This window comes from Fringilla coelebs (assembly GCF_963513975.1).
Source record: "Fringilla coelebs genome assembly, chromosome: 5".
Lineage (NCBI taxonomy): Eukaryota > Metazoa > Chordata > Aves > Passeriformes > Fringillidae > Fringilla > Fringilla coelebs.
The window spans coordinates 21,755,026-21,826,284 of record NC_140033.1 but is presented as its reverse complement, the minus strand read 5'-3'; the positions used below and the strand labels follow the sequence as shown (position 1 = coordinate 21,826,284).

General features: G+C 39.7%; 1 protein-coding gene across 2 annotated transcripts; it reads right to left on the bottom strand.

Annotated features, from left to right (window-relative positions):
* Positions 1-14,519: 14,519 nt before the first annotated feature.
* On the bottom strand, positions 14,520-62,443 carry WASL (WASP like actin nucleation promoting factor). 2 transcript variants are annotated; one of them, XM_084206944.1, is made up of 12 exons: positions 62,053-62,443; positions 38,054-38,188; positions 36,685-36,771; positions 36,071-36,167; positions 31,102-31,125; positions 27,246-27,414; positions 24,034-24,076; positions 23,494-23,647; positions 22,682-22,699; positions 19,892-20,412; positions 18,697-18,805; positions 14,520-17,287 (listed from the first exon to the last, which is right to left on the bottom strand). In XM_084206944.1, exons 1-12 carry the CDS (start codon positions 62,164-62,166, stop codon positions 17,226-17,228), a joined length of 1,533 nt encoding a protein of 510 aa, XP_084063070.1. In that variant the 5' UTR covers positions 62,167-62,443; the 3' UTR covers positions 14,520-17,225. The 2 variants fall into 2 exon arrangements, with proteins under 2 accessions (XP_084063070.1, XP_084063071.1); XM_084206945.1 differs by lacking the exon at positions 22,682-22,699.
* Between the last annotated feature and the right edge of the window lie 8,816 nt (positions 62,444-71,259).

The window sequence follows — 71,259 nt, the reverse complement described above, 5'->3', positions numbered from 1 at the left end:
TGACCCACCTTGCTGGAGCTTGGATGAGCAGAGGGGATTCTTGCCCTGCAGAGGTCATTCCTTCCCACCAAACAGGGCCGGTGCCATGGGGGCTCCTGCCAGGTGGATCCACATCCATTTCTGGAGGCCAAGTCTGTGCTGCACACACGTGGGGATCCAGAAGAGCAGTGTGGGACAGTCCCTGCCTGGTGTGGTGGCAGGATGGGTGTCCTGAGAGGCTGTGAGGCAGGGCGGTGGGAAGCTGCAGCCAAGGTCTCTCCCTTCAAGGCAGCACAACACAGTTCTGGCTCTTGCAGAGCCCAGCAGAGGCTGTCAGGATTGCAGACACTTCCATGCCACCACTCATACATCCTTCTTGGAGGTCCATCAGTTCAGGGGAGGTGATGATTAAGGCAGAGCAGCTCCACACCCGAATTAGAGAGGGCTTGTCTGCAGGCTGTTTAGAGAGTGACACAAATGACCACCATGGGCTAGCCATGAAGGGGGCACTTGCAATGCCTGGATGTAAGGGGAGAGGTAACTCCAAACTCCATTTTCACAGGTGCAGGCCCAAGTGAAACAGCATCTGGAAGGGTGTGTACAATTTCAGTAACTAACAGCCAGGAAAAATTGTTTTGAATTGGAAGCGAGACAGAAAATGGCTGGGATAATTGGGGAACTGAAGAGGCTGTCCTGTGAGAGAGATGAGAACAGGTGGTGGGATCAATCTAGCCAAACAAAGGCTCAAAGGGATTTCAGCTCATGTCTATAAATACTGCAGCGTGGAAAGAGCTGTGGGACATAGTTAGCAGTAGAAAAAAAACCACCAGAAACTGTGCATGACTGCATTTGGGTCAGAAATTAGAAGACATATCCAACCTCTTGGAACAAGAAGGTGCTTGGAACAGCCTTCCCATTAAAAAAGAATGGGCAAATTCCTACTGTTAAAATAATGCAAGAATCTTATGAAAACAGTAGTATGGTTTGGTGTTTTCAGAAGGAGAAGCCTGAAACTGGTAACACAGAAGCTCTGCCATTATTAAATTAATGCTCTTAGATGTGATAACTCCACAGGATCTGCAACCTGGAATACTACTGAAAGTTGTAAAAATCTCCTACAATTTGCAGTGAGATGCTCTATTTTAAAATCCATGCAAGGAAGATGTTACTTTAGACAAAGACTATCACATAGAAACCAAAGTCTTCTGCTAGATTTTGGCTTAATACCATCCACACTTGATGCCAGCAGGAAACTAATAATTTACTAGAGGGAGTAGAATTTTGTTCACATATTGACAAGCCCAGCACTGTGTGTACACTCTTTAGTTATGACAGGTCCATTTGTCCAATGCTGCACTTATGACAGAATTAGTTTTTTGATTAATTCCTCAAAGGTTACAAAAGATGTTTACTTTGTTTTGCCAGTTCAATTACTGGATTTTGAATTTTAATTTCTTAAATAGGATAGTGATAATTGTGCCATGCACATAAGGAGAAATACTGCATTCAGGAAAAAAAAGCCTTGCTTAGAAAAATAATTGCATGCCTTTATCACTGCTCTTTAGAATCACTTGGTGATTTGTGGTGGCCCCTTTTATATAAGTAGCATGAGATGTTTTTCTTTTCACTCATGTGAAATATCTGTCCACTCACAGTGTTTCAAGTTAGGCACTAAATGAATTTTCTGTTTGGGACTGTGATTTTTGCAGTATTTTAGTAATTTTATTTTATCTGATAGTTCTCTTGCTCTGGGAAGTACAGAGGACTCACATTTAAAAGCTGTTACTCAGAAAACACCGTTATCAAGGGAAAACATCTCAGTGTGCTACCTCTTGGTGGGACTTGATCTTCCCAGTCCTCAGCCTCACCCTGAGTTGCCAAGGCCTGGAGCCAGAAGGGAGGAGGACAGGGGACAGGGGGTGCTGTCACAGCTTGGGTGTGCAGAGGGAAGGTGTCAGTCTGGGCAGAGCAGTGGGGGACTGGCGAGGATGGGGAGCTCCCAGCACGGGCTGAGCACTTGCCCCAGCTCCACGCTGCTCCTGCCTCGCCAGGGCCGTCCTGCAAGGGCAGCGTGGGCTGAGTTCTGCTGGGGGTGGCAACCTTGTGCTGAAGCTGGAAGGCAAAGGAGACAGCACAACATTTGAGGGCTTTCTTTCTGTGTAGAGAGTGGAAAAATGGGGCAGCTGTCATTGACAGGCTGCAGGGTAGCTGGGACACCATCAGATCCAGCTGTAACTGCTCTGTGTCAAAAGGATGGATCAGTCTGAAAGAAAAATGGAGATATGAAAAAATTCTGTCATTGTGGAAAGCAAGGAAACAGTCTATCTGCCAAATGTATTTATTTCTATCTGTAACCTTTGACTACTTTCACCTTCAAATGAATATGAATTTTATAAAGCCTTTTTAATGGCAAAAAAAGAGAGTTATTTTCTATAACACAGGGAAAGATGTTTTTCTTTTATTAAAATACAGTCACAGTAAAAATTCTTATTGAGTGTATGGTAAAAGCCCAGACATGTTTCTCAAGGCCAAGAGTGAGGGTTATGTCCTGGGCTGTTTGTGTACTCTGGGGTATATTTTTTAATTTGTTATGCCTCTGCTTTGCCTTGGACACATCAGTACTGATCCATCTCACAGTACTGCAAGGTTATGTTCACATAGACTGAAGTGTGCTCCAAGATCCTCAGGCATCAAGTACTGTAGGATTCACTACACTATGTTTATTTTATTTTAATTTTTGCTAAGAGGAACACTTTAACTGGTGGAATATAAGTGAATATTTCTATATGGTGTATTTCTAAATGGTGAGAGGAGCACAGCCTGTGATCCAATGCAGGAAATTTTGTAAATGCAGATGAGGCAAGCCATGAGGACAGGACTCTCCCAGCTGACCTGGCTGTGAAAGAATGCCTGTGAAAAGGAAGGCAAGCCACTTCTGCCATTTCCTCACTTAAGAAACAAGCATCTAAGGAACTGATAGTCAGAAATGCTTATGCACTCTAGGGAGGATAAATTTGGGATGATTCCCAGGAGTGGCCTAGAAGACATTTCACCAGACTAACCAAGTATAGCCTCCACGTATGAAGGCTATTTTTCTTGGTGTATGCATAGCTGTATTTTTTAATTATGACACTCATCAATGTTCTTGAGGGCTGCCAATGAGCTGCAGTTAAAGCAGTGAATTTTGCAGGCACCTGAAGGAAGTGTTTATGTGTACACAGTGTGGGGTCACCCCTGTTGCTTGGTCTCAGCTTACTGCTCTCTAAATCTGCGACCCATGCATGTGTTGCTGTGTTTCACAAACAAGTTGGAAGGCAACAGTGCTCGGGTTTCATGTGCTCTTAATCACTTCTGCCAAATTCCAGCCCTTTGTTTTCCTCTTCACCAAGCGTGCCCGGGCTGTGGCAGGTCAGTCTCAGCTGTGGAGGGTGGGTAGGTACAAGCAAACTCTGCCCAACTTGTGAGCGGTGAGACAGGAACCAGCACCAGGTTTGTGACTGCACAGGCAGACAAATACTCCAGGGCAAATACTCCTGCCTTTCATCCCAGTTTAGCATGGGTTTGGGTGTGTTACAAGCCCTTGTTAGAAGATTTATGTCATCCCATGCCAGGATTATCTTCTGTCTAGCCATTCATGAGCTAAACTTTTCAGTCTCTGCTCTAGTTTAAAGTGAAGATCAGTTTGAGATCCAATCACTGCAAGCATCCCAGTAGTTGGATTTTAGGTGCAACACCAGCTGGTCCAGCTCCAGGATAATTTTGCAGCTCTGGATGTACACTGGAGGAAAAAAAAAATCAACCAACAAAAAGGAAGACTGGTCTAGTTTGCTTCCCTAGACCTCTCACCACAGTTTCAGAGCTGTGTTGCTGGTGCAAAGGAGATGCTGGGAACCTCTAGCTAGGAACAGAGGGAGGACAGTATTGGGCAGCATGGATTTAGCTTGGATTTCATTTTTCTGGATCAGTACCCTGAGCTCAGTGATCCAGAGCCACAGATGTTGATAGTTGATAGGCCAGCACAGCTGAGCAGCCTGGATAACCCCACCATGCCACTGGCTCCCACTCTGGAATTCCCACTGCAAAGAATCCCACAGGTCACATGGAGAACTGAGCTCACAGCTGGGTGTCAGACAATCCTGAGCCCTAATCCTGCTCTGACAGGGAGCCTGGTACAGGACTTGGTGTTACCTCAAGGGCACTGAGCACGTTTTGTCAGCTTCCTGTCTGTAGAGCATAAAAACTCCTCCAGACTGGCCTTTGCTCCAAGAAAACATCAAATATAAATAAACTGGCTCTTAAAAATACATAGTAGGTGGGCCTCAAAGTCTCCCTAAACAATGTCCATTGGGAAGTCTTATTCAGTTCTTTGTCATCTTCTTAGGTGAAAAGTAAGGTCATTGATATCAACCACGCTGGACATGGAGGACCATCCACACTGGATAGCTTTTATTTGACTGCCTCAGAGTGGCACTGAATGGACTTATCTGTGAGTGACTGAACAGCCTGTTAATACTACAGCTTGCTGTGTCTCGTTCTACTGCCTTATTAAATGCAGGCTGAGCAGACCTGTTCCATGCAGGGGGCACTGGGTCCTCAGACAGCTGCCCTCAGCTCCCTGCCCTGTCAGCCAGCCATGATCCCACTGCAGACTCATCCTGAGGCAGTCACACTGATCCTGAAGCAGTCACACTGATCCTGAAGCACTCAAACTCATCCTGAGGCAGCCACAGTGATCCTGAGGCACTCATACTGATCCTGAGACAGTCACACTGATCCTGAGGCAGTCAGCTTTCCCCCCTGCAGTGCATTTCTCCCCAGCTTTATTCCTCACCAGAGGAGATGTGGTGCTGTGTGGTCCTTATCCCATTTGGGGCTCTGCATTACCCAAGACTGCTCTCCCATCACCTGCTCTGCCTGTGGATTGTCTGATACTGTCTCATCACTGTACTGACATTAGCAGTGTCACCTGGGATGAAGTGGCAGTGGGGTGATAGATGCAGAGGTTCCTTCATTAGAGATGGGTCAATTCATCACTTCCATTGTGGAATTTCTGGGTCTCCAGTGCTGCTGCTGGGGTGAGACTCACATGCCTGAGATGGCTCAAAGCAAAGACCTGAATTTCACTGCCATATTTCAATGAATGTTTAAACATCTGTTTCCCAAATCAGCTTCTTTCCAAGATGATAAATATTTAACCCCTCCTCCAAATGGAGCAGGCTCTCAAAAGATTTTCAGTTTGACTATAGCTTTGTTTATAGGATATTTTCTTCTTTGAAATTCAAGGTTAATGCATCTCTTGGGCAGACTCAGGGTGTCTCATTTGATTTTAAATTAAGAAGCCTGTAGAGAGTTCATTACTTCTGGGTGGGGCAAATGGTAAAACTGCTCAGTTCTTCCAAAAACCATGATGTGGAGAACTGCAGGGCCGTTCATTCCTCTTGCTGGGTCTGGGGGAGCTGCAATGATCTGTGAAAAGAAGGTTCAAATGTGTTCACCTTGCTCCAGTGTTTGTCAGCAGAAGATGCAGCCTGCTGTCCTGAGGTCATGGGAGGTTTCCAGGGCCCTTCCTGGCATTTAAAAGCAGGCAGTGGGCTGGAGTAGTTATTTCTGACACAGAATACCATACTTCAAAGCAGAACATCTGGTTTAGTTGAAACCAGCTGGGGATGACCTGAAGGCAAATCAGGAGTTGCATAATTACACTTACCTTCTAAGTGAAATTAGGGATTTAGTCTGGAAATGCTGTTGAAGTTCTCACTCTGCTCTGATCTCCTGCCTCTTACACCAGTTGTACTATAATCCTTCAAAATGCAAACACTGAGCTAAGCAGTGCTGGCAGAATTTCCTTCACAGTATCTGTACAGCTGTTTTTGAGTGGGGCCCACACTGTGCTGCAGAGGGGAAGGCTGCATTCAAATATGAGGAAGAAAAGATGCTCCACCCCAGCACAGTAAGGACATCTACCTTGAAGCGAGTCCAGATAAGGCCATCAAGTTGATTGGAGGGATGGAGCACCTTTTCTGTGTGAAAAGGCCAAGAGAAAGGGGATTGTACAGCCTGGAAAAAAGGTGGCTTGGGATGACCTAACTGCAGCCTTCCAGTACCTGAAGGGAGCCTACAAGAAGGTTGGAGGGGACTTTTGTAGATCAGGTAGTGACAGAACAAGAGGAATGGCTTCAAACTGAAAGACAGCAGATTTAGATTAGATATTAGGAACAGATTCTTTACTGTGAGGGTGGTGAAACACTGAACAGGTTGTTCAGAGAATTTGTGGATGCCCCATCCCTGGAAATCTTTAAGGCCAGATTGGATGGAGCTCTGAGAAACCTGGTCCAGTGCAAGGTGTCCCTGTCCATGCCAGGGGGCTGGAACTAAATCATCTTTAAGGTCCCTTCCAGTTGAGGCTCTGTGACTCCATGGTTTTATTTGCCTTTTCCCCACGTGGTGTGTGAAGGATCACCTTGCTATGGGGCAGAGGTGAGCACCATCCTGCCAGTGATCTGACTTCTCGCTTGAAGAACTTTCTCACCAGCTTGGCCTCCATGCTGCACCAAAACCAGCTTGACTATGGCCAGTTTTTCTCTTTTATTTCTATATCTCTTGCCATTCCTCCAATAAACACTTTCAAAATATGGAGGAATATGCTCCATCCCTTCCATTTTCTTCTGCTGACCCTTCCCTTCATTGCAGTGTTTTGCATAGAAGAGGCTTGATTTTTTCCACGTTTGCTTTGGGTCTGTTTAGTAACTCTCGGACAAAAAATCAGTGTGATTCAAATATTATCAGCTTGGGCTCAGGGGCTCTCATCAGTGTCAATCCTTTCCTCACATGTCTCTCTGCTGAAGGCCACATTTTTATGTCAAAAGACACCCTGCGAATTTTTTTACCCTCTTTAATCCTCACCTGGCATTGCTCAGGTAATGGGATATGAAAGCACCTGAGGTAAGGAAAAGCCAAACCTAACCCATGAAGACAGTCTGAATCAAAGCTTCATCAAGCTGCTTTTCCTTCCCACTGGCTCTGAACCAAAACAAAGAATAAGGTATCTTTTCATTTTATGTCTCACTAGTGATGAAGAATATTCTCTCCTAGTAGATATCACACAATCCCTCGACTGACATCCCTCACTGTGTTTCAGGTAAAGGCTCATATCCTTTTGGTTATGATATCAAGCCCCTCGAGATCTGAGCCCCCCAAAATTTGAACCAAATTGAATTTTTTTTTTGTGGTTAATCAGTAGCTAGAGCTGGACAGTTATGATTAAGCAGTTGCATTGTGAACATTGTGTGCTTGACCAATCAATCTTTCAAGGGAAAGGGAAGACAGTCCCAAGCTGAAAGGGCTGTTTGGACAAGAGCCACCAGGAGTGAAGTCAGCAGAACTGAGCAGTAACTGGGGGAAAGGTAATTCCAGCAGTGGGAGATCCTGACCACCAGCCCATTGACCACCTACTCAAAATGAACCTAACTCAAATGGAGGGAAGAACTGTGCATGCAGACTAACTAGCATGGGAATGAGAGATAAAACTTGGCAATAGGAGTTTCAGTACTAATTAATGAAAAAGTTATGTAATCTGTAACCAATGAATGCTGATGCCTTTGTTAAAATGTATAAATAGCACTATGTTTTGATGATTGAAGAGCCAGCCTCTTGTGAGTTATGTCCCAGCTCCCTACTTTACACAAACTAGAATAAAAAATAGAAATCACACCTCATCTTGGTGTGAATTGGTGCTGTGCACCCAATAACAAGCCTGTGTTTGGGACAACAGCTGGAAATGTGATAAACATAAGTGAGAGACTTCCTTGGTATATAAAGATAAAACTGAAACTTGCACTGTGAATCTACATAAATGTTCTTCAGCATTAATTTCTTAAAAGCAAAAAATTCACAAAACATTTTTATTATAGATTTGCTTCTGTTCTGTATTCTAAAAATCTCTTTTACAGATTTTATTGGAAAGCAGTTACATAATCACCTGCACCATATATAAAATACGTAATTGTACCTTGGAGGACAAAATAGGCTTGTTCTGGTAATAAAAATTGTCTATCAGTAGAATTTTATAAATACGGTGCAGCACGCAGAATCGGTCTTTTTTTAAAAAGCTTTCTCCAGTACCACAGCGCTATGTTGTTTATATAGCTCCAGTCTCTGGTCAGCCTAACAATGACCCTGTTACTAATGCCAAATGCTTTGCCAGTTTGCAAGAACCACCAAAACTGTAGCAGGAACTTGTGGAACTCTTGATATAACCTTGTACACACTGATATCCTTCTGTGCAATGGGGCACTGCTTCAGACAGCCGAGCAAACCCCTTCTGAACCCTCTAACTCCAGTCTTTGTTTCGCCCTGCGCATTCTGCCATACCCTCACGAGCCACAGCAGAGAGAAGAGGGCTTTGTACACACTGCAGATTGCTTCAGATGCTCCCATCTGCAGTGTAAGTTTGTGTCTTGTGTATCAGCTACGTGCTTCTCTGAGCTAGCGTGCACTTCAGAGCAGAAACAGCGATGAAATGCAGAGACAACCTCATGGCACAAGTCCCCAGCAGGTAGCTGTGGCACAGAAGAGCTGCTCAGTGGCCATTATGTAAACTAATCCTACAGAGACTCTCTCCCTGCAGACTAATAATTCTATTCCTGTGTTTGAAGTACCACACCAATTAAACACGTACTCTTCTCTGGGACTGAGACTGTTGCTAGGGCAGTACAACTGTACCTCTGCACCTGCTGCTGCAGAGCTCCCATCCTGGCTGTTTCCAGGACATGCCAACAGCATGCACATGCATGCACAGGACAACCAATATTTAAACTAAGTGAAAAATTTGGTGTAAGTACGTCCATGAGCTTCTGCTCAGCAAGACCTTATGAAATTGTGTAGGGCAGAAACATTTTGCCAGTTTCACTCAAGTTAGCAAGACAAAGGACAAAGGTTTTGTTCACTTTTTCCTTCTTTAATGCAACAATATAGATGCTGCTAAATAAGCACCCATCCTCATAGGAATAAAACAGGAGGTCAGATTTTAAGATCTGTGCTTGCCCTTGTGTTTCTTAGAAGCCTTCTCTGTCTCCATGTTGACAGTGCAGCTGTTAACTGAAAATTATGCAGAAAGAATAATAAAATCTTAGCTAGAATCTAAAAGCATACGGCAAGTCCAAAAGTTTTTTAAGCAAGCATGGATCATGTTCAGATGCAATAGCTGACACATTTTTACCTTATGGCTGTAGTAGTTATCAAGTGCAAATTGTAAAAAAAAAAAAAAAATTAATAGAGGAAAGTAAATCAATCTGACTTCAGCCATATCCTGTCACGATTTCTCCTAATGTTCCATGATGATCCAAGAGGCTGGGGAATATAGTGTGACCACCATCCAGCAGCAAAAATATTATCACACACTTCAAAGCTACTGGCTGCCTTTCCTCTAACAAAGTCAGAGCTCTAATGTGCACCCTGATGAAAACAGGATGGCCCCTTTCAAACTGAGATGACAGGGACAGACGAGGCAGTAAGATGAAACCAGCAGAAGCCAGCACACGCAGAGCTGCAGTAAATCTAAGCCATAAACAGAATGCCTCCTGCACTTCCAATCCTCCAAGGGCCCTGTGCTTTCTGAAAGCACGGCAGCAGCACTGCTGCACCTCTGACCTTGCAGACCTATGGGCAGGCAGAGAAGCAACGGTTCTGGTGATTTTAAAATGACTCACACCCATGAAACTCGCTTTTCACACGTTTGGAGGGATTGTGTGGCTGTCGGCGGGCAGGTGGGGAGGCAGCCTGGTGCAGCCCAGGCACAGCCATCCGATAGGGCTGCGCACACACTGCTGCAGCACTCCCTGTTCGGGATCAGTTAAGCTTCTGACACTGTCACTCACAGTGGAGTGCTCCTGATGGGAGCTGTGCTGCAAACCTGGCTTGTAAACCAGGGGATTAGCAACTAGGCTGTAGGTCCCAAACCTCATGTCTTTCACATAGTGTATTAAAACATTTTTAATTTATTAAAACTAAATCCATGGGGAACTGCATGCTGTGGCTGGGTTTCCAAAATATTAAATCAAAAACCAGTTTGATGCAACACTAGAGCATGACCAAATATTGGCACACACAAGTAATCAAACTGCTCAGATTAACTGCTCTAGACATGATTCATGTTGTTTTGGTTTTCATTTTGAGAGCTTAAAAATGGCTACTGATTCTGAAAACTAGACCTTGTAGAAATGAAGAAGTCTTACCTAATGTTCTTGTTCTGAGAACTGAGATAACTAAATTTGAACAAGGAAAACCGCATTTAAAAATATTTTAAGTGTCACATGTCTGGACTGCGGTACATGTCTGGACTGGATGTATTTATATGCATTATGCTATTAGCACCATTAGACAAATGAGCAACTGAGGCACAGGGCAAAACAGATTTTGTTTCAGTTAAAACACCTGCATCTAAGTGCCTGAAGTGCAAGATGGCACCTGGTCAGTGTCTACACGCTGGTTACAGGGGGTAGAGATGAGCAAGGCTCAGAAGAGTGACTGAGTTGGACAAATGCAGGATTCCACTTAGCTCCCTGATTGCTCAGTTACACATCACATATCTCTGAGAGAGCACAGCTACCCCTCCTGAAGGCTGGGCCGTGGGCCTGGTGTATGGGACACAACCCCCACGCTGTTCTACTTTCTGTACACACTGCTGACAGACCTGTGCAGACAATCTGCCCTGATGGCCTGGAGACTCTTTGAAGTCACCTTCAAAAGAGCACCAACAGAGAGCCTGCTTGAGGTTAGACAAGATGCTTCTGTCACACACAGCAGCAGTTTCATTCAGGGCTCTGCCCTCCTGCTAACAATCTAAATATGTTTTATGGCAAAGAATGGACAAGACAGCAAATGTACACATAGCTTGACTTTTCTCTGTCTTTCACTAGGCACTAGTTCTGTCTAGGCAGAAGAGTATTTGAAGAATGGGCCAAGGGCTAAGAGGCTTAGCGCTGAAAATGGCTTGGGGAAGGACAGAGGGAAGCATATAACCTAGTTTTGGTGGAAAGTCAGGAACTACAAAAATCTGTAATAATTTCATACTGTAATGATTTCATATTGCATCACTCTTCTGGAGGATTTCAGGACCAAGAGAAAGGCTGTAGTGACTGAACACACAAGGGATGGAACTAACAACTTGATCTGCCACAGCATTTGATTTCAGTCTGGAGGTTGAAATTACAGCCTTTCAGAAAACAAAGATACCTTGTGTCTACAAGTAACACTGTGACAATTCACTTCTGCCTGGCAAAATGCACAGGGCTCACCAAACCCTCCCCACTGCAGGGTAGCTGAAGGTACCTCAGATAAAACCTGTCATCCAAGGCACAAAGTACAAGGAATCTGCTCTGAACTCACTGCCAATCCAGGTATCATCTCTAGACTGCACAGGCAGCTTGACTGAGGATCCTATATACATAAAATGTCAGAATGATGATGATCAGCCTGTGTGGTTGGCTGCCCAAGGTGTGCATGGTTTCCTGAGGTTCATAGCCAGCAGACTGAACACAAACAATGAACCAGGCAACGTGCCCACTACCAAAGAAAGACTGCAGTATTTTTTTGTTTTCTATGTCAGCAGTGATCTATGTTGGGTTGATTCCTGGAAGAATGCTTCTTGAATTACATCTATCCTTTAATCAGCCACCCACCTCTCCCGGTGCTCTTGAAAGCAACCAGCACGATGTTTTCCCAACTGGTCATTTAGGATCTCTGTTGTTCACTTTGATACATGAGTAAGACATTATTTTCCCAAAGAGAAATCCACATCAGGACAACTTCTGTTTCCTTGAAATGTGCTGAACAACAGCTGTGTGCTGTAAGCTGCTGAAGGTGTTTGTGCTAACTGTATTTCTACCAGGAGGTTTAGGGGCATTGCTAGTGAAGACAGGAACGGTCAAGTAGTAAGGGCTGAGATGTGGTAACATCTGAATTATCCAGGACATTAGTGCAGTATGAGTCAGAAGAATATCCCAGGTCCTGGAAGGCAAGCATAGAAGATAATACAGTACAAACAAGATCCTTTAACATGACAAAATTATTTCATACTGTTTTTCTTCTAACAGCTGCAGGCCTGAGCACTGTGAACACAACTGAGAGCAGAGAGGTTTGCTCTCCAAAAACTCCTCCACTTCTTACCTGACACAGCAGGTGTGTTTCACTAACATATTCTCCAGGATTAAATACTAGTAGCTACTACAGGTGAAAAAGACTACCACTAACTAGCAGATTTCTGCTTTAACTGTGGGCCTTTCTCATTCATACACAGGAGATGAACCATAAAAACCACGTTTTATGTTAATTGGGTGTAGTCTGCTTTTTCCATTTCATTTTGAATTTAAGAATAAAGATAGATTCTTTGCTGACAGCTGGAGAGCTGTAATTCTGAGTGACTATATTCTGAGGATTACTTCTTCTCTTGATTATTAAATAAGCACTGCTTTGGTCCAAAGAACTTCTACTCTGTAGTATTAGCCAGAAAAGAAAGAGAACAGAAAATGTGCAAGCTTCTCAACAGTTTGTCAGTCCATGCTCCTCGAATCCCAAGCATCTGGGAATGACCCATCTACCAACAAAGTGCTCCAAATCCAGCTCAGATGCTCCAGCAGTTCCTTGGTTTCTGGCATCAACATCCAGAAAAGCCAATTCCCAATTCTCTGTTCCTGCCAATGTCATTTAAACAAATACTTTGTGTCTGATATATGATACAAACATTATCCTATTTCTTAAGCTTTAAACATCAGATTTCATAGTGTTCCCAAAGTGGTACATACAAAAATATAGTAGCTGGTAATGGCTGTTTTTCAAGCAAAACTTGCACTCCCTCATCTAGTCCTTAAGTAATAAATTTAGAATTCATACTGCACAAGTAACCAAACTTAAGATGATTAAGCTTCAGGGAGGAAAAAGCACACACATGAAGTAATGGCTCAAGAATTTCACTCCAGAGAAACTCCAAAAACCCTTTAGAGCACAAGGAAAAAGGCTTTAAAGTATATTTGTTGATAATAATAGATAAAAAAAACAAAAACAAAACAAAACAACCCCACAATAAATATAACATATAAAACTTCCTAATTTCAGACACTGTTTATAAATGGGAAAGTCTTGCAGGTATTAAAAGTATGTTAGAGAAAAATTTGAGTAACTGATAAATTACTAGTCTAATTTCTTTCAGCAGGTTATACCTGCAAATACTGTAAAATTCAGCATAAAATAAAATTTGTAAGGAAAACATCCCACTAATTATATTTGGGCAATGATTCTATTCCTCAACATGTATCTGAATTGTTTCCAAACCTGTGATTTCAAACAACCAATGTTTTATTTTTTTTTCAAGCACGATATAACAGACAAGCCACAGCAATTTGGAAATTAAAAAAAAACAAACAAACCAAAAAGACTCCTTCACAACGGGATAAACATCCTCAAACTTTCAAAGACTGTCTCAGACTTGTCAGGCTAGAATCACTGACAAGGTAGTTAAAACAAAGTATTAAACCTCCCCAGCTCACGTTCTAGTTCTTACTACCCCGGCCTTTCCATCTTCTCACTCACAAGAGAATTCCAGGCAGGAAAAAAATACATAGCAACAGGAGTCCTTACTGCAGTGCTAGAGGATAACACTGGTCCTTCCCTAAACCATTTTCACTTTTCTAAAAATAAAGCTGCTTATCACTGTACTTAAGCTTCAGGAACTTTAATTAGACCAAGAATTCCTCTAATGATTAGATAAAGGCTGTTGCAGTGGACTGCTAACAGTCTTAAAAGCAATAGGATCTTTACTCCCTTTTCCTCCTTACAAGAATCTTACTTGGAAAGTAACCACTATGAAATTAAAAAAAAAGCCTCCTTTCAAAAGCATATTTTAACCTTCTGCTTATGAAGTGGAAAAGAAATTATTATATACCCCAGCTCATCCCACAATGAACAATTCCAACTTTGCCCTGCACTTAATGCCAAGAAATCAGATATGCACTAAACCCCAAAAAGTGTACACCAGGTAACAGTTTGACATGCTGGACTCTTCAGATGCTTTAGAAGAGAGAAGCAAAATTTGAAGTATCCTGAACTCAAACTCCGTAACGTGCAGGACAAAAATTTACACCTGCATAATTCAGGTTAAGTTAGAGCATCCACTGACAAGAGTTAATTATTTAGAACTTCTTCTAGAATGTTTATTAATGATCCCATGTTTGTTTGACCTTGAAATGTTGCTGGTTTATTGCACTTGCCTGCAGCAGTAACTGTTTCCAAGGAGGCTGCTCAGCAGCAGTGAGATCTGCCAGGAGGACAGGGTGTCACATTCTTACTCATTGTGTTTACTCAACAGCACAATCCAACTTTCCAGAGACATGAAAATACTGCGATTTGACAGTGGCTATTTACTGCTTTGTGAACTTGGCCAGATGGCCAAAGTCACTTTTAAGTGTGCAATCAATCTACAGATCTATTTTAAAACCTGTGCCGCAATCAGCACTTAAAAACCACACAGTTTTACACTAGTTGGGTCAAATTAATTTTATTATGCTTCATGATGAATTGCCACCAGTGCAACATCCTATTCACTGTACATTTCAAAAATTCACATACTAAAAATTTCAGTTTGATAAATGGAAAACTGAATGATTGAGAAGTTTTTACGAATTTCATACGTACAAGTGGCTAGCTGATATTGTCTATGCACATAGAGTGTTGAGATACAAAAGCCTCATGCTAGTTTGTTAATTGCTAAGGCTATCTGGACAGTCAATTAACCAGAATATATAAGAGGCCTTCATTACAATGTTTAGCAACAATGCACCAGTATCATGAAATGCTGTTTTCTGCTGGGAGCAAAAGTGGCAGAGTGCTGAAGCATGCAGCCGTGACTAACTTAACTGCCATTGCAGTCTGTAGCCTGAAATTTATCATGAACAAACACTACTTGAAAGTAAATATTAACCTGGACACCACAGGTGTGTGTGTACCTTTTATATGAAGAAATAGAAAACCCAAAAACTTTCTTTGGCCAGTATCTACAAATCAAAGTTTTATTCAATAATGCAACTTCAGAGCTCCCAAAATCCAGAACAGAGATTTGATTAATGAACTGTGATGCTTAATTATTAACTATATTACAGAAATTCCAATCCTGGGAACATAACAGCTAAACATATCTAGTAAGTAGCATGTTAGGAACACCTCTAGGCCTCATCTGCTTAATTTTAAAATGCCCTATATGTAATAAAAATAAGAGTGCAGTGCCAGAAGTTATATGAAAGCCATACAAATATTTTCCTTATACACAAGTTGCTAACTCCACTGCCATTAGCTACACCAGGCTGCACTTGCACTTGATCCAAAGCTCAAGCCATTACAGCAGCAAAGCTAGCAGGAAGTGTTTCCAGCAGCAGAGGCCAATGAGAAAGTTACTGCAAGAAAGTGAGACCACTTGGCAATTTTTTTTCTCAATTTATGTGCTTGAATTACCTTTGGAAGGAAGTTAGCATCCTCTGAATAATTTAACTACAACCTTACCTCTCCCACTACTTTTCAGCAACTTTCTTTTCTCCTCCTACGACTAAATTAATTTGCTAAAGACTAGGTTATAACTGGGTTAGAAATCCAAGCCGTATCATGCAGGTCCAGCCTGTCAAGATCAGGTCAACACTGGGTTTCAGTCAATACTTTTCTGATAACTTAAATTTCGTTTGATACCCTGACTACAGTCAAAGACCCAGGACACTATGCATTAACTACACTCCAAATGTAACTGACTTTAATGAACATTCTGTGTCCGATAATGTGGTTTTTAAAAAGATTTTCTACCTGAAAATTACAGTAAGTACAGTAATTAATGCTGCAGATATTAAATACCCACTTAGCATAGATTAGTATTCCATAATAGGCAGATGTGCCAATGTTTACTGCACTACAAAGTACAATGTATATAAATGTGCAAGCTGTGAAATGAAAATCCCATTTTCTGTCCACTTATTCAAATACTATTCTTGTGAATCAGGTTCTTGATCTTCATCACAACCCTTGGTCTTAAAGCCAACATATGAAGACAAAATACTGCCATAAAGTTCAGTACTTTACACTCCACAGTGTATAATTCTGAGTTAATGAGACTTTCCAACCTACAGGATGTAGGATTGGTGTTTCAGCATCTGCTGTGTACCATAAAGCCAAGACTGCAAAGTAATACCACTTGTGTTTATTAGTACACCCATGTCCTACAAATTTTAAAAAGTAATTAAATGCTATTGAAGCAAGCCTTAAATGCAGCCCTTCAGCCTAAAAACCACAAAAAATTGATTTTAAAAATAGATCAAACTGTAGCGATTGCCAGCCTCCAGTACAGCCCCCAGTAATTTAGACATCTTCATTCTGAAAGTAAGTGCAGGGAAGAAAAAAAACCAAACCAACCAACCAACAAAACCCAACCCCCCCAAAAATCCCCCCTCCCTAAAACCCCAAACCAAAACAAACCAACCAAAAGTTGAACTTGTTTGCATCAAAGTTGCCTTTACCACTATGACAATACAGAGCCACCCTGTTTAACTTCAGATAGGGGTCCCCATTGAAGAATTTAATTACTACTGCTGTTCAATAGCAGTCAGTCCTATAGTTAGGGCAAGGTAATTTTCACAACTAGCTGTGCATTTCTGCAGTGCTTTTGTGTTACATAAAGCATACTGCTAAGATTTGACCTGCAATGTTTTGATGTATTTGAAACCATGCAATAGTATAAACCAGCCTCAACATTCATATAGCATTTCATTGGAAATCAAGGGGCTAAATAAACTAAGAGCTGCATCACTTAAAGAACATAGTGCTATACTAGGCTTTAATAAGAAAATTTAGATACAGAAAAAGTAGGGTATGAAAATAGTGTTTTCCTTCTTGCATTATAACTAAATTACATTAAGGTTTTTGTCAGTCTCACATATTACATTTAAACTCCCTTATTGATGGAATGGAAAGTATTCACATGTACATTATCATCCAGGTGTAAACTTGCACACATTAACAGGGAGTAGCTTTGTAGAGGATTATGACAAACCTTTACAGATTAAATGAGGTATTGCACAGATTAATAAAAAAGCAAAAGGCAACAAAAATATACAGCAAATTGGTAGAACATTTACATGATAATTTTACAGAATCCATAGACAGAAAGCAGTGTTTAGTATATCATTCACCTTAAAAAATATATATATAATAATATATGATCAATCATCCCATTCGTCATCATCCTCAAAGTCTTCTTCATCGTCTTCATCCTCATCTTCATCTGTAATATAGGAAAAGCAAGTCACTTGCATGCACAGAATTAACATGATAAAAGGATTACTGATTTCTATCACAATTTTCTAAAAAAAGAACAATCAGTTCAAGGTCGTCATGACAATACATTTAGTAATACTCTATTTTAAGACTGCTAGACATGACATCCAGTTCAGATCGTTACTAGCCGGAAGTTAAATCTAATTTTTTTCTTTATTCACTCTTTTCATCACAAAGGAAAAATGTTTTTTTCCTAGAGAAAAAGAATTAGAAGTTCTTGTTTAACAGTTACTATTTACGACTGTTTTTTAAAGAATGTGCAAGTTGCCAGCTTGTTCCAGACTGGGTGTTAAACTTTGGGGACAGAATAATTTCTGGAATGTAAGAACTGCTTCCCCAGGTTTGTTACATAATGGAATTTGTTTACTTTACAAGCAGGTAAAAAACCAGCCCTCCAAAAAAGGTCTGGTGAGCTAAAGACCATTGTGGATACTGGAATATTCAAAGCCGTGTAACGAACATCAACTTCAAAGTCAACGCTTGTTGACTTTATTCAGCCTTCCCCTTTTTTTATATGCATCTTTTAAAAATGTACCCTGATAAAATTAAACCACTTATTTGTTAGACAAGAGCATTTCCTTCCCATAGGAAAAAAATATAAGGGAGCATTTAGCTCCCTTCAGGTATTTAATTTACGTTAAGTACCAAAACTGGCAATTACCACATAGGGCGGCAGCATATCAACAAACCATACTGCACTTGGTCAGATGCTTTGTAGACTGCATATCCAGCTCTGATATCAAGGCAAGCTCCATAAATGTATCAAAGTCTAAGCAGAACAGATGTACCCAAACAGCTGCGTGGCAGCTACTGAACTACATTTATTATAAGCTGGTATTTGAGAAATGCAAATCCTCTTGCAGCCCTTATTTTTCCCAGCACCTAAGCATGGGAAGTTGATTCAGTCCTGGCAGAAGCCTGGTCAAGTAACACTGCTCCTTATCCAGGAGGTGGCAGCCAAAGCCCACCAGAACTGACAGCACAGGAGCTGAATAATGGCAAGAGATTTAGCATCATCAAACAGAAAGCATTAAAAACTTTCTTCCAAAATATTTTGACCACTTATTTCATCAGACAGCTAGCAAACAGAAACAAGTCAGTTGCAACAACAAGGATCTTCTTCTAATGATATTAACCTTGCTTAGTAACTCAGTTGAGGATTGCTGTGAGTTGCTAAACCCCAGTAATTCAAAGCAACATGAAGGAACCATTCAGAGCCCATCACCAGGGCACTGCCAAGAGCAGTCTGCCCTGCACTATTTGCTGGAATCCATGCTTTTCTCCAGCAGTATTTTGCAATACATAGAAGTGTTATGTACTGACACTGTGAGGTCAGAAAAATTCAATCAGACACACCTGAAGAATGAATGGCTTTGCTCCTTTTCTGCATAACTTCCATTAATGCACCCACAATCCCTGAGGTGGGTGCAGGTGTAGGTGGTGCACTTTCCTGACCATCAGATACCTTGGAAAAAGGGTTACAACAGAAAGATGCAATTAGCAAAACAGAATCTCTGTATTTTGAGACAAACTTCCTGGTACTATTACAGAGTTTATTCTCCACCAGAAGAAAGTGTGGAACAGCTTGTTCCTTTAGCTCAAACTGCAATATCTTTAGTAAAAAAAGTCAACTTTTTTACCATATAAAAGAACTGTAGTTAGCCATACCCAAGTTTAAATATTTCAGCTCTGATGAGGTGAGCACTCACCTAAATGAAAGCTTCTTAATATGGTTGTACAGGCATGAGTGACTGCATAACCATTATTTATTTTATCTTTGGAATATACCACAACATATTTTTCATTGCTTGAGTTTGTAAACTGAGTCTGCTTTGGGCTATTAATCCCTTCTGAAGTAATTAACTTTGATAATGCCTACCTCTAATGGCAAATAAATATTAACACACCCTTACACTTTTTACAGCAGAAGCCTCAAGTGCACAGAAGTGTCAAAAAATAAATATCAAAAGGCAAAATAGTTTTCAAGAGATTATTTTTAAGATAATCAGTGGCATCAGTAAGAAACAGTAATAGCCTGTTCTGCAGCAGGGCCAGCTACTGCATCTCTCATGGGCAGCACTTGCCAAAACACAAGCAGACACCTTGTTACAAGCCTCAATATTTGCAGAACACAGGTCCATTTTAAGATGAAAATAAAAACAAAGTAATAAATCTAGCGTTTGCCTTCCAGTACTGTTACTCCTAAACTAATCTCCTGCAGTTCAGATTATTTAACTGAATAGTCAGGAAAGCAGCAATCTTTCATAATCCTTGCAAAAGTTCTGTACAGCCATGATACTACGGCATCATTATTGTAGGATTTACAGATTTTACTCAAAAGTGAGAATTGAGTTTGAAAGGGTAACCTCATGCACCAAAACTCATTGGTAGCAAATGTGTGTTCTTTGCATTTTCTTAGTGCTACTGCTTAGTCATCTCTTCAGAAACTCTATAATTTACAATCCAGCCCCCAAAGCAGAGCCACATTTTACTGTTCACACTGTATTTGCACATCCCAAGGGAACCTGGATGAGAAACAGCTTTTACTCACAGATTTCAACTGTATACCCTGTCGTATCTGGTCTAGCAGTGCATCTCTTCCTGAGCAGGACACTGGTCGACTATTCTGTTCTACTTTCTTTAACTGAGCTCCTTCTCTGATTTGATCCAAGAGTGCCGCTTTGTTTCCCGCAGGAACTGGAAGCTGGTGATCAACCTCTGAAGGAAGGCCTGGTGGTGGAGGAGGACCAGGAGGGGGTGGAGGAGGTGGAGGGGGCGGAGGAACAGATGATCCACTTGCTGGTGGCGGTGGGGGCGGAGGAGGGCCGGACGGTGCGGATGAGGAATGCACGGGCGGTGGTGGAGGATACATCCGGTTGGGAGGAGGCGGGGGCACAGTCGCACCAGGTCTCGATGGAGGTGGGGGTGGAGGCGCTGCTGTGGGAGCCCTTGAAGGAGGTGGAGGTGGTGCCCCTCGGCCCCTAGCAGGGGGAGGAGGAGGGCCCGAGCTATGGGGAGGGGGAGGTGGAGGTGGAGGGGGTCCTCCTCTGCACGGTGGTGGCGGAGGTGGAGCTGAAATGAAACAAAACAACTGTGAATTACCTGCTACTCAATAACTGTAAGTCTTTCAGAGACCATCAGAAAAAGAACACAGGCTGTGCCTTGCCTTTTGCAAGGATCTCTGTGCCTGTGCAAATTTTACCAATTCTGGATTAAAATGGATATAGTTGAATATAAGCAATGTCTATAGGGCAAACCAAGCGAAACATAGCCTTTGTCAGCTGTATATTTTGTAAAAGAGTCAACCACTGCAAGAAGCAGATGCAAGACTTTGAATGACTGATTACAGTTCAGAAGAATCCTGTAAAATTTTGTTGAGCTAGGACAGAACAAAAGAGAAAAAACTTTTGAGAAAATATACTTGAAGTGAAATAAAGAATTTCCACTTTCTAATCTATCCATTATTTTATTAAGTAATTACAGAATCAAGCATTTTTTAAAGCAGTGTCTTCTAGTAACATCCCCCCCTGCCAAAGCATTATGATGCAGCATAAACTGACTCTTAGTCTTTTACTGAAAATTACTTCCAAGAGTATCTTTATGGCAGGGGCTGTAAAAAGGAAACAACTTTAGGGCTACACAAAGGATCATTTCGCTGTGAAGTGGCCTTGAAATTTACTTGCTCTACTAATGGCATTTTAAGTAGCACTGTTTCATTTCCTCTTCCATTAAGCATCTAATGGCTCATGGTACTTTAGGTTGTGTGGTTGCTACACATAACTACTTAATAGTCCAGGTGCCATCGTATAACTAAGAAAATTTATGTTTGATTTCACATGCCTTCATAACAAAAAGGGTATTACACTCAAGAGGATACTTCTTTACCTCTTCTATTACCCCCTTCATGTTACTGGCAAAGAAAGCAGGCTGGCTGCATTAGCATAGAGAAGGGAGCATCCATAAAAATGGGATTTTGGGGAAGCAGGAGTCACTAGTACCTCAATGCCTCCTTCCGTGCTCATCTTTAGGAAAAGATACAGCTCTTAAAATCATGTATTATGTTCTTAAGTTCCACGAGATGCTGGGTTTTCTTCTACCCCTTCACAAGAACAACACAGAGAGAGCTGCATCTGAAATGCCGTGTTTTTTCCAACAGACTGCAAACATTCTCGATTTTAAAAACTGCCGGTTTTGGCTGATATGGCTGTAGCTCCGCTTGGGGCCACCGGAGGGCGGTGTAACCAAGCGTAACAACCCGCCAAGCACTGCCGACACGGGTTTGTGCACTCCCGAGATAACCGGCCCGGTCGTGGCTTCAGTCTCTACTCTGCCGAGATTTCTAACACAAGGTCTAGGTTTTCCTGTGGGAAAATCGTTTATTCGCATTATAACTAGAGAGATATGCCCCATCCAATCTGTGGGAACGGCATTCTGCCTGTCTGCACTCAGCTGTAGTGAATTGTGGGAGGAGCAGCAAGGAGAGAGCACGATCAACTTATCCTCTCTCCCTTCCCCCTCAAACAGATGGTACAAGCAATGCAAGGAAATAATTTTAGTTTTTTTTATAAATGCACACTAATCTGTACACTGATAGTAACAATAAAATCTGAATAATCATCTATAGAAGGTACTGTCACTAAAAATACAACCACCAGTACCAAAACTAGGGAAAGGGCAGGGAAAACAGGAAAATAATTTCCATCTCAGCAGAATGGCTTTTCTGCAACTCTCTAATCAGCATGCTAGCAGGGTGAATATGTAAGCACAGAAATTCTTGCAATAAACACAGAAAAATGTTTTTCAGTTGAGAAAGAGCACTTCAAACAGCAGTCAAGCCCATACATCAAGTAACACAGGTGTGGATAAACCCACTGAAATACTGGAATATTTTATCTACCTCTATAAAAAAAGCACGGAGCTGATTATCATCATGCATATTATAGATGAGGCAGTTTTTCTTTTAATTGCATACATGCAAATGGCCATAATGTGAATTTAACACATACAAAATAGAAAAACAGTAATTTAAAAAATATTTTAAGCTAGTCATAAGACTTCAAGGCGAGTCTCCTCAATCAAGTTTAAAAGTTAGTAATATGGGACCAACAACCTTGTAAACATTCAAACCAGGGTTAAGATTCTATAGAGAAGCTGACAGATTTCTCACTGAGAAAAAAATTCATAGCTGGGGAGTCTTGTTTGCAATTTAACTAAGAAGTTGGAACATAATTTTTAATATTCCATTCAAACAGGGGCAGACTAAAGTATCATCTAGGAAAAAAATCACACAACAGCATGGATACTTTGAAGCATATGCTTAGATGCCAGCTCAAGTACATACCGCTCCATGGAGGGGGACCTAAGAAATAAATGTAACAAGTCATTGTACCCTGATTCTGTATCTCTTCAGTCACTGAACAACTTAGTCACTGCTTTCAAACAGTTATAATTTCACCTTAGATAATTTTTCTCCTGAGAAGAGCTCTAAGCAAATTTTTCTAAATTTGACATTGGCAGTGTGATTTTAAACTGACTTGCTATCTTCCACAAGATAATGCATCAGCTGAGGTCATATTTAAAGGCTCAGCAGGCAACAGCTTATTTGAGATTTTTTTTCCAGCAGAAGCATGCTCAAAACTAGTATTTTTTACTTCAAATTAGAAAAACCGCTAACTTTAAAAAATATAAAAATTGCAGATCTATAGCTGTTTCAAGGCTCTCTCTAGAGTTCTGCCAGGGTAAACAGGCAGCATATATACCTGCCAGCCATCTTCTACCACTACAGCTGACAACAGCATTATGTCTTCCAACATTTTCATTTATTTATAAGATTGAGAATATAAATATTTAACATACACAGTCTGAAAAAGCTGTATCAAACATACTGCGTAGCTTTGCATTCAGACTAAGTGCTACTGGAAATTACTTAATTGGCATAAATATCCTTCATCCTCAGGGACAAGGATTCTCATGGGTCATGCCTGAACGTTTTTACATAGTGTATAGTGTACGGAAACATGATCCAGTGCAACTGCAGTGACACGAAGCCCAGAGATGAGAATCAAAAACTGCTCACCATCAATAGTTTCTACTCTAATCCTTAAGGCAAAAAATAACCTGGTAATTTTTACATGGAAGTGAAAGGAATCCCACCTTGTCTGCGCAGTTCATTTTTAACAGCTTCCACACCTCCTGTTTTTTCAATGAAATCATATATGACCTTTGAAGTTTCTTTGTCTTTTAGTTGAGCTTCTGAAATTCCACACAGATCAAACAGATTTTTCAGTTCCGGGTCTAAGTTGTTCACCTGCAAGTGAGATACCTTAGTTTTAAGTAGCTCAGAATGTGGAGATATTTAAAAAATATCATTTGTATTAGGTGAAAAAAAAATACCCACAAAGCATAAAGTTAAAAGGAACAGCAAGGTGATGTACATGTCTCTGAGCTGACATATCAAGTTGGAAAGTGCTACTTTAGGAGAAGTAAGTACCCTGCATGAAAAACTGAAGGTTTTGAATCTTTCCCTCCCCCTCAGTCCCCCTTGCCTATTCCCATCTAGTCCAACATCTCTGTTTACACCACATCATAAAATCCCAATTTATAACTATTCAATGTACAGTTAACTTGTTCTTTAATGCAAAAAGTCTCTAAAGCTTTAAATCATTGTCTTCAGCAACTCATTAAATTACTTACATCAAAACCTGTGTTTGGATCCCAACCAACATGTCCAATGTGCCTAAAAAAACCAGAAAAGTCCATTTAATCAGCATAAAAAGGATCTTTTTAACTAAAATAAGAGGACACCAAAATAACCAGAGATACCAGCTTCTAAGAAATTCTTATTCCTCAGCGCCCCACTTGAGAATGGAATAGTAAAATGTCTTTATTTTCACTTTTTGTCTCATGTCCAGAAGACCAAGTGAAGAATTTCTCTCAGTTACAATCTGTGGCAAAACATGAAGGCTTCATGCCACCCTGTGGTGCATATGGATAATGATGGAAGGACTGCTCAGAGCTCAAGGAGAAGGTTAGCCTTTACACAGCAACTGGACCTTGAGCTATTGCCAAATTTTTCAGTGCCATGCAGCTGGAAAGCCTTATCTTCCCTGTCACCACTGTGTGTATCACCCCTTTCCCATTCACATCTTTCAAAGATAAGTCAGGACTGTTTTCAGCTGCCATCTTCCTTAGCTTCTAGCAGCCATTTCATGTAGCTACTAAAGTATTATGTGATGCTATAACCAGTTAGAACACAGACGAGTTTTGTGCCCCTCCAAGCTACCTCACAATACTGCCATTGGATATGGAAAAGAGAACCATAATGTTACCAGGACTCCGTGCTTTGTGATTCTTTTCACATATGGTGACTTCTAGAAGGAAGATACAGTTTTCAGGAAGTTCAGCTCAGAGTTATAAAAAATACCAGTTCAGCTGTTAGTAGCCAATGCAGTCTAGGCTAAACTTAATAAATTACTAAGACTGTTTGGCTGCTGTTAAACAGTGCCTTGCACAACAGAGCTTGTATTCTTGCCTGGGTCTGATTTTATCAGCACACAAGTTTTCTTCATTAAAATACTGAAGTACAATGATCAGTTTTGGTTTTGGTATAACTATGACTAGTTAACTACTTATTTTAGGAAGCAAAATAAGTAAAAGGTTTGGTTTAAAGTGAAATAACGTCCCTGTTTTGCCTGATTATTAAAATACCTTTAACTAAGTACCAAAATACAGGATGATTTGTTTACAGAATTCTGAAAGCTAAGATACAGCTTGCTTCACATAAATTCTACATGCATTTCCTAACAGGGTCTCACAGCTGATCACAATGTATTAACCTGGCATACGTAAACTGACATTAGTTTGCTACTAATATAATCTTACTCACATATTTGTGGACATCTGTGTGACTTGGGATGCTCTTTTAAGAAGTTGTGAGCATACAACTCAATTTAGTGCACTTAATTGACTCTGAAGTTTTATATGCCATAGTATTAGCATTATTTTTTCTTCATTTTTTACCCTTCAAAGTAAGATAAATTGTACACACTGACTATAACACACATTTTCCAGATCTTTTCAATGCAAATACATACTTTTCAGATAGCCCCAAGTCTTATGCTACTTAGAAGAATGTATACAGTAATAAGTTACATTCATTTTGAGTACAGACTGTTGTTTTTTTCTCAAAATGCTGAAACTCCGTATCTGCCTAACAGAAGACATTCAAAAATATTATCTACCAATTGCAACTTTGATCTGGAATAAACAGTGACTATGTTAGTCCTCACAAGTATCATAGCATAAGTGATGCACGTTATCCTACGGGCTTATTTGCCTAACAATACCAAATGCCAGTTTCCCCATGTTTATACAAAATCAGCAGTTAAAATTCTCTTACATAGTAAGATGACACATAGCTGTTGCTCTACTCTACAGGAAACTTAAATGGACCTCAAGCCAAAAGGACTTTCAACAGACTTCTTTTGCAAAGGTTCACCATTTACAATTTAATGCTACATTATATCATACTGAAACATATCTTTTGTTAGAATGTCATTAAATATTTTATCACCTTACTCTCAGCTTCTCTAAGTCACAATCTGATAGACATCATGGACAAACTCTCAAAGTAATTTTATACCTATGCTGCTGCACAACCCCTTCCACAAATTCCTAATGAAGGTCTGACAAGGTAATGCAAATTTTGTCCACATATGCTCAAGTCTGCATCAGTACAGTCACAACAGTGACCAGCTACCAAGCACTCTTCATTTTTGTTTCCCTCTCCCTTCTTTTCTGTATTTTCTGTTCGAGTGACACTAACAGATGCAGCACTCCACTGATAACTCAGATCAGTAAGAACAAGGTAGGTGCCTGAATTTTTTAAGCAGAGTTTGTTTAGGGAAGTGTTTTAGCCCACCTCTTTTATGTTCCATCCACTATCCCATTCTACAGAGCACTTCCCAAAACACTGTGCAGTAATGTTACTGTAACTAGTAATGCCAACATTACTTTAATGGAATAATATTCTGGGAAAACACATCAGTGTAATGATGCAACATACCACTTCAAAAGAATAAGATATCACTTGGCATGTAAGCTTCACACTACTTTTCACAAGCTTCACAGAAATTGATCTCTCCTGTAACTAACTCAAGCTCTAAGTTCCTGTTGCTTCAGCAAATAAAGTACATTTGTTTTAAAAGGCAGAAGATTATTGCAACAATTAATGTTCAGGAAAGCAACAGTTAATTGAGTAAAGTGACCAAAACCAAGTTTCATGAAAGTGAAGCTCAAAGTGGAACATCAAACTACTCCAAAAGATTAAAGATATGTAAGAAATGACAATAGGAAAAAGTTCTGAAGGATGTATGCTGTACTTTCATCACAAAATACAGGTCTTAGCCTACACAACAGGAAGTTTGTAAACAGAAACCCAAAGATGAAATCATCACAAGTAATTTCTGCAGTTATGACAAGTCAGGACACAAATGTGTATTTCACATGACAATGCACAGCTAAATAAGTGCAGGTGTAGGAATGTGCAGGAATCACAGTGTTAAACAGTTGACCACTGAGACTGAGTATGAGTCTTTACTGAGCTGACAACTCCAATAAGGCACCTCTATGCAGCTGAAGTCTTTCCTAAGCTGATTTTCGATAGCAAGTTACTTTTTGTTCACAGCTGCAGGAAAATCCTCATCTGTGTATAAGCTAACCTTCTTCTAAACCCCACAGCATTCCAGCTAGCATTTACTTAGTTCAGGTTACACAGGTTCAAGAGTTGGCCATTTTCAAGTGTAACTGGCACCAAAAAAAGTATCTGAAAAGCAAAACGCCCACATCCCTCCCCACCACCCCAAGCAACAAAACTCCTACCCATCCAAACTCAAGAACATACTTACTGGAAATTAGATGGAGTTCCAATATCTGCCTTTGTCAATCTTCTTTTTTTAGTTTTTCCTTTCTTCTTTTCTTTGGTATATGAAATATTGTTGACTTGTGGAGTATAAAATCTGTTAGTTGTAATTTCAGGGTTTTTGATATCAACAGTTGCCATTGGTAGATTTGGGCCTGTGAAAGTAAAGTACAGGACTTTTACTACTGTGTTACACCAATGCCATGTTCAATCCACAAAAGTTGTTTTTTGACCTGTAGAATATTTGTACTCTAGCTGTAGCTCCACATGCATCCAGATGGGTTCTGGATGACAGATGCATAAGCTAAGATATTTGATTGAAAAAAAAAAATGTTGCTAGAGCAGAGCAACAGGAATATTTTCTGAACTACAACTTGTTTTTTTTCTATAACTTTGTTTCTTGTCTTGAAGAACAAGATTAAAAACTGCATTGAGACTGCATGAAAAAAATTCTAAAATCTTTTCTGCTAAGCAGAAATGCTTTCACCTAGAAATGTTTTGATCTAGACAACTGTCGTTTAAGAATACCAAAACAAACTGACCACATAAGACTACACAAAACAATTTGCATAGTTAAGAGTTTCACTTAAAATTAGCACTGAATTGACTGATCATCAAATATTATCAACTCTAAACTTAACAGTAAGTTCAGTAAAATCTTCAGAATGAATAGAAAATTATAGTCTTAATTTCCTTGGTACAAAACACAAAACATTAGGAGTTAATCTTCACTTTAATCACCTATTGAATTTTTTGTTATAGTCTGTCCATTTTTACCTATTACATTGGTATTTACAGTTTCAATAGCTGTATTGACATTCCAAAAAGAAACAGGTATCTCTATAATGCTAGTAAGTTGGTGATATTCTTCACTCAGTTTCTAGCAGTCTTTGAAGTGCATCTTTCAGTATATAAAATCCTTAACTAACCAAACATGGTCAGTTGCCTGTAAAGCAGCAGCAATTTGCAAATGGAAGTTTAATTCAGCTGAGCTAAAATCAAGGACTGATAGCCTGATTCCTTGACAATAATACTCATACAAGAGGTCACAGTAAAATTAAAGATGAAAATTTTTCTTACCATCTGATTTAGACCTTAGATGTCCACGAGGGATAAAAGAACCTTGGAAAGAATTGTACTCTTCTAGAACTGCCATATTTATATCCAGTAAAATTTTCCCCATCATTACACATGCACCTTCCCCAGCAGGTGTAGATAGCTCAATGAATGAAGATGAGAGAGGCATATAGAGCTCATCATTAGGAAGTACCTGACAGTACAGTGGCCTTAAGCATCCACTGTTATCAGTATCTGTGACATCTTCAGAAGGGGCTCCAGAAAACGTTGTACAGAACATTTTGAAATGTTAATTCTAGTCTCTATTTCATTTAGAGCCTCTCTAGGTATATGTCCCAGACTACAGACAGCTCTACAAGAAATGCAAACTGTTCTAGTTAACAGCTGAAACAAAATTCTGCCACATGGTTGCTCAAGATTCCCTCAAAACCTAATACTCTGACAAATCCTCATTTCATCCAGTACTTCACTACGAGGTCAGTTCAACCACAATAACTCTTCTGTATTTGCATAAAGAGACCTAGCAATTACAAATGAGTAAAACACAAATCCCAGGAAATTACAGACTAATACACTTTACATAACTGCTAATGCCAATTTGAGTTTAATCCTGCAATTTTACAAAAAAAACCAAAAACCAAACCAAACCAAAAAAACCTTAAATCCCTATCGCTGAAAACGTTATACAGAAGGCCAAGTGCTTTTTCCATGCAGCTTCAATGCAGAAAATCCAGACTAAAAAACCCCAGTAAAACAAAATTCCTCACAGTATTTCAACCATGGATCATGCGAGTACAGAAATGTGACTGTTCTCATTTTTCAGTTTTAGAGCTAGTAATACATTAGCACAAAAACCACCAGCACAAAAAAGCAGGTGCTTCATCTTTTCTTCCTAACAGAATTTCTGAGAAGCAATTGCATATAGAGAGAAAAATAAAAAGCAGCTGTTATTACACTAGGTGTGGTTTTTTTAATCCAGTTACATGCTGATAGTATGTATCTGCTCTAGTCTTAGTTCCAAATACTGAAATGCAATGTCTGTGTAGGGTGTAACAACCTGAGGCTATAATCCATGCCCTGACCACATCTCATCTGTGACTGCTGGGGACACAGCCACACAACTTCTCACCAGTAGAGAAGCCAGGCATTACAGAATTTGATAAAATAAAAAGAAAAGGTTTTGACAGGTTTTGAAAGAGTATGTGGATATCCCAAGGAAACATTTTATTAAAAAATAGATGCTGAAACCTGTATATAACCTGAGGTAACTATAAATCTGAAACACTGAGCATAAACCCTATGTCTTCCACAGAACACTCAGGATAAATTCAGGGATAATGACTCCAAGTTTAGTATAACAGATTTTTTTTCTCAGAAAAATATTGTTACCAAAGTCTTACAGTATGAGTTATGGCAAATATTTTAAACACAAAAATTTTTGCAGGCTTAATTTTCTTAAATCTTATTCTATTCAAGGATAGCAAACTAGACCAATAAATTGTTTGTGTTATAACATAGACAAAAGCTAAATTTTTTTTGTGGGAGGTGTTACTACATGATCACTGCTGCTGTAATTCCCATCTGCTCTGCAGACTTGCTATCAGGGATGTGCTGTTTAGGTAAGCAGAGCACTTAAAAGCCTCTGAAAGCTCAGAAAAGCTGTCAAGACCATCATGCATGGTATTACTGTGAGTGTTTCAAAATTTAACAGCCCAGTCAAAGCTTAATCTCTACTAAAAATGCCTGACCTAAACTGATGATTGCCTGAATTTCCTCAAAACGTAAAGTTTGTGAAAAAAAGGAAAAGCAATTTTTTGAGAAGTATTCCATATGAGGGAGGTTTTATCTGGGTATATAAAAGGAATCATTAGCTCCCATAATTCAGGCTTAGTTATGAATTACCTGTTTTGGTGACCTGAGAAACGCTTGAATGACTTGGTCAGAACAAATTTTAAGGCTACCACCTTAAACCATGAGCAGATTTCAGAAGATCAGTTGACTCTACCCTTGCTCAAGCAGCAAACTTACAGATACACGCTATGACCTATATGACCTGGATCACCGACAGAAATATGACAGGAGAAATCCCTTTTTAACTTCAGTGTGAATTCAGAAATCAAAAGCAGAAAACTTGATATTTATTGTTGTGCCTTTTTCATGATTTTAGAATGGATGGTAAAAAAGTTCTGTATCAAACTGATACATAGTTTGATTCCTTCCATCAAACTAATAAGAGGATCTCCTGAGGAACCTGTACCTTCATGCTAATGAGACACGTTCCTGAGAGGCAAGGAGATTCAAATAATTCTTCATTCAAAAGGGCTTTAGTATTGACGAACATAAACTCAAAAGACTATGCTACGTGGTTAGCCAGATCTACCAAAATTGAAATATTATATTCTATCACATCCATCATTACTATACCTGCCACTACGACAAATGGACTAACTGTTCTGTGATCCTATACATGCACTCTGAAGATCAAGCAGCAAGTGCATGCTACAAAGCTTTCTCAGTTTAAGCTGAAGGGCCCTCTCTCCTACTTGCAACAAAACATGCTTCTCCAGAAACATTCTTTACAAATGCCAGCTAAGCCACAAAGTTTTCAAGCCACAGCAAATACCAAAGAACAGAAGTAAACCTCCAGTTTACTGCTTTTGTCACTACATGACTATCCTGAACAAAACTGAAACAAAGCTATACATAAACAGTAAATGACAGCAGAAGGAAAAAATAAAATGCAGTGATTCATTCGAAAAGCTTACCATTTGGTGGGTCTCTTCTTTTTTCTGTTGAAAAAGAAAAAGAGCCATTTAATCATAGGTATGACAGGAAAAATTAATTCTAAAGTTTAGTGTCCAGTGAAGCTTTCAATGACCTTGACCTCAAACTAAGGAATCTATCAAAATCCTTAAAGTCTACTTGTGCAGTTGAAAAAAAGTATTTCAGAAGAAAAAAACCCCAATCTTACATAACAAGCACTGACTTCACGTGTACAAACTGGGCAGGAGCATATAAGGCAATAGCTACTGACTTGGTTTCAGGCATTTCAACTATGAAGTAGAGTGAAATAGTCAAAAATAATCTGTTTTAAATACAATCTATCAAAGTAAGATTTTTGAAGCATTATGCTTTCTGATGTCCACTGAATGAAACTGTTCTTTCATTTTTATCTGAGATGTAATTAGCACTTTTATAGAGTATTGTTCCCTCACAAAACCTAAAATTTAAATAATTTTTGCTTTATGCCTAAAAAATAAGCCACACAGGGCTAAGACACTTCACCTATGTTATCCAACAAGTAACTGAACAATACAGAAAGAACTAGAATCTCCTTGATACTAATATGATATTCTATTCACAGCACCACAGTGTTTCACAAACTATGAAGAAACTGGCTTGATGACTTAAAATGTAAAGTTTTTACACCTCAATATTCTCACCCTATAATAATAAGTTCCCCTTCAAAGGATATTTCCCTCACTTATTATTAATTCCTATCCACCCCCAGTGCATATTTACACACAGTACATCTATACACATGCTCTTAAGAAATTTGGATTTAGGAGCACCCATAAAGACAAGCAGTTTATCATCTCACTACAACAAAAGCCACGGCTCTGTAAGGATTTGGAGTATCTGTAGTGATAACAGGGGCTCCCAAGACTTGTATAATAGGAATTTGTAACAGGCAATTCATTTTCCAGCAAGCCCAATAAAAACTGTTAAATTGTTATATTTTTCCAGACTCACAAACATAAGAAGGGAGAGGGTGCCTCCACAGATGGTGCTGACCTTGACCTAGGAATACTTATAACCCCAATAATATACAATCCTAAGTATGCAAGGCAAGTCAGCTTCATGTCAGTCTGCTGATCTTCAGGAAGGAATAAAGGAATCTGTCAAGATCAAGCCTTCATGGGAAAGTGACCAAACTCATTGAGAGTTAACTTTTGATGAACAAGCCTTTCAAAGACAGTTGATTTTTAGGTCACAGTTAGTTTCAGGCATAGAGGTGGAGAACCTCTGCAAGGCTGCCTCAGCATAAGGTATCAGGTCTGAGGTGAGAAAAAGAGAAAAGGCTCTTTGACGAAGCACCATGCTCTCTCTCCCTAAAAGATTCAGTTTAAAAAACCACACCTTGTACTGTCCCCTAGAAAGAAATTTAAAAAAAAAAATCAACCCCCAACTCAACCTTTGGACCATAATCAGAGTTCTAGTCAGTAACTCAGAGACAGCAAAGGAGAGCGCAGGACCACTTGCAAATCATCTGTTATAGGATGGGAAGATGGCAAAAGAAGGAAGCATTCATAGGAAGTGTTAGGTGGCCTTGAGTCATGGGAATCCTTTACAATTTTCATTATAATAAACAGTTCAAGAGAAGAAATAGTGGGAAACAACCCAAAACATTATATACATTTCCTGTAATTTTTACTGGCTAGATTAATTTGTGGCCCAAAGAGACTAGCTCTGTTTTTCTGTGGTTACCACTGCTGACAAGAAAGTATGAACTTTTGTTCCTGAAGCACAGATGACCTGACAAGAGTGGCAGATTTTCCGGTTTTTGAAGATGAACATGCCTACTGATCTAAAACAGATGAATATCAGCAGCTGCCTATGTACAGAAAACACAGCTTCCTTCAATAAGCATTCCTGGAAATGAGAATAATCTCTGCCAAGACTTGAATCCAATGCAAGCTGAGCAGGTTAGAGATGCCCTTGTCACCCAGGCAGCAAAAACAAGAGCTGTGACCAAAGATGAAAGAAAAAAACCAAAGCAAATTAAAAAAAAATTCCCTCTCCATATGAAGTATCTACCTTGAAACTTATGAAGTCCATTATGAAGGTACTCAGAAGCTAAAAGTGTGTGAAGGAAAAAAGCACTTTCATGGAAGGTTAACAGAGCTCCCACCCATGAGCTACAAGCAGTACATAAAAATTAGTCAAGAAGCCCACTATTTCAGAAAGAACTACTTGCAGTTAAGAACAAGTGTCTGTTTCCCTTTTAGGGATGAGTGCTCAGCATGTGGAGAAGGCACTTGTGTGTGCACACACATTAACATTACCAAGGTAAGATAACAGAAATAAAAACTAATGGTGTCTACATGCAATACCTGAAGCAACAGTGTACTACAGTGACAAGCACTGAGAAGAGACACACTGTGTTCCCCCTGTTTACTGGGGGAACTATTTGGGATTGGTTTAAGAGGTAAATGGAGAGATTATTTAAGTAAATCTACAGACAAAATAATGAATTATAGCAATTTTTTTCTAGTCTAAGGTTAAGAATTTAATTGAATGGGAAAAAAAAACCCCAAACCTAAAACCTCCAAAGCTCCTAAAATGAAAAGGCCAACCCAAAGGAGAGTTTAGTTAGATGAAACCCTGCACTGTTATAAAGATTTAGACAACAGATCAAAAATTCTCTCTACCTTCGTCCCTCATTCTTGGTATTTTTTGTCCCTCACTCTACTTGATACTTTGTACATTTGCGAGCTTTGTACATTCTCTGGTTGGAGCCAAAATCTCACTTCTCTGTAACTCCAGATGCACTTATTCAGGGGTTGTCTGTATACTGGAGTGCATTTCATGCTGAGTGAGGAAGAGCAGAACCCTCTTGTGTCTTCTCTTAGCTGTCAGACAGTATTTTGCGTACTAACCTCAGCACCAAGCCATAGCACTGTGAGCCAGAACTGTTGTTACTGCTACCTTTCAACAACTAAGTTTTCCATAAGACTCCGGGAGAAGTCTAGCAAGCCCTGAATCGCATAACAGGCAGCTAAATGATCACATGGAGTACTTAGTTGAGTTTAAAGCATTTCAAGTGGCACTGCTAATGAAATGAAACATAGTTTGGAAGGCATGAAAGTAAAAATCCCGTTAAAACAGAAAAGCATTAAAATTATCAGACTATTACCTCTGTGATTGAGAAATTAAGATGTATTAATATTATAGATGATGTACAACTCTGGTATCATTTGTATATAATATATATAAAATATATAAAAATATATAAAAATATATAAAAAATCTATATGTAAATAAATATATGTTTCATACGAGCATTTATAAATAAATAAAAACAAACACCAATAGCAAATCAGCTTTGATTTGAAAAGTGCAAAGCCTGTTATTTTAGAAGCACAATTAAACAGTCACAAGGACAAATACAGAACTCCATCTGGTGGCTTGACTAGGGAATCTCGTAACTGTTTTAAATTCTTGGTTTGAAGCTCTTAACAAGGAAAAACCTGAAGTGTTTTGTTTTGAGGGTTATTTTTTGGTTTTCATTTCATTTTCTTTTTTAAGTAAAAGCCGTCTTGAAGTTGCAAGTGTTTGGGGAGGTGGAGTTGTTTGTTAAAACAATATACAAAATAACATGAGCTTTAGCATACAAACAAAGGTATTAGTTCACAGAGTAAACAAGAAAAACTTAATCTGGTCCTGTGAAAAAAAAATTATTACGTGGAAGAAAAATTCTGTCAACAGAAGGTTTGACTGAACTGCTATTTTCAAACATAGTTTGCTATGGCCAATAAGGCAAATATACTTCTACCCATGTCATGTCTGTGCATTGTACCATTGCGTTTCAGACGTAATGGAGTAAAACTTCAGGGACAGTAGATGCAAAATTACTTTTGCAGTGTGAGTATGAGAAACTTTATAATTGCCATTTCTCAATGATCCCACTTCTTCTCATGAAACCTGACAAACTTATTCTGTGCTGAGGGAATCTTAAAGAAGTCATTTAAGTTCCCGGAACAATGCTCTGCTCCTGAGTCACCATGCCTTGGTGAAATCCAAGTGAATACATACAGATAATGCACATTTACAAGAGCACTTGCAAGGGCAGCTCTCCAGGATGAAGGCTTTCTCCTTCTACAGGAGCCTACACTGCATTGCTAGTGCGATTCCAGAACAGATTACAAAAATGAATCCTGTAGCTCGCACACAAGTCCACCCTACATCTTACAGCACACCTGAACATCTATTTGTTCCAAGCCTGTATTTTGTATCGCTTTATCCTTCACGGACACATGGCTGTCAAGACAGGAAAGTTGTTTATGGGCTCGCTGGAGAATGACCAAGACAAGATCTGTAGGAAGCCTGAGCTGCCTTTAAAGCACTAACCACGTTCCCAAGGCATCTTGCAGCTGGCAAAAAGCACGCTGTGATTCACTGGCTGTCCTGGGCTCCTAAGGATAGTATAGGCACATTATGTCTTCTGTTCTTGGCCTGAGCTAAGATCACTAGTTCTGAATAAAAGATATTTCTCTATTAACTGCTGGATCAATGCCAAAAATTCATGAACTACTGAACATACCAGATGGTAAAATTTTTGTTACAAGCCGCTTGGGCTGAATTTAACAAATCAGTTAAAAACAGCCCAGGGCTAAAAGAGGGTTTATTCAAATATAAAAACAACTTAGAGAAAGATTTCTAGTTTTCCCAATGTCAGCTTACAATTTTTGTTTCCCCCAATCTGTGTTTTCAGATCACAACCTTGGGGGTCTCAGCTTACACTTATAGAACAGAACACCAAGGTGAGTCATTTCAGGAAAGTACTAACTTTTGCTCACTAGAGAAAGAAGAACAGTTTAATAGCATAATTACTTCAAAATATAAATATGGCAGTAGTGCCTCCAGTGGCTTTCAGACATAGCAGTAGCTTCCTGCCTCCCCCCCCAAAATAACATAAACAAGCCTGAATTTAAGATTAATTTGAATATTTACCAGATTTTCTCTGCCGTCGTCCAAGTAAATCTGTTACTGTTTTGCGGAATAGTTTAGCTTCTTCTTCATTAGCAAAATTAAGACCAACTTGACATGTCTGAAAAACATTAATATTTCCCCCCACCATGACTAAGAAAATGTTTTAAAGACTTTCTTAAATATTGTCTTACACCTTTCTAAAGGTATAGTAAGAAAAAAAAAAATCATTGCAAATTAGGAACCAAGTCTTAGTGAAACACTGTATCTTAGGAACGTCTGTCTACTAATCAAGTTTCTAAAGATCAAGGCTAATAGATATAAGCAAAATCTTGTAGCTTCTAATCAAAGAGGGGAGGGGAAAGGAAAACTTGTGCTTTAAGAATACATGATATGTCACAAATATCATCTGCAAGTCAAAATGTAATTTAATTAAAGAAAGTTGAAAATAAGAACCACATTTTATGTTTCTGTACTATATATTAAATTTTCCAGTTGAGATACACAAAAATTCCTTTAATAAATAAGCTTTTACAAATAGTTTATAGAATTAATTAATAACCTCAGTTACAATAAAAGAAAATACTGTTCAAACCAAAGGCATTTTAATATAGGTATTCAAAGACATTGAGACTCACATCTCCAGCAAAGGTATGAAAATATCCTCTAGGACTATTATATACAAAGTTATTGTACAGCTCCTGTTCCCACAATAATTTCCCGTCCTGAAAAGAAGAAAACAAATAAAAAAAAAGACTATAAAACTTCAGATGAAATTGCAGAGTTTAACTTCTTTTACAATAGAACCTATTAAGAATTGGACACAGCATATAGCATTAGACATCTGCCTTGGTATTATATTAACCCAATGGATAAGCTCAATCAAAATCAAAGTACACCAGAGCTTGTGGAAGAGCTGTGAAGTCCTATTCCATTGGGTCACTGTGTTCTGCTCAAATTCCTGGATGGTTCCAAAAACTTCTTTCAAGTTAATAATCCTGCAACAGTGATACTGAGAGCAGTAGTAGTGACCAGTCACAAGAATACAGGGACAGAACAACAACTGCAATAAAGGAGACTTCCAGTCTCCTGTTCTTATCTCAGGCTTGACTTGAAAACAGTTAACTAAAGAGAACAAAAATCTCATCTTTTTAAGAAGTCTCATGCATTTAAAATGACATTATAGTTCAGCACCCAAGGAAGAGGTTTCTGACAGTGTCTTAACAATCAAGTGACCAAATCACAAAGTCAAATGCAAGTGCCAGCTGGCAATCCTGAACAAATCTGAGAGACTTCAAGCACTGAATGCTGACAGATAAGGAGCTGTTTCCTGGCTGCAGAGATAAATGGGAAGCTTTCCAAAGTCTCAGCACAGTCAGTAGAACTTAGGTTTCTCAGCATCATTTTTGTTACGAAAACACATCTTGGACGCTTTGTGTCTCAGTTCTCACTCTCTTGATCAGAATATTATAATAGGACAAAGATTTCAGTATGAGTCTATTTTTTGTGGAGGGGAAATGAAAGAAAAAACCACCCACCCCACCCCCCCAGAAAGTCAGAACACACAACTTGTTTATCCTGCAGTTTTCACATGCACCAGAGACCAAAAAGATTGTTTCCACCCATACATAAGATAGCATCTATTTCTTTAAACCATCCAAAGTACTGACACCTGCTAGAATTTTGATAGCTATCCATATCAGTGACACTATACTAATTTCCACGAATGTGACTAATCAGATCTGTAGAGGGCAGCTTCTGAGAGCTGTAAGAATATAACTGATATTTATTTCATCCATTAAAGATGACATATATGAAATTGTTTAAATTTAGAGTACCTGAAAGAGTTGTAATTAGCTATTGATAACAACTGCAATTGCACAGCCTAAAGCACAACAACTTGAGAATTTCTATGAATGCATAGCAACTACCTATAATCATTGAATTCAAAATGGAGAATGAATACAACCAAACTTAAAGGCTCTGAAAAAGAAAAAGGATGCTTACCTTAATGTCAAATATTCTGATAAAATACGACCTCTGTGGATTGTCCTTTACAAGGCAAGCTACACCACAGCACTTCTTTGACCACACGGCATTGCGATCTGCTGCATATATCTGAACAACTGCTGAAGACATAGTCTAAAAAGAAAAGGTAGCTATTACTTTTAAGGAAAAAAACCCCCATAAATTCTATAACTGATTCTTTCCCAAAGCATCTCTTAGTTTTGTTCCTTGCTCTAGGCAGCAACTTTGCTGATTTCCCAGGTAGTTAACACCATAAGGTTCAAATGACCCCAAATCACTCCTTTAGATTTTTACTTCTATGCAAGATTGAGACACCTTAAGAACCCAGATGAACTTACAATTCTTTTTCATGAAAAACAGCAAAGAAATTTTGCCTCTAAGAAGCAGATCAGTAACTATGGTGGTCACACAAAGTAGCCCTACTGTGCAAGGAAATGTCTGTTTAATACTTCAAACTGAACACAGACACAATACTCAAGATGAAACTGTAAATTGCACAGTTTCTGGACACACTCCTGGGTACTGGAAGGCAACTGGAAGACATTGCTTAATTAGTTAAGTGGTCTCTGGCACAATTTTAACCTATGCCAACTAGCGAACTCTGAAAATTCCTGGGCAGTTTGAGAATTCACATGAGCTAGGCTCAATCCCAGCTGGCAACCAGAAATTGTCCAGTTTTCAAACAGAGAGATTTTAATAAGAGATGAAGATTATTCCAAATCAGATTGCTTCAGTCACTAGAACATTCTTGAGCATATTTTCTAGTATATATGTGTTTTACCTTAAGAGTCCCACAAGGAAAGGAAAATGCAAGCCCTCAAAGAATATTTAACAGCTAAGTCATAAGGACATAAAGCTTAAACGATCTGTAATAGGCCAAACCAGAGGATATCTAGCCTAGGATCTATGCTCCAGCAGCACCAGCTGCCAAAAGAAGGTAAGAATACAAGAATATACCATTACAACTATGGAAGCATATCCCCAGGAACAGCCAGGTTGGAGCTCAAAGCTCCCAGACCAGCAGCACATACTGCATTGTTCCTTTGTGAATTTGTCTATTTGCTCTTCAACCCATGTGAAATCTGAGGATGATAACACTGCATAGGACTGTGTTTCACAGTTTTCTTATGTGCTGTGTGAATAATTAGCTCCTTTTAGCTAGACTTTTGCCACCTGCTAGTTTCAGTTGATTGTCCCTCCTTACTCTTACACTAAGAGATGGTGTTGATGGCTTCACAGTTGTTCCTTTATGTTGCACATCCTTTTATAGATATTTGCCACATTTCTTTGGCCTCTACACTCTCTTTAGCAAGTTTAGGAAGCAACACTAGTTTTATGTCACTCTTGTACCAAGAAGAAAAATAATCATATTACACATTACCCTTGTCACTTTTACATGGATATTAACTAGTCCTACTATGTCCTTCTTTGCATAGAGATGACACTTGTGCTGTACGAATCCAGTTTGTTAGCCCTTTGAACACAGTGTCACAATAATAGTTTTCTGCTTTGTTCTCTACTTATTTCACTATAAGAGTATCTACTAAATGTCGTTGTCACCATAGTCATACTTTTCAAATGGCTTAAAACCCCAAAAGAATAACCCAAGTTTCATTGGATTTTTTTAAATCAAAAACCTTCAGCTTTGTTAAAATAGACATAATATAGTCAGACTGATGGCTACACCTTAGGGAGGCTATATAACCCTTGCCCAAGCACTGTGATGCTAACTTTCACAAACCAAGATATATTTCTGATTCTTTTTGCAGACACCTTGTCAGAAGTTGTCAGACTGACTACTAATCTTGCTGGTAACCTACAGAAGAAATTTATGCATGATTGTCTGATGAAAAGAGTGTTTTGTAGTTGCTTCCTCAAATGCTCTACAACTAAGTTTGTAGTAAACTTCTCTCCCTATAATCTGCAGAGTACTTTCAGTAATTTAACCGTAACTGCACTTGTCAGATAAGTAAAAAGGGACCTAAGAATTACCCATACTACCACAACAAAACAGTTATATCTGCAACTGAACGTCATCTAAGAGATGCCATTTTCTCCTCTACATTGCAAACAGGCAATGACCTAATTTTGGACACAGCCAGGCAGATTTTCTTCAAAATCTTTGCTTCTCTAACAGCCTCTCCCACTCATTTCTCCAATATTGTCTACCTGTTAAACTGATAAACTTAGAGACACAAGACAATACACTAGAGCAAAATGGGCCTTTCTACAGTTCACATTAAAACACAGCAACTGTCTCTCCATCTCTGCAAGAAACCTTCTCAATGATCCAAGACAAGTCCAGTTTCACAACCCCTACCCAAGAAGACTTCTCACAGAAATGGGGGGTCTTGGTAGGAATTATACAACTTAAATTCAAGGCACAGGAGACAGTGACCTGTGTCAAGGCACAGCTCCCTAGACATTGCTTATTATCACATCTAACAGCAAAAGCACCAACTGGAGTATCTGGGTAAACCAGTAACTGTTGTAACTTGACAACTGCTTATAAAACCTTGAACCAACGCCTACCTCATGAGTACAAAGAGGAATACTACACAGAGTGTGTCCTCATTCTGCATAATCATAATATATTTAATATATACTTGGTTACCCTGTGAGTGGAGCTTGATTTAGAAGATAGAAAACAATTTCACTGAATCTAAAGTAGGTTTTGTTTTGAGGTCTACCAAGTTTAGAGTTCAATTGCATTTTAACTTACTCATTAGCGTTGTACAAATTCCTAGTGTTGACAAGCTGAAATGAGGCTTTTGCATATTAGAATATAAAGTTACAAATTCTGCTGTCATATCACTCAGGTTTTTTTATTAAAAGGGCAATAAAGGAAAAAAATACAAAATATATTTTGGGGGGCAGGGGAAGGAGGACAATCAAATCTAACTCCTTTTACTTCATCCCCTGTTCATTTTCATTATGTAGAGCAGTGGTGCCAAGCTTTCTGCTATTCAGCTTCTGGAACAAAGATGGTAAAAGTAATGAGCCACACCATTTGGAAATTTACACAGACTCATGGCAAAATGTAAAACTTGAGAAAATAAAACTTCATCTATTGCTAATCAATATGAATCCTAGCCACATAAATTCAATTTAAAAAGTTCAAATTTAATTGCATAATTGCAGCATCTGAGAACATTTACACAAATATCATATTTGAATATTCTACTGCATTTACTGAGTATTTACTGTCTATTTTGAAGCCAATTAATGGAGTTAATTGTTTCAGTTTCTCAAAGAATTCTTGAAGAGAATCTTGCACTTAAAAGTATGGGTTCATTTATATGTAAATATTTCTTCAGAGTAGGTCAGACCACTGATTCAACATAATGATTATATTTTTTTTCTGACATGTGGTAGGTTACTTTGCTACTAGAGTATTTTCAGAAGGACTTTGAAGTTGTCGTTACTGCTTTTTTTAAAAGCTTTGGTGAGGACCTTGTCCTTTTTATATAGCTGTATATCTAGAAAAGGTGCAAAGGGGAAAGAAAGAAGTAAGAGAGTCCACCAAGAACTGATGGGCTGTGGAGGTTTAAACCAACCCTGCTCAGCTCCCTCTACTATTTCCACAGTCAGCCTCCAGCTGGAGGACATACCATTGATTCCAGGAACCTGTCACACCCTTCAAGCTGCTGAGCTATGAAGCAGCAAGTCTGTCTTGTCATCTGTACACTGGCTGTCTCACTGGAAGAGCTGGTCCTACCCTTGGACCCATACTGCAGGATATGTGGTTTCAACAAAAGGCGCACAAAAACACCTTCTGCCTGCAAAACATAGCCACAGCCAGTCATCACACGTCTGCAGGATGCGCTCACAACAGCCACTGACAGTTTCCGGCTGGGCAGCAGATAGATGTGTACTTTGATCAGCTTCTGGTGTGAACATTTGCTGCACTGGCCTGTCACATTAATGACTTGCTGTAACTCAAGTGTTTCTCAAGAAACAGTGAAGCAAGCCAACCCAGATGGTGGCACATCTCATTACAAAAAAGAATCATTACAATGCATGGTTTATGGCTGACAGACATTAAAACAGAGTGGGCCAAAAGTCACAACAAAGAGTGGCAGCAAGATTAAAGCTTCAAGATATTCAGCCACCTCAGTATACAGCAGAACAGAAAGCAAGACCCATTTGAATGGTTTTTTCCAGTGTTTACATACAGCTAACAACAGGTTGTGGTGCAAAGATCAAAGGCTCATAAAATGACTTTGGTTGGATGTGACTTCTCTAAGTCTTCCAGGCCAAGCTTCTGCTCACAAAAAGGGTAATTAAAAGCCTAGAGTTTATTTGCTCAGGGTTCTGTCCAGTTAAGTTTAAGGGCTACAAAATCACCTCTGTACTTAACTCCCATTTAGACGTTTGTACAAATGCATCTAGGTTTCATGTATTTCTCTAATGGCTCAGTATTGTTATGTGATACATGCTGACAGTACTACTGAAAACACTAGCACTAACTTTCAATCTTCTCCTAATTTTAAGAGTGATGGGTTTTTTTCCATAAAGGGGCAGAACCATGTATGCACACAGAAGTTAATTATACAACAGGCTCGTTTTTCTCAAGTTATCCTTCCCAGCCCCTGAAAATGTCTTACAAATAAAACCAGGAAAAAAATATTTTAAAAAAAGAGAATACTTTGTCCTGTAATGCAAGAATGCAAGTAGCAGCAGTTGCTTTCAAACAGCATAACCTCTTGAAAAAAACCCATGCCTATACAATGGCTGTAGCTTCTTCACTATGTCAGTCTGAGGACTTTTGGCTCAATTTTACATTTCTGTGGGAAAAAAAGCAAGCTATGGTGAATAGCTGTGTGCAATCCAAAACCTGTAAGAATAGAAATCAGTATTTCTTTTCTCTTTTCCATAAAGCATGTATCTGGAAATGTTGTCCTAATCAATACTAGAGCTGGTGAGAAGATACTATGGCAGGTATTTTTAAGACATGCTATGGTAGAAATTTTCATTATACTAGACACCTAAGCCAACTAGACAGCTAAGCCAACATGTTGCAGCCTGACCAGATGATGCTGGGTGCTCCTGGGTAACACATTTCTTCTTTGATACAAGACCAGGAAGATAGCCCGCAGTTTGCTTCCAGGGTGACTGTTCAAGAACGAAGAGCTGTTGTTGTTCTCTGACACTACAACAGCTGGAATAGGTTTCCTCAGAAAGCAGGGTTCAGGAACACAGGCATGCTATCAAGTACCATTTCACCGCAGAAATGCTTAGGAAGGCCTAACTTTAATCTTGACCACAAGAACAGCAAGAAGCTTCAGTACCAAAGCAATCTCTAACAGCCTAGCATTAGCTGAGTCAGGAAAGAACATACAGAAACAATATCATTAAGACTTGTGAATGGGAAAGACAAGAAGCAGAAGTGAGACCAGGCTCTATAGAAAACTGACCTTCATTCACAAAAAATGAGGCAATTAGATAAAAATGTCAGCCACTGAATTATTTTCTCCAGATGACAAATATTCTGAAGGAAAAAACAACAAAAATATAGCACTTACTAATCAAGCAGAGACAGGACTTGAAATCTTAGGTATTCTTCTAAAATAAGGTTTTAGCAATTACACTTTTAAATGTTGGTACTTAAATTAATTCATGTAATTCAATGCAATGCAATTGTAATTAGACAGTGATAACAACTCCCTGTTGTTTTGCAATTGCCTTATCTTCAGTGTCATAAATACACTGAGCTTCTAAAAATGTTTCTGTAGTGCTCAATACAGCTATGCATTTTATCTCATCACTCAATACAGAAACATAAAACTGTTACTGTTGAGACAAGGCACCAGAACTTCCACCCCTTTCTCAAGGGAAGATTTCAGTGCCCTACACAAGCAAGCTGCACAGTGGTCCTGTTTCAAAAATGTAGCTTTTTTTCTTGGCATTGAGGAGTCTCCTGTCATGTGGGAACAGTATGTTCCCTTCCTGCTAGGAAGGGCTGATAACCCACTTCCAGGGGGAACGTTCTCTCCACCATGCACTCCTACAGAAGGCATGCACTGCAATCTCTCCCAATAGTAATTTTAAACAGATTGACTTAGCCTGCCACTATTGAAATGACCCAAAAGTAATTAAGCCACATAAAAAACTTGCAAGCTTCCCTAACAATTGCAACATTTCAAGTAGCAGAGGTATTTGCTAGAGTAGGCAAAAAGACTTCCTAGCACTTTCACAAAACTTAGAAGAGTTTAATTAGGTTCAGAATCCTGCAATATTTATAAGCCCTGAAGAGTAGGTAAGCCAAACTTCTTAAGCATGGGTGTCTAGTATGATTGTAGAGGTGCAATTCAGGCCTAACGGTGAGAAATATGAACACAAATTAACATCACCACCAAATTTTAAAAAGCTCAGGAAATATTCACAAGTGTCAGCTTGCAATTGCTTTTCAGTTACAGATGGGAAAGGACTGAAATGGGAAGAAACTGCAGAGAGTAAGGACTGGTGATGATGAAGGCAGGCTACTCTTGCTCACTGCTGGCACCTTTATCTGAAGGATGGCAAGGATTAGGGCCTCAGGCGACAGAATGCATCTTTTTAGTCTTTTCCCCTCTAAAAACAGTGTACCAGGCTATTTATGGTTACTGCATCTTGTACAAGAAGTGAGATGATACTGTCTTGATAGCACGCACACACACACGCGCGCTAAAAATACTCAAGGACTCCACAATATTTTTACTACAAAATTAGATTTTCTTCAGTCAGATTTTGCAACTCTCAGACTGGTTTATAATTTGTTTTCACACCAGGTTGCCTCCAGAATCTTCACAACTGAGTCTAAATGTGACAGCATTCATCCACTGGGGATTTGACTACTACTTTGTTTTTAATTTGGACAAACTGTGATTACTTCAATTTTTAAAGTTATTACAGCTTCTGAATATATATTTAGCAAATTCTTCAGAATCTCATCTTTAAAGACAATTGCGTACTGCAAAAAAGTGAGCTTCCGATGTTACCAACATGATTTTAAACTGGTTTCCCACAGAAAGAAGACATACAGAACTTCAGAAGTTTGCTGGCAGATTTCAGTAAGTTAAGCAGCTAGAAACCATCTTCTAATTTTTATGCCCTTTACAGGATATGGTTTTCCAAAGACCAACTGATTGCTCCTAAGACAGGAACACTAAACTAAAGCAAGACTTCACATTATTTGACAGAACTGACAGAAGAAAGCCTTTTGATAATATCCAATCACATGAGTAAAACTTTATTTTGCACAAATCTAGAAATTACCCAGCTGAAAACAATGAGGCCTCAGCAGTTCTACTGCTTGTGAAATTATTTGCTACAATTACCAAGAGTTCAATTTTAAGCTTAAAGCTTGCTTTTCATTTAATTAATTTCCCATGATTAACCACTGATTTAAAAATGCCACATATATAGACACCAAGAAAATAGTTTTTTTTCCAAAAAGTTAGGCTATAAGAAATAAAGCTACTGTGTAAGATATACTGCTTTTTCTTACTTGAAGGCAGAAGGAAGAAAGAATTTTTTTCAGAAATAACAAAGCCACTTGAGGTATTTCCTATCACTTCTGAAACATGAGAAGACAACTCCACATACTGCATAGTGTTATGAGGAAGCATTTAAGAAATTAAGAGACCAAAAATTTAACACTTATGAACAGATTCCCTGTCTTGCCTGTGAACTGATAACCATGCAAGTCAGCTGCAATATCCTCACTGAAGATATTTTATTGATGTGAAGAGGGTTCCAGTGATCATTAAGTGATGTTACAACAAAAAAGGGATGAAACAAGGGACTGCTGTTTGACAAATCTAAGCCATAAAAGTGCTTGCTTGAACTTAAGTCTGCTGTTGTCCAGTAAAGAGATCCTTCACTCTTAGTCCTCAGTCAGCCAGATACAGACAGCTCACATTTTAATGAGTGTCTTCAGATAAAAATTCATTTGCCTTTCCAGTACCTCCCACAACCCCCCAGTTCAGTTAGAGCTGGCCAACTCCTTTTCAAAACATTGCTCAACTGTGGATCACAGAAAACCAACAATTAAGGTGTGGGCAAACAGCACAGCATATAAAGCCTAATCAAACAGCACATGATTAAGAGAGACACTCTTTTACCAGACCCAGCATGAAGTTATTTTTAAATCCTACAACCTCTAGTCAGGACAACACATGGAAGACTTCAGCCTTCCTGAGATATGACATAACGATAACCACAAGCAAGCTGCAGATTATAATATTCCAAGCTATCTCAGTCTAGCAGATCATTTACCAGCTGACATACACAACCTAGGGTTTCCACTAATGAGCAAACTTAACACTGTCACTTCCTGTTTACCTGCACAGCATCACTCACTGAGCTGCACCTCACTGCTTAATGCTGCTGAAACCTTGGCTGGCCACAAAACAGCACACACAGCAAAACAGTTACCTGTGTTCTGGAGTTGTTCATACAGTTACTTTCAGAAATAGATAATATGCTGCATACAGGCTTTCCATAAATTTGTCACTGTCTGCTGGAACAGTGTTCTGCCACTGTTCTGCCATGGAACAGAAATTCTCCCTAAGACGACATTTTGGCTTGCAGTTCCACTGCCTCTCCAGCCTCCCAAGAAACACTCAGATTCAAAGTATGTAAGACTGTTCTTGCCAAAGCTCAGGGAATTTTTAGATGAAATGCTGAAGTACACCTTTCAATTTTGATCCATTTTAAATTTATCAAGACTCCCAAGACTAGAATGAACCTTACATAACGGTGTAAGAGGTTGTACAAATACATAGATGAACCAGTTCTCAAAACTATGTTTCATGGTCATACATAGAAACTGCAGATTCAAGTTAAGAATCACAAGTTTCATGCAATGCACAGGATAAAATTTGAGTTCTCCTCTGTTTTGTCCTGTTCCACTGCCCATCCAGCTATAAGAAAACCCAGCCTTTTGCTCTCAACATTCCCTTCTCTCCTACAGCAGCTCACTGTCTTCATGCGCTAAGGTCCTCTTCCATCAGCCTTCAACGATTCCATTCTCTGCACAGTAACATTTTTATGTACTAGTTGTATATTAAATGCAGATTCTTATAAGAAAATCCTCATTCTCACTTTGAAGATATGAGAGTGCTTTGAGAAAAAACATCAGAATTCAGAACCATTTTTTTAAAGTTAGATCCATGCAGTTCCTTATCAACCCACTCAGTGATACAGGTATCATGAAGTTTACAAGTGAAAATCTACAGAAAAACAGTAAACTGAGTAAGGAAAGGATGTGAAGCATAAACCTCAGGATTTCATGAATTATCCCAGCTCTGGAACACTCATTAATGAGCCCTTGAAAATACTATTCAGCATCCACTTGGTACTCCTAAGCCCAGATTTAAAAAACAGACTAAAAAAATGAGTATGCGCTTTGCAGACATGATATTTAGGTGAACTTCACTTATGATCTTTACACTTGAAGACAGAAAATAATATGGAATTTTGACACTTAGGGAAGATTGAAATAAAGCAGCTTCATTTGTTTTAAAAGAACTCTTTTATAAGAGCACATTAATTACATGCCAACATAAAACAAAGAACTCCCTTCAAAGCATTAAGAAATATGAGAAAAGGCTATTAAAAGTAAAACCTCTTCGAATAATAGCCAGCAACTGGTCTTGCAATTGTGTATACAACTTGTGTCCTGTCCTGTAAAGCAGACTCAATCCACTTACATAAAGGTACTTAGAGATGCAACCCCCCCCCCCCCCACACTTTCACCATGCCACAATTCAACGTGTATTAATTCCTCCTTGAGCAGTTCACATTTAAACAGAACAGTTATGGCAATTCAAGTCAGATACAAGAAAATATAACTGCAAGTAAGATTTTTTTTTTTAAATATATACCAGCAATTGACTTTGCTATGAATAGTTATTCCCAGTGACAAGTCTTAAAAAGTTGATATACTATGGAGGAATAAAGAGGCATGAAGATGGGTTAGTTCTATGATCCCTTGCCATATTCAAAGTTTACTGCAGGATGAAATATTAGACCCCAGCAGAACGCCCAGGAGACTGCTTGTTTTCATTTTGTTCTGGCAATAAGAAGTTGCATGCAAGTGTTTGTTTGTCCCCTGTGCCTCAGTTTCCTCATCTGTAACATGTAAGGGAGACAACGACCACTATCTCTGTAAAGTACTTTGAGAACTACTGATGAAGAAGTAGTATGCTGTCACAGACAGAAATTATTTTTGGAGGGTGTGGGATATGTGTCAATAGCTGCTAATAGCAAAGGTTAAGACAGGTTAATTTCCGCATATGTTTTAGGTATGGAAATGGAGATATTCTTTCACCATGGGGGGATGCCCCTTGAGTCTAGTGACATTTAGTAGAGCTAAGAGTTTCAATTATCACTGCCCAAAGGGGCTCCTTTGCAGATACCAGCATTACTTTTCCAACATGCTGTGGAGGCCAAAAGCCACTTAAATTCACCTGTCTGTAAACTTTAGTTTGGAATCAGTGTCACAGAATGGTGGTCTTAGATGGCTGAGTGTACACACATCTCAGGCTTATTTTTTCTTTCAGTCCAGAGCTGGTAGTACAAGTTTACATAGCAAAGGGGAGGAACAGATACAGTAATACTGTTCCCAATCTTAATTCTTAATGTCTGGAGGATCAGAACAAAATCACCCTCATCTTCATTTGAAGACAGTTAGCTCCCCATAACTACTGTGTTGTTGTTTATAACTTGTGAACATTGTTCAACAGCAGTAATATATATGCTACATGAAAAGTTATGTGCACCCACCTGATTTCACAAGTAACATAAAAATTATTTCACTCTACTTACAACAGTACTAGTAGTACTAGACTCATGTGAGAAACAAAACTTACAATAAAGAAAATCAATATTTATTAGACCAATATTAGATTTTAGAATCCACAAAGTCACACCAATATAACTAACAGGGACAGGGTAAAGATAATTTAACAACCCTTAGGACAGAAAACATTGGTTTCAAAGAACAGCTAAAGGAAACATCTGGTCTGAAACTGATCTTTAAGCTTTTTGGTGAGTATTGTCTGAATTAATATAGAGCCAAAATATAAACTTAAATGAAAAAGCTTTGCTTGTGATCACAGTGAAGTTGTAACACTGACAACTACCAATCTGTATTGCAATGCAGTCCAATTAATCAGTATTACTATCCTAATCAAGCATCAGATTTGAAGCATTACATGCCTCAGTTTCTGAACTACTTTTCTGCAAGTATCCAAGTCTGTTCTGGAGCTCAAAGAGGCTAACATGCACAACATTACTGGTTCCTGCTGTTGGGGAGAACTGGCAACTGCTTTCTTATTAGGTCAGTGTTTGTCACTATTCTGAAAACCTCCACTTGTGCAATAAATCACAGTGCTTTTTTGACAGTATAAAATCAGCAGGTAAATTGTTACACCATACTAACATAAAAATGTACATGATAAATGTTATGCTAGTTACAATCATCGAACAGATAAAAGTAATTTGTGACATAATGATTACTTTTTTCAGATGTGTAACGCTTTTGAAAACAAGATGTTTTCTGTAAGGGCAATGATGCACCTTAAATCCCAATGGGTGACAGAAGGTACCCTTTGTCAAAGCAGACTTTGGATTTCCAGTTTTTTAGTGGATATTCCCTTCCTTTGTGATCAACTACTTCAGTTTCTCTAAGCACCTGAGCAGCCTCCATCTGTTAATATAGAAACAGAAAACTCTTGATGTTGAGTATATGAAAGATAATATCACTCCCATGAGTATACAGTTTAGACAAAAAACAAGCTGGTTACCTCACTAAGACAGAATTCAAGAAAAATTAAACCCTCCTCAAGAGACTACATGAATCTAGAAATAGGATACCTCTCCCAGTCTCCTGCAATAAATTATTACAGGTGTGGGACCTACATAATAGCAATGCATCACTAGAAGTTCAGTATAGTTGATTGTATGGTTGATATGTAGCAGATTTAAGTCTCTATAACTGGGTCCTCAAAAGACCTAGGAGACAAATCGCCCGAAGCTTTAAGACTGTGGTACAAGCACTTGCTATAAGAAGATGGTGATGGAGAGTGCCAGTAACACAGCTGGATCTTGAAAAAGCCTTGCAGGGGGATGAATGGTTTGGGGTAAATTAAAAAAAAAAAATCTTGATTTCCTGATAGTCTCATATCCATTCCTGGGCACACAGAGCAGATCTACAGAATAAATTGAAAGCTAGTCAGCTTCTCAGCTTCATCAATGGAAGTGTCCCACTGAACATCTGTTACTCAAAACATCCTTCAGAATGTCACTGCCATCCACCAGGTGCAATATTATACACAGCATGTTTTTTACTAGATTATGTGGAACTAACATCTCTAAATCTGTCAATCCCTACATAAAAGCTTCTGTTCTGCAACAAATGCAAGAGTCCTCTGCAGAATTCCAGACTCCAAGAAGTAACATGTCAGTCAGCTCACTCCAGCACTAGGTTACTCTCACAAACCAGGCACCATGCTGCACATAAAAGTGCCCAGAGCATCTGAATTGAAAAACAGCCTTGACAATGCATGGCAGACATCTGCATTCAAGGCTGATTTGTTTATCTGCAGTAAGCCCACTATGAAACACACTTTGCTAATCCAGACTTGCATCATAGTGATAACTTTTTGTATGTGGTGTCCTTGGAGAGGTTATTTCCAGTCAAATGGATATTGGTACTGCATCATCTCATTGCTAAAACAATTACTGCAGCCAGAATTGACATGCAAGTCACCATCCTGAAATAAAGCCTAAAACCACTCAGCTGCTCTGAACCAAATGCTACCTCTTGTAGGAAAAAACTGCTTGCACAGCACCAAGCCTCATCAGGGGACCAGTTCTTGCCAGTGCTGACTTATAAAAGTGACACTGGGAAAAAAATATGGCCTGAAGGGAGAGAGGGAATAACCAGACACTCAAGGGGAAAAAATGATAAAATAAAAACTTGAAAGTAGTGTTTGCAGAACTGAGGCGTGCAAACACTATCTAGCAGATCTTGTGGACACAGAAGACAGAAGAAACTGAAAAGTTTCCTGAGCTCGTACCTTTACACCCCAGATAGAAGCAACGACTAAGGTGAGATACTGGCACAGACAGAATTTGTGATGATTAAACTATCACTAATTACACTACCTGACACCCTAGAACAGTCTCTGGAGCTCAATCAGGAAACAAATTACTGCATCTGAGCTGATGGGAAACTGCTATGACACTCCAAAATGCAGTTAAGTTTCTAAGAGAACTAAGCACATCCCTGGAGGCTCTGAAGAGGCACAGAGCTTTTCTTAAATTACTTACAAACTACTCATCAGAAAAGAAAACTTCAGACAGGATACATTTTCTTAGGCCACTGCTCTGCAAACAAGAAGTGAAGTAAAAGAAATGCAGCATCCTTGCTGTACCTCATGCACTCTGTAGAAGCACAGCAACATCTCCTTACCAGAAGGGAAAATCTTTTTTCCCCTCCTGGAATCAGAGATCAAAAACCTTATGAATTTGTGTTCACAGTATCAGTATCAAATGGACTTGATAATCTGTCCACTGCAGCAGGTGATTACGTGCACAGGCACGCTTTTGTCTGCTGTAAACTCCTAGGCACCTACATTTTCTCCGGTTTCCAAAAGCAATTTCTAGGAGCAAAAAGGCAAAATTGAATTTTGCTGCTGGCAGAAAAAACAGGTTTGACTTGAACTTAATGTCAAAGCAGACAGTTATGTGCACAGCAGCAGAGCTGATGCTTATTGTGTGATCTACATGCTACCGACAATGCTAGAAGAGACAGTTCACATCTCCCCATCCCCAGAACTGCTTTTGTCTCCTTGCAGATTTCCCTAGTTGTGCAAATATGAGTTACTAAGACCTGGGCCACTTTCTGGATATGATGGGAAATAGTGAAGAATGCATATATGCATAGAGGAACAAACTCTCTTCCCAACACAACACAAATTGGGTAGTGATGGCCCTACCCCATTTGATGTACCAGGAGCTGTTTACACCACTCTAATCTCAAAAGCACACTCATACTAATTTGAGCAACTACTAGGCTAGCACTCAAAACTGTGCCAGAAGTGGTACCAACAAACTGAACACCATGGACGGTCATGGAACAGCGCCTGAGTTTGTGCTACTGCCCCACTTAGGTTTGTTAGCACAGCTGGCTGACACACCACAGGTGAGAAAAAAGACAAGATGCATCCTTCTGCCACCAAGCTTAAATGTCATCAGCAACATAAAGGTATGGTTCAGACAGGTACAGTCTGTGTGAGAGATTGACTCCTTTGTAACACAGTGTGGAGACTGGAGCAGCAACATGAACACTTTTTTGATAAACAAATTTCCATAAACAATATGAACAGAGGACAGAGAAACAAACAGGATTTTTTCTGTGATTTACGGGCAGAAAAGACCAGAGGTGCTCAAAGAGGCTGTTAAGGAAAAGCCTCAATGATGAACTGAAGCATTCAAAGCAAGACCTTCTAAATGAAATAAAAAGATGGAAGTTAAAACCATGACATGGAGTGAGATCTAGATATCCCAGCAAAACTTTTAGCACCAAATTCATCTATGTGCATCCTATCAAAGAAAACCGTAACACAACCATAGGTATGTTGTATCTAGGTGCTTGAATTAAGGCAAGGAAGGTCATGACCTGAGCAGAGGCAACAGCTGTATTATCAGTCTCTCAGGTATAGAAATAGTGGCACCTGAATACGATATGGATAAATCTCCTAAAGACAAAACTATTTTATAAAATAAAGAAATGTTGCATTGAATCGCTGAATTCTAGACACGACGCAAAACCAGCACTTTCTGTCACAATCACACTTTAAATTTAAAGCTATACAAGGCTCTAAAGTTCCAGCTACACAAACTGAGCACAGTGCTAACAGTACAGTGCAACACAAAGAGGCCAATATTGCTTAAGAAAGGTCAAAATTACAATGCTACTGTATGGCTAAAATATATTGGTTCACATAACATCCCACAAATTAAGCCCAAACCCTGAATTTTAAAAAACTTAATTATCAGGTTGATAAAAATATAAATTCTAATAAAACCATATCTAGTTATAAAAGGAATTTCATACCTGAGACATCTTAACTAAAACCTAAAGCAAATAAAGAAAAAAACAGCCCTGCATTTAATTTGTTAGAAACTACTGCTTCCTTCTCTGCAAATGCAAGGGGAAGCTTTTGCCTGTGGTATTGCACAGAACACACACCACTACAGGATGTTCATAGTTTTCTTCCTCTTTTCAGTTAACCACAAAAATCAAGTGCAGTTTTAGAGAGAGAAGCTTATTTGGATGCCTTTGTGTATATTTAGTGTCATAAGCCCAGTGATGTTTCTGTTTGCTTTGGCTGACTGAGGGGGAGTAAAGGGAAAAAATGTCTGCTTAGAAAGAATGACCACATCTTAGCTGCGCTCAGAGAGAGCTGTCACATGGTTAGAGGAGCAGGAAATAACTTACAGTTCAGTCGAAGCAGGACTAGGCAATTCTGTGGTTTCAAATCTGAGCCTGTAGAGTTGCTGAAGCTGTATCTTCCCAGTATACAGTTTCTTAATATAGCAGCTTACAAACTGGAGAGTCCAGTCCTGCCTGGAGAAGCAGCAGTAAAGGGTGGAGTAGTGCAACAAGCCTGAGGAATACCATATTCCTGTTTCTGTGTACCCTTTTCATATCCACTAAAAGTTCTCTTCCCTATAACAACATTAAAGATGACTTTGGCCAGTGAAGACAAAAACAGGTGAGAAATGTGTAATGGCCAAGTCTCAGGCTCCAGCGCACTCCATATCTGCAGCAGCAAAAGCTGCCTGGCATAGACATTGCCTCCTCTCCTCATGACTTTCCTTGTACAGTGCTCTGCTGAGCTACAATACATGCCATGTCTACCCCAGCACTGTGTATGGGTAGGACTACACGTCTGACGACACACAAATCAGATCCTTCCTTGTTCATCCTTAAGAACAAAGGAGCTGAGGAACTGAGGAGGGGGAATAAGGGAGTGGAGGGGAGAAAGAGAGTCAGTCCTACCTGGAGATCTTTGTGCACATTATGGATGCAGGAGCTGAAGTGAGAAAGAAAAATTCTGGAAGCACTTGAAGTGCAAGAGGAAAACAGGCAAGGAGGAAACCCTGTTATTGGGACAGGGCAGAAAACTTACTAAAAACATAAAAAGCACGTGTGTTAAGAGTACAAGGAGAACATGATGAAAGCAGAGACACAAGATTTGGAGGGCAGAGGTGACTGTTCAGGACTTCAAGGTACATCAGCAGGATGGGGCTTACAAAAGAAATAATGGTTAAATTGATTCCTAAAAATTCTTTTAAAGTCAATAAATTACTGCTTCTGTTACAAAACATACTAGGGAGGTTGTAAAAAAGTCTGTCACTTTTCTTTATCCCCAACACAGAAAAATATTAATCCAACAAATTAATACTAATTTCTTATCTACAATTCACACACATGTAAATTGGCTGTCACCTTGAGAGGGGAGAAAATGTTTAAAATTTACTGCCAAATTCCCACTTCCAAATATTCTTGTTCTTCAGCCTAGACAGCAAGACAAGTACTAGGGTTCTTTACTTAATCACAGCAAGTGCTGGCTAACTTTTGGGAGAGCCATTATCATCAGTAATACTTGAAGTAAACACATTTTTAAAAAGTACTTGTAATCTCAGAGGCAAGAGTTACCTTTGCATAATTGAGAGTTCAAATAATGAAAAACAGTTTTCTAACCTGTTCAAAAAGGCAAAAGTCACACTTTCTTTTGCTAGGTTGGTGTTTCTCAAATTGCAGGCACAGTACCTTCACATACAAAATGTGCTTATATAGGAGCATATCTGTGTTCACTAAATACACCCCCTTATGCTACATAGTGGCTAATTAACAAGGGGAGATAAAGGCAAAATAACACATTTGCATTGAAGGTAAAGGAGATGAACACAGGGAAATTCTGAATTACATGACGCTCTGCAGGGGAAAATGATGTGTGAAACTGTCTTACAGAAATGGAAACACAACCTTAGTGTGATCTTGCAGCTTTAAACTACACACTGGAGAACTGAAAAATGTATTAACACTGTTTCTCAGAAAACCTAAACAGAAAATGCTGCCTTAAGTGTGAGGATTTTAAGGACAGCTAAATAAACAGTAGAGGGAAAACAGCCTCACAAAGGTGGAGATGCATGTATGAAAGCAAGTGCCTAAAGTGAGAAGCAATCTGCAAATGTGTCGTGGAGCTCTGCAGCCAGCAACAGTTTCCTTGCCAGCAATGATCATCTCCACAGAACATTATGTCTACAGGAATTGAGTAATTCATTTAATGAACTTATTCCAGAATCATATATTCTTAACACAGACATTCTAATTTGAGATACCTAAAGTGTCATTTACTGCACAAAGAGGTGTCAGCAAAACTGTCTACCTTTAACTCAGAAGTGTCTGAGAAAACACTACTAAATTTTAAATATTAAGCAAGTGAGCATCTTTCTAAGAAAGTGGCCCTGTGATTGCTTGAAATGAATCTTTTATTTTTCTATTTTGACCTTTGAGAACACCGCTCCTGTCATGTGATGGTCACAGTAAACTTCAGGATCTTCAAATTTAACTGCAACTGACCTGAAGGTCACAGCTACTGTTCCCATTTTATTGGATATCCAGGCACCAACAACACATCTGGAAGCCACAAAAGACAGTGTGGCAGTGTACCCAGGCAAATACCCCGAGAAACTAAACTATCTTGTATAGCATCTGAGTCACGTCCCAATAGAGTGGGCTGTTTAAAACCACACATTAAGATACATTTCTAGCTCTACTAAATCCACTCTGGAAGATTTACTGTTACAAGGAGAACAAACTAGCCAATAAAAAAAAATCCCTCTGTGCTAAGTAACACAATGTCAGCCTTTCTTCAAGAAACTGTACCCTAACTTCCTAACCTACCAATAAGCAACTCTGTCTAATGTGCCTGTGACACATTTTTGTTACTTCTGTATTTTATTATCTAGGTATTAGGTAATGAGACCATAAGTCTCCTGTATACTAAGTTTTATTTCTGTACTACAAAGATTCCTCAAGAGACAAGCCTATGAAACACACTCACTGGAGGAGAGGACACTATAAAATCTTACGACACAGCTTCAAGTTAATGGCAAATTTTCTCAGCAAACTGAGCATTTAGAGCTTTACAAACCCCATGTACAGACAGTTCTGCCTATAAAAATTCAATGACAGGATTGGGCCTTTTTTCACGTTGGTTAATGAACTAGTACAAAGTTCCTAGGTGGCACTCACTCATCACAAACAAATATCATCAATGCTTCACTCCAACCATTCCAGTTCTAAGCTAAAAGCTGCCAGTGGCAATTGCTGTCACTGCTGGCACCTGCAGCCACTATCAATGAAAGCAGTAGACGAGTTCTTAATGCTGGCACAAAGTAGAGCAATAGGGGTCATAGGAAGTTCTAGAGAAAAAACAGGTGAGTTTTTTTCACGCAGAAGTACCAGAACTCTTTCCAAAAAAATGTAATTCAAGATCTAAAATCAGACCATACCCCATTTTCATATTTTTAGCCCAAAACTGCATGGTTCTTACAAGATGGATGTTACATTCTTCACTTGCAACAAATTTGGCTAGTACTACATCTTTCAGAACCCCGGAAGAAATAAGCAGAGAGAAAAACATCCAAGTGATAAAAATTCAAAACAATATTTACAAGCAGATAATTCCAAGAAATCACATCAATCTTCCATTAAAAGAAGAAAAAAATAGTCTTTACATTTAAAAATGTGCATGAAATAGCAAACTCAATGCTTATCTTCTAACAAGAACCTACCTCTTCCTTGGGTGTTCTCCTAAGCAAGGGCTATCTGAACATTTTGGGCAAAAACTTGCAGTCAAAACTTGACTGTTCATCTGAATCCTAAATTAAAACTCTGCCCTCTTCTAAATTCCTTAATATGATTCTTAGTTGTGAAAAACCAGTAAGTTACAACACAACAGCTTGTGACTACAAATTGCTTTCATCCTGTTGTGTATGTATACCATAGGATTCCAGAGCACTTATCAGGAGCATGAGTGGCATACTTGACCATCTGATTAACCATACAGATGCTGAGAGACTTTTGGCACTTGACTGCCTCCAAGACAGATAAAATATATCTACAAAGATACTCAGAAGAGCTTAATGCTGAAGCCTTAACAGAGTGAGGTACTGGTACCAGGTCTGTCTTAGTAGATCACCCTTCATTCAGCAATACATAATGCTTCACAACAGACACACTGTCTGAAATTTGTAGCAGGACTCACTCCTCATATCAAGACACAATTTGTGAGCAGATGAGGTACAAGAACAGCCAGGAAAGATATAACCACTATAGTCACAGAACAGAAAAACTTCTGTTAGCTGAGTTTCTATCTTAAAGTCAGTTGAATAAGAGATTTAGATAACTGACAGTGAGGTTTATTGACATTTATGGGATTTTAACACCTAAATTTCTGTCTTTTTCTCCTTAACCACATCCCACACTTTGTGAATTGGTGCTTTGTCTCAAATACATACAGCTACAAGATGCAGTGCCTTCTAGACTGTTCCCAAGCAGTCTTAAAACATTTCTCATCCATAGGTAAATAAGCTAAGGCAGTGGACTATGCTGTAAAGACATTAATAGCAAGCTGTGAGCAGGAGAAACACATTATGATAAGGACAATGGTTGTACCACTTGCTCTACAGAGTCTGATATGATCCATTACTGTGAAAATCAGTTTTGGAGGCACAGGTTTGGTTCAAAAGAACTGTCAAAACCCCACTGTCATTCTCTCCAATGGAAGATTATCACTGATAAGTTGTTCAGAGAACTCACTCAAGTGGATACTAGTGAGGTGTCTAAAGATGCTACATGTCTTTTGTAGAACAGGGGAAATCTCAAAAGAAATCCAGGTGTAATTCTCAGTACTCTCCTGTTCCACAAGACCCCATCCTTTACACTTTATCTTTTCCCTCCATATCTCATTTAAAAATAAATGCAAAGATGAGAGAATCACCACTGAATTAATGACTCAGTTCTCCCTACTTTTACAGGGGATAAGTCTTTTTTAAACTGCAATGTCAATTTTTTTTGGATGTACAGACTGCAGCCTAAACTCAAACTGAGGAGTCCCAATACTTCTCAGACATGTGAGGTTGCCTATTACTCAGACCTGTAGTCTAACTTCAAGTCCTAGTTCATGCTGTTTTCATTAGCACAAGTAATCTTACAAGTCCCTTCCTGATAAAACATTTAGTTCTTATCAATTAAGAGCTGTAACTGCCATTCAAGTTTTTATTTTGTTTTATCTCAGCTATTACTGCAATTTGTTCTTTGGCTCTGATATACAAACTTATTCTGGTCACATGCACTTTTAAAAGCAGCCAAAACAATTTTCTTAGTTAGCTTACTGCTGTGTCACTTCTCTTTCTGCATCCTTCACCAGTTCCTGTTTACCATATGAAGCACGGCGAGATCTTACAAAGAACAACATATTCCCAGCCTTATTCATTGCACCTTATCCAAGTGTCTAGTCGCACTTCTAAGCGGCATAAAATATCATCTCCATTCTACCTACTTCTAATGCTACAAAGTACACACTTCTCATGGTTTGGTTCTCAAAAATTATTTCCACAGAATAAACTAGTTTTTCATTACGGGCATCTCTGACCAATATTAATCATGCAAATTATAAAAGTTACTTCTTTATTACAGATTATAAAATGGATACCTAGCATTTACTTTTTCTTACAAAACTCATCATTATTTAAAGTAATGATTAATAACTAACCAGAACTTATGCAAAAACTTTTAAGCTGGGCATAACCACAAAAAATCATTAATATGCACAAAACTAATCTCATAGCTCCACTTAGTATAAGTGTGCATTAAATTTTATTTCCACATTATTATTAGAAAGTTATGGAAAACTTTTTACAGAGAGCAAATTTTATACCTGACCTAGATAACAAAGGTCACCAACCTGAATGAAAATTAGTTACAAGCCTAAACAATGGAAGTCTTAAAGCGCTTTACGCTAGATATATTCTGTAAATAGTTCTACATCTGGATTCGTATTTCAGCCAAATTAACTATAGCTACAGCTTTGACTATTAGTCAGTGGCTTGGTTTTGAAAGCCTGATCTGTCATGGGCAAAGGTATTTTAATTGCTTGTAGATTCAGATAAACATCTTACAGCTCAGCAAGCAGAGAGGGGAAAAAAAAAGAGTAGAGAAAAAAAATCAATTACCCTATGTATGTACACTTGCCTACTAGTGAGTTTCTCAAAGTACCAGCAGTAGTGTGCAGAATGGTATCAACCTCAGCAACACACAGAGTGATGGCTCTTCACCATTTCCCCCTCTCACACGAAATTTTTCTATCAGGGATCATTACTTAAGATGCCATTGGAACTATGTCCATTTCCAAGTTCACAGACTGTGAGTACTCAATCAAAGTTATACTGCTTGATATATTCCTTTGCTTTTCCATAGAGCAAAAATCAGATAGTTGAATCAGCCTCAATATTATTTCAAAATAGCTGCCTTGTTACCAGTCAGTAAAAAAGGAAAGGCTGAAATAAAACAGATTCAAAGCACCATATGCTTTCTTAACGAAGCCCTTCAGGCCTGATAGCAGCACTATGGCGTCCATTAAGAACTCTATAAATTATTACTACAAAGAGTATCTAAGGAGCATAGTTTAATGTCTCAACTTTCCTCTGGTGTTCGTTGCAGTGGTGATCTAAACACGAGATCTAGTCAAACAAAACCTAAAATTATGTCAATGTGGCTGATACATCCAATAGCCTCTCCATGCGCCAGAGCGACAGAAACACCACCTGCAGCAGCAAGGCAGCCCAGATATTTCAGGGAGCCAGCATTTAGCATTCTATAGAACTCACAAAATTTTCCTTTATTAAAAAGCAGCACTTACAGTCTGAAACTTCACTCATGAGTAATTTAAACATGGATATTATGAGATCAGATATCATGAACATTACAGCAAAAAGGCATTTATCAGCACAGCATGTTGAGTCAAGCTAGAGGGTCAAGAGTACCAAGAGTCCTACTGGGCTCCAACAAATAATGTGGTTTCAAGTTAGACAGATGAGGCTGTTACGATCTCCAGGTACCCATCCCATTTCTCTGCTTAAGACAGTGCCCTCCTCCAAAGGGCAGAATATTCAATCTGTTCACTTGTTTCTGAATTTCCGGTGCATGCCACACAGTAAGCCAAAAAAGCCTTGTTAAATACCTCTAGATCTTCAATTCTTAAGTCCTCAAGATTGAGCAGAGAACCCCAACTTTACTAAAATAAGCCCATGATTAACTTAGCACAAAGGGCTGGGAAAAGAGGAAACAACAGACCACTATTTTAAGAACCTCAATTGGAAAGTCATCCAATATTCAGTGTAAATCAGAAGAATGTGTAATTTCAAGCAAGCAGTAAATCCCATGACACCCAGATTCTGTGAAGATATTTACCTTCAGTCTGCTTTCAACATACTACTCATGCAGAAAATTTGGGAGCTTAACTAGGTGAGTTTTATAGCTGAGTATAACAGAAATTAAAAGTGTGCTCATCTGACAAGAAAAAAAAATCAAATTATAGAAAAGCAAACTGAAAATCAATTTACACACAAATTCATGCACTATTTTTTTATATTTAGAGAAAATTTGATACTGGTTTTTCATTTCTTAGCAAAGAAGCTAAAGATATGAAAAGTTGCCTGAAATTAACTGAGACATTTCTACAATATTATACTTTTCAAAACATATATTTTTGGGTCCTTCTGACACAAAACTTAGTTACTGGGACAGCATCTTATCTAACCCATCCCAGTGTAAATATTCTCAACTTCCTGTTCTGTTGCTGCATCTTATATTTTCCTCGCAGCAGTTTGATCAACAATACCATTTCAAAGTCCAGAGAGTTATGTGGAATCAGTATGACTACACGGATATCCTGCTTTAAGTCACAGTTTTAAGTTCATTAAACACCCTCCATAGCTTCACAGCAAGTGCCTAACAGTATTTTAGGTATGGGGCACAATGCACCAGAATAGTCATTGCTTTGAAAAATACTATTTTAAAAAAGCAGCTTCTTTTCCAGGGAAAGCAGTTATCTTTTAAAGCTTTCAAATAGTTCTTTAATACAGATAAGTAGCTTTAGTACAGTTTTACGTTACATGCGAGAAGGTATTCTGAAACCGAACTTACTTATACAGAAATAGGAAAATATGCAGTATTTGAGTACACGAACTTGTTGTTTACGCTGAGAAAAGGACAGACCAAACCCAAGGAAGGCCTAGCACTGATACGAGCCTTCCTACAACTTCGTCCAACACTGCTTTGTTGTACCGCCGGTGCACCTGGGGTCCGTCCCAGCCTCATCGAGCAATGGAACTTTTACGCCCCTGGAGCCCCGCGGCCGCTCCTTTGCGGCCGGCTTCCCCTGCAGCGCACAGGTCGGCTGCAGGGCACCGGGAGTCTCGCCGGCCCCCGGGAGCTCCATATGCCGATGGACAGCGAGGCGCGGAAGGACGGCGCCCACACCGCTGCCCGAGGCGGTCTCGGAGCCGCCCGGCGCGCCCGGCTTCGAAGGGAGCGAGGCCGAGCCCGGCGCTCAGGGCCGGCAGCCCCGCCAGACCGGGCCGGCCGAGGGGCCGCTACCGGCGCCGTTCATCGCTGCCCGCCCTGCGCTGCGGGTAAGCCGGGCGGGCAGCGAGGCCTGCGAGGGCCGCCCCCCTCCCGATGCCGGGACGGGGCAGTGGAGCAGGATGAAACTTCCGCAGCCTCAACTTCCCAGCGCCCGGCCGGGCTGTCCTCACACGCCCCCGGCCGCCCCGGGCCCCGACCCGCCGCGCTCTGGTGGGGCGGCTAGAGGTGCCCCTGTCCCCTCGCCCCCCTGGTCGGGACTTACCACGCATTTCTTGCCGAGGAAGCCGAAGAGGCTCTCATTCTCCTGTGGGGTGAGCAGTAGCGAGCCCACGTTAGTGACCCGCCGCGGGGGCTGCTGCTGCGGGGCGCCACTCATGGCCGGGGCCGGCCCGGCGCTGCCCTCGCCGCCCTGCGACCGATGGCGCCCGCGGCCCCTTCCTCCCCTTCCTCCTCCGCCGCCGGGGCCTCACAGCAGCCGCATCGCGGAGCCTCTTCGCGGGGCCGAGGAAGGAGGGAGGAGAAGAGGGGCGGCGGGGAGGGGGGCGGTCGGGAAAGGGGGTGCCGGGGTGCCGGGCAGCCGTGCAGCCGCGCCGGAGCCGCTCCGCGCCGGGGCCGCTCCCGATCGCTCCCGCCCCTAAACTTCCAACTCCGGCCCGGCCCCGGCGGCCGCGCGATCCAACATGGCAGCGGGGGCGGGCGAGACCACGGCGCGCGGCAGCCAAGGGGGAGCCCGGCGAGCGCGCGGCCGCCGCGACCATGCGCCGTGCGGGGGGAGGAGAGGGCGTCGCCTTCCCCGCCCTCCCCCTCACTACCTGCCGGGCCGGGCGGTGCCGGGCATGGGCGGCCCGCGGGGGCGAGAGGGGGAGGAGAGGGGTGATCCGAGCACGAAGAAGAAGAAAGACAAGAAGATGACGAAAAGGAGGAGCGGTTGCCGCCGTAGGGACGCGGCCGCTGTCCCGGAGCCGTGGGAACCGCCGGGGCTCCGTGAGGGGCAGTGCCGCCCGGTGCTCCGGGCTGAGGTCGTGGGGAGCTCTGGTCCGTGGGAGAATCGCCCGGAGCGCGAAGGGGCCCCGACAACATCGCCTGAGCGCGGGGTATCTGGGCCGCCCGCGGGGCTGCGGGAACCAGCGTGCGCTGGAAGCCCTTCAGCTGTCCGTGGGACCTGGTGTAGTTCGTAACCCAAAAGTCCTTTCTCGTTTTGTGGCAGAAAGGAAGCTTGTTGCCCAGCCGGCGTATTGCTGCGCGCAGCCAGCGGGGAGGCCGGGCGGGGGTGTCACCCACCCACGGACAAACGCTGCCTGCCACAGTCTGAGGTGAATAGTAGGTATTTCGCGCTCTCCAGGAGCCAGCTGCTGAGGAGAAATCACGTATACAATGAACAGCCTTTGTCAGCCAGATTTCTCTTCCCCCTGCTTATCTCCGTGTGACAGCAACCAGCTGCGGTGGAGGCTGAAGACATTTCAAAACCCCAAGACCCAAGGCACTGCTGCTTGTACTCAGCTTTCAGCTGCACAAAAGAAGTGTTCACGTTTCTCACGTGCAAAGGTGAAAAACAGATATCAAAGTGAGCACCTTGCTACTTTTCTGCGGTTTTAGGTGAAGAGTGTGTCTCATCTTCTAATAAATTAATTGTCTGTGTGGAAGGTGCTAGGTGAAAGGGGGAAGGTCCCCCACTGTAAATGTTCTGTACATTGTACAGAAGAACTGAAGTACAAGAGGAAACAAACCAGGGAAGATAGGAGGAAGTCCTGAGAACACAAGTCTTTATATGATGCTGATATATGATGATGTACTGACTCCGTATCTTCCAAAAGATCAGGCTTGGACAAGAGGGCAGGCCCTTCTGCTCTACTTACAGGCCCTTTTGCCTGTATTTAAGAGCTTGTAACTGTATCCAAAAGAAGGGAGATTATGGAAGAAAATCCTGATTTTACGCCATAAAAACAGTCTGAAATGCATGCATATACAAAACTCCTCAATCTGCAGGTCTCTCAGAAGGAATTTGAGTCTTACTGTAAAGGAAAACCAGTAGGAACCAAGTGTTTCTAAAGTACATCTCAGCAGTGCTAGGTTCTTCAGTTTTACGTACTTTCTGTAAAGTACACACTTTCTTTGTAAGCATATGTGTATTTTACTGGGAAATGCTTAAGCTATAAAATACTGGCAGCATTTCTTTCATTGCAAATGTATGTAAAAAGATAAAACACTTGGAAGCGCTTTACAAGACTGTATTTTGTGGGTTTTATTTTTTTGAGATTTGTTTGTTTGGGGTTTTTTTATTTCATGAGTGAAACAATTATTGTCTAGCTGAAGCCATTTTGGGGAAATTTAAATGCCTCCCTTGCTGGTGGTGTAAATAACAAATATAGTGCACCTTCAGTGGATATATGCTGGTATTGTCCTCATCTTCTAATCACTTGTATTCTTTGATTTTTTTTTTTTTCTCTCTAAAAACTTTTGATATTTGTTCCTGTGTAAATCTTGCCATACTGCCGGGGTGTTACAGGTGATGCATTTTGCTTCATGCTGTTCTTTTCAGACCAGCTGGCTGGTAGATATTCTTAAGGGCCTTTTAACCTTCAGGCTCTATTGTTAGGATTTTGTTTGCTTTTTTAATAAGGGGAAGCAGGAAAGGGAAGAAAAGAGGTCTATTTTCAGTCCCTGTGTTTCATTAATTATTCAAAAGCTGTTTCTGTTTTCATATAATGGCTAAGCAGTGAGTCCTGAAGGGAAGGGGAAATACCAGCATGTCAATACATCCATGGGATCCACTGAAAAATAGATTTTTGCTTTGATATATATATTTGCAGTCATTTCAGCAAAAACCTGCTGTTTCTGCATAACACATCCAACTTGAAGCAAAGTTCTCGCAAGGAAAGCCACTAAGTAGAGTCACCTGTCTGTGTTTTGAAGATGTAGGAGTGCTGACTTAGGGCAATTGATGCTTTTTGGAGGCTGTCCTCTGAATTTCTCACTGTGCTCCTTACGGTTCAAATTGTGTTACCCATTGCTAATGTCTATGAGCTTCTTGGGAAGCTGCTCTTTCATATTTTTCTATTTCAGGATACCAGCTCATAACACCAAGGTACTGAAATACATTGGAAATCACATAATGTGTATCAATATAAGTAAGTGTCTTGATTTTAATGATCTATATTATAAATACTTATTTAATAAATAGATTTTATTATCCTTGTCAGAGTTACCTTAGACAGAAAATTTTATTTTGTCTTTAAATGTGAACCTCTACAGTAATAGTTCATACTTTGGGTTTCACAGTTTAAATATTCCCACAATTTCAGGAGTAACATTCTACAATTGAAGATGGAGTAAGAATGTGAGGAAAACTTGCTACCTAATTTTTCTAGTACTACGAATCATACCTTTAAGATTTTATTAATGGCTGAACTATATAAGTGAAAAACAAAAACAAGTTGTCCAAGGATTTGTTATTTTGTTGGTAGCGTCACTGCATTTCCCGGGTTTTGATCTTGTCACAATCCTGGTTTTAGGTCATGGTTTGGTTTTCTGGTTTTCCATAAAATGAAGAGAGAGTTGATTACATCAAAGAACAAGCAAGGGTAACAGGGAATATGGCTTTCCATGGGAAAAAAAAAATCCTACCATCTCTTCCATCTCATGTTATTTGCAGTGACAAGTGGTATGGTCTGGGACAAGTGCAAAACTCACTGCAGCGACCACAAGAGCAGGGCTGGGGGAGATCAGTAGTGAGAGCATATGATTACTGTGACCACGCAGGAGGGCAGCCTGGGAACAAACAAAAGTGAAGCAAGCTGCCTTTCCCTCAATACCCTTTTTGGCTGGGCCTGTAGAAAACACCAGTCTGCTCACTGCAAAATCGCTTGTGGTAACTGAAAATGAGGAACTGTCTATGTGACTGGAAGTGGGTTTGCAGCTGTGAGGACACAAGTTCTCTTTTTTGAGTAAATCATGTTTTTCTCAACAGACACCCCGTTGAAGAGGATTGGGTTTGGACTACTACTGAATTGAAGTTAGCATATTAGTTACTTTACTGATAATAGCCTCATTCCCTTCTGCTCTCTGTGTTCTGAGCCTTTGAAGTTGAAGAATCGCAGCCCTGAGAAGTACCCCCCAGAGGTAACTGAATCATCTATTAAGTTAGGGTTCATTTCAGATTCAGTCACTGTATTTCCTTTCTCAGAAATTTTGCATTATCTGTTTCAGGTGAGGAATAGTCTGGAAGAAAGAAGATCAAAGCTATGGTGTTTTATTTGCTTTATATTGAATTTGTATGCTGTAGGTTTCAATAACAGAACGACGTGATTTAGCAGCAAACGTTGCCAGAGATGACGGTTAAGTTTTATTTTAATTGGTCAGTAAAGCCTCTGCAGATTCCATGTGGATGTGGAAGTGTGTCAGTAGGAAGCAGCCTCCCCCTTGGTGGGCAGGCTGTGCAGCAGAGTGTCCTTGCCGCAAGAGTGAGCAGCTGAGAACCAATGCTGTGGTACAATAAGTTCTTTCATTTCTTGCACAAATCCTGTCTTAGGTGCCAGCTAGAAATTTTCTCTTCCATTGTATATATCATTTGTTTGTATCTTTTCTAGCCCTCATTTTTGACATCAGACTACTTACCTGAAGAAGAGAAATTTGTGCCCTTCCAGTTTACTCAACAAAGGATAAGATTGGTTTTGCTTTGGATATAGAATAACTTTTGAGTTATAGGGATATCTAGCTAGCTCTTTTCAAGAGCTCCTCAGCAATTCCTGTGTGGCCTGAAGCATCAGAGAATATTGCTCTCCTTTTTAAGACTGTGAGGAAGATGGACCAAAAACATACTGGAATTTGAGGTGTCCTCTCTCTCCTCTTACTTACTGATCATTGCCTGCAGCAACTGTGCAACAGTTCTATAGCTGCTCTGCAAATTAGAGGAAAGCCTTTTTCTTTCCCCAGCACAGGTAGCATCTAGCCTTGCATTAGAGCTCATCTTCAAAATTGTATGGCACAGGTTTTTTTGAAACACTCTTTTTATTCTCTTTGCTTGGTTTATAACTCAGCAAAGGTATGACTTCTTGAATTTTACACTCAGCAATAACCATGAGTGGAGTAAATAAGTTAACATTGTTTTATTTGCAGGTATTAAAGGGAATATTTCTTCTTTCCTGTAAATTTCCTTACAATTTTTGAATTCAATGTAATAAAATCCCTCTTCAGCCATTAGTCAGCCACCATGGAACTCAAAAACTTGACCAGTTAAAAAAAGCAAAAGAGAAACATTCTTTCCTTACTGTGATCTGCAAATCTGTCGTTAGAGCACATTTCCTTAACAACAAAAATCTTGCTCTGGCTTTGAAACGTCAGTTCTTATTTGCAGCGTGACTGACCTTCCGCCCTGATCAGCATGGTTCTTACCAGGAAGCCTCATCTTTACTGAGAGGAGGGAAGCACAGGCAAGTGCATTTAAAATGCACCCTTTTTACTGTAAGTGCTAAGAACAAAGTGCATACTTGCCCTCTAAAATCTGCCTTGAGGTCAATAGTTGACTCCCAACAGGTCAATGAGCAACTGGCAAATATGTAATGCAACTCAGCAACAATTGCTTCTTGGATCCTTTTGATAGATGACTTAATAACTTTTATATAATTTTTATTTTCCTTTTTAAAAAAATGGTTTTTTCTTTAATTCTCTCTCTGGCACATAACAACATTAATGGATTAGCATGAACTACACCTTTGTTCTTCACTGAGGTTGTGCTGGTCTCACACCAGCAGATCCTTACTGCACCCCTGTAGTGGGTCAGGGCTGGCCATGTCCTGGCAATCCTGCTCTGCTGCTGCTCTCTCCAGGAGGCCAAAGAATGAGCCCCTGTCAAAGGGCACATTTACGTCCAGACCTGGGGCTTCTCTGTTGCATCATACTGTCTCTGGAACTTCTTTAACTGTTTTGCTTCTGTGTGGGTTTTGCCAGTTGATGCAAATATTTCGGAGGGAGGGTAAAAAGAGAGAGCAGTCTTTATGCATCAGTGTTCTTGCAGGTGTATGGCTCCACCTCATAAAGCAAGATTGAGAACATGCATATCTTGATCAGCCTGATTTTTGTGTTCAGGGAGGTCACTTATATAAGCTGCCAGCCAACTAGAGCAACTGGTACTGTGAATCATATTGTTTTCTTAGGCAAAAGAGAATATACTTTAAAAATCTAAAAGCTTAACAAATGCATGCTGTAGGAGTTTTAACATATGTAAACAAAACAAAATTGTACATGCTTCAAACTGGCTTGAGAAGACGAATGAAAAGTATTGATTTAATTTTTGTTCGAAACAATTATGTTGCTTAGTACATATTACCCACCAGTAAGAAAATCTGTAGTCTGTGCAGTTGCTTCACCTCTGAGAGAATTAAGTCTAAAAGTACTTCTTTGTTTTCAATTGCATTCTAGTAAGTAAAGACAGTTTAATTTCCTTAAGACCTTAGGAATATCTGGGATTTAGCACAGACAGACAAGTTATTTTAATTGGTATATTCTTGGCGACTCTATTATTATTTTCAATTAAGGACTCTTCCTATAGTATGTTAGGATGGCATATACAAATTATATCAGTGCTTTATGTGGATATTTACTTTGCTCATGCTCACCAACTCTACCTGAAGAAGTAGTTGTTCAATAAGAACATACCTACCTGGCTTTTTATAACTAAAATGCTGGTATATGTGTAGCATAGCATTGAAGCCCTGTATAGTTTTGGTGCCCAACTGCCTTTTAAACATGTATGCAACCCAGTGGCTGATCTGGGGAGAAACTGTTAAACTTGGAGAACATCCATAGCAGTCCCCCTCCTAAAACTAACCAGCCTTTAATAAATACTGATTCTGTATGCTACAGACTGAAGTGGTGAAATTTAGTTCAGTGTTCAGTTTCTATACTTTGTGACAAATAAATTTTGGAAGATGTGTAATTTTTTATTTGTAGATATCATAGTTCTTCAAGCCTATCATTACATGTGTTAAGATTTTATATATAGATATATGGCAGCTTTAGACCTACTATTTTGAAATGTAGTTTTAGTTTTGTAGTGTTTGCTGCAACAGCATAACATGTAACGCTGACCTGTTTTGTCGGGTTAGCTTTCTTGACCTTGAATTTTCTCGTGTCTATTTAAAAGATGAAACCCAGCATTTTTATTTAATATACTGGCACAATAATTAAAGTACAACGAGTTGCTGTTCAATAACTAGAAATCTACAGCACAGCTAATAAGGCTTTCTGAGAGCATACTTGGTACTGCTATAGCAGCTCTTTCACAGAGGTCATGGCGGGGAGCCAGAGGAGGTTGGTAGACAGCTAGGCAACCAGAAAAGAACAAGTTTCTCAGCATGTACAGCTGATTAACATGAGGATAATTTTCCATAAGCATAGCCTGCAGTGTTTGCTTAAGGTGGGGGGGAGGTTTAATTTTTCATTAAACTTCCTAAAAGCTAAGTCATTTTTAACTGTGGTGGAAAGTAATTTGTTCAATTCAAGTGGAATAAGGCTCCGTAAGCTTTTTATGCTATTTTAAATCTGCCTACACATTGCGGTAGGCTGAGGTGTACTTAATGTGTAGGCAATATAAGGTTGCCTATAAAGACACAATATGACAGTTATTTTTGATAGGTGGTTTTATTTCTACTAGTTAGAGTCATTAGAACAAGAAAACATGAGAAACAGTGGCAGAAGAGGCAGCCTTTAGTTATTATGTTCCCCTGCTTCTGAATGTCATCTAGATTGCCATTGTGTAATGGGAAATAAATTATCTTGCATTTCTAGATTGCTTGTTATAAATCACAGAATCACTAGGCTGGAAGAGACCTTCAAGATCATTGAGTCCAACCCAGCCCTGACACCTCAACAAGACCATGGCACCAAGTGCCACATCCAGTCATTTTATGGACATTGAGAGATGGTAACTCCACCACCTCCCCAGGTAAACCATTCCAATACTTTATCACTCTTTCAGTAAAAAGCTTTTTCCTAATATCCAGACTATATTTCCCTTGGTGCAGTTTAAGACCGTGTCCTCTCGTTCTGTTAGTTGTTACGTAAGTCTCTGGGAATATGAATGGTTTTCTAAGTTTTATGGTGTTCTGTAAACCAGAATCTCTATTCAGGTATAACTGAATCATAGTTTCAATCTCCACAGCAGGTTTAGGTGTATTCAACTGCTGCACTGAATCTCTGCTTCTCCTTTCTCTGGCTCCCTCCATGGGCAAGGTCAAGAGAAAGAGAATATTACCCAGGCCTGTGTCAGGCAGAGACTTCCTTCACACTGAAGTAACCCAGTGTTTGCCTAAGGAACAGTACGAAGCAGATGGACTAAAATAAATGCACAAACTCTAAATGTTCAAAAGAGAAGACAAAAATCAATTAATATTTACACTGTTGAGTTTTTAGGAAATGAAATAATAACTCACTCAATTCTCAACATTGTTCTTGATTATACAGGATATTTGCCAAAGTCTATTACTATGTGTGGTTTATTACAAATATGATGCCACCCATAACCTGCATTCTGCTTAATTTTGCAGTATGAGCTGTCTTTATCCATTATTTATTGTGCTCAAATATGAGGAGGATTGGAATATTAGACAGAAATAGCACAGTGGCTTTGAGGATGAGTTTTAGAAATGAGATGAAACTGAGTAGTAAAAACAGCAGTGCTTAAGTGTCTGGATTGAGAATGACTGAAGGGGAGATCCAGGAGTGGCTGGGAGTTGCCCTGGCAATGTGGCCTTAGAAAGATGAATGCAGGTCCCTGGGGCTTCTGGTAAGAGATTCCCACTAAAGCACGGGAGGCATTAGTGCCATTGCGCAAGGCCCTAAAGCACCTTATTAGGAATAATGTGTATGATTCTGTCTGTCCATTTTCTAGAAGTGAATTTAGATTGGAACAGGTTCAGAGGACAAATAGCATGTCTTGGAAAATAGGAAAGAGGAGATGAGGCGTCATGGCAAAACAACATAACAGAAGATGGAAGAAAATATATATTTTTTTTATATATATATACTTCCTGACCAATGAATAGGTATAATTTCTGTTGACTTAATATAATTTCTGTTCCTACATGTAATTTCTTAACAATAACAGAGTCATTTTTCAGGTGATGAGGGACTTCATGAGCAACAGGGAGGAAATATATTTTTTTAAAGTAAAAGATGTTGCTTGTTTCAGAAGTGTTTATAAATTAGTAAGATACATTTCTAGAGAATTGTACAGAATCCTAATTCTGAGGACAGTCTGTAATGTGTCTCCAGCAAAATTAAGTGGGGACTAAAAGATTTTACTGCTTTAAAGCTGGAGCTCAAGACAAAGTGATTCTCTACAGTGTTGCTTTTAACACCAAAGGACAGGACTCAATTCAGAAAATCCCTTTAGTTTTTCTGTTCATTTTTGTCTTTTAGGTATCTTGCCATCTAAAAAGTAATAATAAACCTAGTCACTGCTATGGAAGGA

What these genes read in the sequence shown, in the direction of transcription:
- WASL (XM_084206944.1), bottom strand. Translation starts at nt 62,166, where the DNA reads ATGAGTGGCGCCCCGCAGCAGCAGCCCCCGCGGCGGGTCACTAACGTG. An exon ending in TCAGAATATTTGACATTAAG is followed by an intron (nt 36,772 to 38,053) that starts GTAAGCATCCTT and finishes TCTTCTTTTCAG; the next exon opens with GACGGGAAATTATTGTGGGA. An exon ending in CAAAGCCATTCATTCTTCAG is followed by an intron (nt 17,288 to 18,696) that starts GTGTGTCTGATT and finishes CCTATATTACAG; the next exon opens with ATGAAGATGAGGATGAAGAC.